This window comes from Pseudophryne corroboree, chromosome 10 (genome assembly GCF_028390025.1).
Source record: "Pseudophryne corroboree isolate aPseCor3 chromosome 10, aPseCor3.hap2, whole genome shotgun sequence".
Taxonomy (NCBI): Eukaryota; Metazoa; Chordata; class Amphibia; order Anura; family Myobatrachidae; genus Pseudophryne; species Pseudophryne corroboree.
The window spans coordinates 8201769-8273857 of record NC_086453.1 but is presented as its reverse complement, the minus strand read 5'-3'; the positions used below and the strand labels follow the sequence as shown (position 1 = coordinate 8273857).

Here is a 72089-nt window from a genome sequence, read left to right as displayed (position 1 = left end):
CTCTGTATCCTGCACAGTGATAGCGGCCTCTTCCTAGCCACCCTCCCATACAGCCAGGTGTATACAGAGCCCCTGATATGGGTGACTGGTGCACCCTCACCCCAGTCTCACCACTGAGCTCTGTATCCTGCACAGTGATAGAGGCCTCTTCCTAGCCACCCTCCCATACAGCCAGGTGTATGCAGAGCCCCTGATATGGTGACTGGTGCACCCTCACCCCAGTCTCACCACTGAGCTCTGTATCCTGCACAGTGATAGCGGCCTCTTCCTAGCCACCCTCCCATACAGCCAGGTGTATACAGAGCCCCTGATATGGTGACTGGTGCACCCTCACCCCAGTCTCAGCCACTGAGCTCTGTATCTCCGTATCTCCTGCACAGTGATAGCGGCCTCTTCCTAGCCACCCTCCCATACAGCCAGGTGTATACAGAGCCCCTGATATGGTGACTGGTGCACCCTCACCCCAGTCTCACCACTGAGCTCTGTATCTCCTGCACAGTGATAGCGGCCTCTTCCTAGCCACCCTCCCATACAGCCAGGTGTATGCAGAGCCCTGATATGGTGACTGGTGCACCCTCACCCCAGTCTCACCCACTGAGCTCTGTATCTCCTGCACAGTGATAGCGGCCTCTTCCTAGCCACCCTCCCATACAGCCAGGTGTATACAGAGCCCTGATATGGTGACTGGTGCACCCTCACCCCAGTCTCACCCACTGAGCTCTGTATCCTGCACAGTGATAGCGGCCTCTTCCTAGCCACCCTCCCATACAGCCAGGTGTATACAGAGCCCCTGATATGGTGACTGGTGCACCCTCACCCCAGTCTCAGCCACTGAGCTCTGTATCCTGCACAGTGATAGCGGCCTCTTCCTAGCCACCCTCCCATACAGCCAGGTGTATACAGAGCCCCTGATATGGTGACTGGTGCACCCTCACCCCAGTCTCAGCCACTGAGCTCTGTATCCTGCACAGTGATAGCGGCCTCTTCCTAGCCACCCTCCCATACAGCCAGGTGTATACAGAGCTCCTGATATGGGTGACTGGTGCACCCTCACCCCAGTCTCAGCCACTGAGCTCTGTATCCTGCACAGTGATAGCGCCCTCTTCCTAGCCACCCTCCCATACAGCCAGGTGTATACAGAGCCCCTGATATGGTGACTGGTGCACCCTCACCCCAGTCTCACCCACTGAGCTCTGTATCTCCTGCACAGTGATAGCGGCCTCTTCCTAGCCACTCTCCCATACAGGCCAGGTGTATACAGAGCTCCTGATATGGGTGACTGGTGCACCCTCACCCCAGTCTCAGCCACTGAGCTCTGTATCTCCTGCACAGTGATAGCGGCCTCTTCCTAGCCACCCTCCCATACAGCCAGGTGTATGCAGAGCACCTGATATGGTGACTGGTGCACCCTCACCCCAGTCTCAGCCACTGAGCTCTGTATCCTGCACAGTGATAGCGGCCTCTTCCTAGCCACCCTCCCATACAGCCAGGTGTATACAGAGCCCCTGATATGGTGACTGGTGCACCCTCACCCCAGTCTCAGCCACTGAGCTCTGTATCTCCTGCACAGTGATAGCGGCCTCTTCCTAGCCACCCCCCCATACAGCCAGGTGTATGCAGAGCCCCTGATATGTGTGACTGGTGCACCCTCACCCCAGTCTCACCCACTGAGCTCTGTATCTCCTGCACAGTGATAGCGGCCTCTTCCTAGACACCCTCCCATACAGCCAGGTGTATGCAGAGCCCCTGATATGGTGACTGGTGCACCCTCACCCCAGTCTCACCCACTGAGCTCTGTATCTCCTGCACAGTGATAGCGGCCTCTTCCTAGCCACCCTCCCATACAGCCAGGTGTATACAGAGCCCCTGATATGGTGACTGGTGCACCCTCACCCCAGTCTCACCCACTGAGCTCTGTATCTCCTGCACAGTGATAGCGGCCTCTTCCTAGCCACCCTCCCATACAGCCAGGTGTATACAGAGCCCCTGATATGGTGACTGGTGCACCCTCACCCCAGTCTCAGCCACTGAGCTCTGTATCCTGCACAGTGATAGCGGCCTCTTCCTAGCCACCCTCCCATACAGCCAGGTGTATACAGAGCCCCTGATATGGTGACTGGTGCACCCTCACCCCAGTCTCAGCCACTGAGCTCTGTATCCTGCACAGTGATAGCGGCCTCTTCCTAGCCACCCTCCCATACAGCCAGGTGTATACAGAGCCCCTGATATGGTGACTGGTGCACCCTCACCCCAGTCTCACCCACTGAGCTCTGTATCTCCTGCACAGTGATAGCGGCCTCTTCCTAGCCACCCTCCCATACAGCCAGGTGTATGCAGAGCCCCTGATATGGTGACTGGTGCACCCTCACCCCAGTCTCACCCACTGAGCTCTGTATCCTGCACAGTGATAGCGGCCTCTTCCTAGCCACCCTCCCATACAGCCAGGTGTATGCAGAGCACCTGATATGGTGACTGGTGCACCCTCACCCCAGTCTCAGCCACTGAGCTCTGTATCCTGCACAGTGATAGCGGCCTCTTCCTAGCCACCCTCCCATACAGCCAGGTGTATACAGAGCCCCTGATATGGTGACTGGTGCACCCTCACCCCAGTCTCAGCCACTGAGCTCTGTATCCTGCACAGTGATAGCGGCCTCTTCCTAGCCACCCTCCCATACAGCCAGGTGTATGCAGAGCCCCTGATATGGTGACTGGTGCACCCTCACCCCAGTCTCACCCACTGAGCTCTGTATCTCCTGCACAGTGATAGCGGCCTCTTCCTAGACACCCTCCCATACAGCCAGGTGTATGCAGAGCCCCTGATATGGTGACTGGTGCATTCTCACCCCAGTCTCACCCACTGAGCTCTGTATCTCCTGCACAGTGATAGCGGCCTCTTCCTAGCCACCCTCCCATACAGCCAGGTGTATACAGAGCCCCTGATATGGTGACTGGTGCACCCTCACCCCAGTCTCACCCACTGAGCTCTGTATCTCCTGCACAGTGATAGCGGCCTCTTCCTAGCCACCCTCCCATACAGCCAGGTGTATACAGAGCCCCTGATATGGTGACTGGTGCACCCTCACCCCAGTCTCAGCCACTGAGCTCTGTATCCTGCACAGTGATAGCGGCCTCTTCCTAGCCACCCTCCCATACAGCCAGGTGTATGCAGAGCCCCTGATATGGTGACTGGTGCACCCTCACCCCAGTCTCACCCACTGAGCTCTGTATCTCCTGCACAGTGATAGCGGCCTCTTCCTAGACACCCTCCCATACAGCCAGGTGTATGCAGAGCCCCTGATATGGTGACTGGTGCATTCTCACCCCAGTCTCACCCACTGAGCTCTGTATCTCCTGCACAGTGATAGCGGCCTCTTCCTAGCCACCCTCCCATACAGCCAGGTGTATACAGAGCCCCTGATATGGTGACTGGTGCACCCTCACCCCAGTCTCACCCACTGAGCTCTGTATCTCCTGCACAGTGATAGCGGCCTCTTCCTAGCCACCCTCCCATACAGCCAGGTGTATACAGAGCCCCTGATATGGTGACTGGTGCACCCTCACCCCAGTCTCAGCCACTGAGCTCTGTATCCTGCACAGTGATAGCGGCCTCTTCCTAGCCACCCTCCCATACAGCCAGGTGTATACAGAGCCCCTGATATGGTGACTGGTGCACCCTCACCCCAGTCTCACCCACTGAGCTCTGTATCTCCTGCACAGTGATAGCGGCCTCTTCCTAGCCACCCTCCCATACAGCCAGGTGTATACAGAGCCCCTGATATGGTGACTGGTGCACCCTCACCCCAGTCTCAGCCACTGAGCTCTGTATCCTGCACAGTGATAGCGGCCTCTTCCTAGCCACCCTCCCATACAGCCAGGTGTATACAGAGCCCCTGATATGGTGACTGGTGCACCCTCACCCCAGTCTCAGCCACTGAGCTCTGTATCCTGCACAGTGATAGCGGCCTCTTCCTAGCCACCCTCCCATACAGCCAGGTGTATACAGAGCCCCTGATATGGTGACTGGTGCACCCTCACCCCAGTCTCACCCACTGAGCTCTGTATCTCCTGCACAGTGATAGCGGCCTCTTCCTAGCCACCCTCCCATACAGCCAGGTGTATGCAGAGCCCCTGATATGGTGACTGGTGCACCCTCACCCCAGTCTCACCCACTGAGCTCTGTATCCTGCACAGTGATAGCGGCCTCTTCCTAGCCACCCTCCCATACAGCCAGGTGTATGCAGAGCACCTGATATGGTGACTGGTGCACCCTCACCCCAGTCTCAGCCACTGAGCTCTGTATCCTGCACAGTGATAGCGGCCTCTTCCTAGCCACCCTCCCATACAGCCAGGTGTATACAGAGCCCCTGATATGGTGACTGGTGCACCCTCACCCCAGTCTCAGCCACTGAGCTCTGTATCCTGCACAGTGATAGCGGCCTCTTCCTAGCCACCCTCCCATACAGCCAGGTGTATGCAGAGCCCCTGATATGGTGACTGGTGCACCCTCACCCCAGTCTCACCCACTGAGCTCTGTATCTCCTGCACAGTGATAGCGGCCTCTTCCTAGCCACCCTCCCATACAGCCAGGTGTATGCAGAGCCCCTGATATGGTGACTGGTGCATTCTCACCCCAGTCTCACCCACTGAGCTCTGTATCTCCTGCACAGTGATAGCGGCCTCTTCCTAGCCACCCTCCCATACAGCCAGGTGTATACAGAGCCCCTGATATGGTGACTGGTGCACCCTCACCCCAGTCTCACCCACTGAGCTCTGTATCTCCTGCACAGTGATAGCGGCCTCTTCCTAGCCACCCTCCCATACAGCCAGGTGTATACAGAGCCCCTGATATGGTGACTGGTGCACCCTCACCCCAGTCTCAGCCACTGAGCTCTGTATCCTGCACAGTGATAGCGGCCTCTTCCTAGCCACCCTCCCATACAGCCAGGTGTATGCAGAGCCCCTGATATGGTGACTGGTGCACCCTCACCCCAGTCTCACCCACTGAGCTCTGTATCTCCTGCACAGTGATAGCGGCCTCTTCCTAGACACCCTCCCATACAGCCAGGTGTATGCAGAGCCCCTGATATGGTGACTGGTGCATTCTCACCCCAGTCTCACCCACTGAGCTCTGTATCTCCTGCACAGTGATAGCGGCCTCTTCCTAGCCACCCTCCCATACAGCCAGGTGTATACAGAGCCCCTGATATGGTGACTGGTGCACCCTCACCCCAGTCTCACCCACTGAGCTCTGTATCTCCTGCACAGTGATAGCGGCCTCTTCCTAGCCACCCTCCCATACAGCCAGGTGTATACAGAGCCCCTGATATGGTGACTGGTGCACCCTCACCCCAGTCTCAGCCACTGAGCTCTGTATCCTGCACAGTGATAGCGGCCTCTTCCTAGCCACCCTCCCATACAGCCAGGTGTATACAGAGCCCCTGATATGGTGACTGGTGCACCCTCACCCCAGTCTCAGCCACTGAGCTCTGTATCCTGCACAGTGATAGCGGCCTCTTCCTACCCACCCTCCCATACAGCCAGGTGTATGCAGAGCACCTGATATGGTGACTGGTGCACCCTCACCCCAGTCTCAGCCACTGAGCTCTGTATCCTGCACAGTGATAGCGGCCTCTTCCTAGCCACCCTCCCATACAGCCAGGTGTATGCAGAGCCCCTGATATGGGTGACTGGTGCACCCTCACCCCAGTCTCAGCCACTGAGCTCTGTATCCTGCACAGTGATAGCGGCCTCTTCCTAGCCACCCTCCCATACAGCCAGGTGTATGCAGAGCTCCTGATATGGTGACTGGTGCTCCCTCACCCCAGTCTCACCCACTGACCTCTGTATCTCCTGCACAGTGATAGCGGCCTCTTCCTAGCCACCCTCCCATACAGACAGGTGTATGCAGAGCTCCTGATATGGTGACTGGTGCTCCCTCACCCCAGTCTCACCCACTGACCTCTGTATCTCCTGCACAGTGATAGCGGCCTCTTCCTAGCCACCCTCCCATACAGCCAGGTGTATGCAGAGCCCCTGATATGGTGACTGGTGCACCCTCACCCCAGTCTCACCACTGAGCTCTGTATCTCCTGCATAGTGATAGCGGCCTCTTCCTAGCCACCCTCCCATACAGCCAGGTGTATACAGAGCCCCTGATATGGTGACTGGTGCACCCTCACCCCAGTCTCACCACTGAGCTCTGTATCCTGCACAGTGATAGCGGCCTCTTCCTAGCCACCCTCCCATACAGCCAGGTGTATACAGAGCCCCTGATATGGTGACTGGTGCACCCTCACCACAGTCTCACCACTGAGCTCTGTATCCTGCACAGTGATAGCGGCCTCTTCCTAGCCACCCTCCCATACAGCCAGGTGTATGCAGAGCCCCTGATATGGTGACTGGTGCACCCTCACCCCAGTCTCAGCCACTGAGCTCTGTATCTCCTGCACAGTGATAGCGGCCTCTTCCTAGCCACCCTCCCATACAGCCAGGTGTATGCAGAGCCCCTGATATGGTGACTGGTGCACCCTCACCCCAGTCTCACCCACTGAGCTCTGTATCTCCTGCACAGTGATAGCGGCCTCTTCCTAGCCACCCTCCCATACAGCCAGGTGTATGCAGAGCCCCTGATATGGTGACTGGTGCACCCTCACCCCAGTCTCAGCCACTGAGCTCTGTATATCCTGCACAGTGATAGCGGCCTCTTCCTAGCCACCCTCCCATACATCCAGGTGTATACAGAGCCCCTGATATGGTGACTGGTGCACCCTCACCCCAGTCTCACCACTGAGCTCTGTATCCTGCACAGTGATAGCGGCCTCTTCCTAGCCACCCTCCCATACAGCCAGGTGTATACAGAGCCCCTGATATGGTGACTGGTGCACCCTCACCCCAGTCTCAGCCACTGAGCTCTGTATATCCTGCACAGTGATAGCAGCCTCTTCCTAGCCACCCTCCCATACATCCAGGTGTATACAGAGCCCCTGATATGGTGACTGGTGCACCCTCACCCCAGTCTCACCACTGAGCTCTGTATCCTGCACAGTGATAGCGGCCTCTTCCTAGCCACCCTCCCATACAGCCAGGTGTATACAGAGCCCTGATATGGTGACTGGTGCATCCTCTCCCCAGTCTCACCACTGAGCTCTGTATCCTGCACAGTGATAGCGGCCTCTTCCTAGCCACCCTCCCATACAGCCAGGTGTATGCAGAGCCCCTGATATGGTGACTGGTGCACCCTCACCCCAGTCTCAGCCACTGAGCTCTGTATCCTGCACAGTGATAGCGCCTCTTCCTAGCCACCCCCCCATACAGCCAGGTGTATACAGAGCTCCTGATATGTGTGACTGGTGCACCCTCACCCCAGTCTCACCCACTGAGCTCTGTCTCCTGCACAGTGATAGCGGCCTCTTCCTAGCCACCCTCCCATACAGCCAGGTGTATGCAGAGCCCTGATATGGTGACTGGTGCTCCCTCACCCCAGTCTCACCCACTGAGCTCTAAATCTCCTGCACAGTGATAGCGGCCTCTTCCTAGCCACCCCCCCATACAGCCAGGTGTATGCAGAGCCCCTGATATGGTGACTGGTGCACCCTAACCCCAGTCTCAGCCACTGAGCTCTGTATCCTGCACAGTGATAGCGCCTCTTCCTAGCCACCCTCCCATACAGCCAGGTGTATACAGAGCCCCTGATATGGTGACTGGTGCACCCTCACCCCAGTCTCACCACTGAGCTCTGTATCCTGCACAGTGATAGCGCCTCTTCCTAGCCACCCTCCCATACAGCCAGGTGTATACAGAGCCCCTGATATGGGTGACTGGTGCACCCTCACCCCAGTCTCAGCCACTGAGCTCTGTATCCTGCACAGTGATAGCGGCCTCTTCCTAGCCACCCTCCCATACAGCCAGGTGTATACAGAGCCCCTGATATGGTGACTGGTGCTCCCTCACCCCAGTCTCACCCACTGAGTTCTGTATCCTGCACAGTGATAGCGGCCTCTTCCTAGCCACCCTCCGATACAGCCAGGTGTATACAGAGCTCCTGATATGGTGACTGGTGCACCCTCACCCCAGTCTCACCCACTGAGCTCTGTATCCTGCACAGTGATAGCAGCCTCTTCCTAGCCACCCCCCCATACAGCCAGGTGTATGCAGAGCCCCTGATATGGTGACTGGTGCACCCTCACCCCAGTCTCACCCACTGAGCTCTGTATTCTGCACAGTGATAGCGGCCTCTTCCTAGCCACCCCCCCATACAGCCAGGTGTATGCAGAGCCCCTGATATGGTGACTGGTGCACCCTCACCCCAGTCTCACCCACTGAGCTCTGTATCTCCTGCACAGTGATAGCGGCCTCTTCCTAGCCACCCTCCCCATACAGCCAGGTGTATGCAGAGCCCCTGATATGGTGACTGGTGCACCCTCACCCCAGTCTCACCCACTGAGCTCTGTATCCTGCACAGTGATAGCGCCTCTTCCTAGCCACCCTCCCATACAGCCAGGTGTATGCAGAGCCCATGATATGGTGACTGGTGCACCCTCACCCCAGTCTCACCCACTGAGCTCTGTATCCTGCACAGTGATAGCGCCTCTTCCTAGCCACCCCCCCATACAGCCAGGTGTATGCAGAGCCCCTGATATGGTGACTGGTGCACCCTCACCCCAGTCTCACCCACTGAGCTCTGTATCCTGCACAGTGATAGCGGCCTCTTCCTAGCCACCCCCCCATACAGCCAGGTGTATGCAGAGCCCCTGATATGGTGACTGGTGCACCCTCACCCCAGTCTCACCCACTGAGCTCTGTATCCTGCACAGTGATAGCGCCTCTTCCTAGCCACCCCCCCATACAGCCAGGTGTATACAGAGCTCCTGATATGTGTGACTGGTGCACCCTCACCCCAGTCTCACCCACTGAGCTCTGTCTCCTGCACAGTGATAGCGGCCTCTTCCTAGCCACCCTCCCATACAGCCAGGTGTATGCAGAGCCCTGATATGGTGACTGGTGCTCCCTCACCCCAGTCTCACCCACTGAGCTCTAAATCTCCTGCACAGTGATAGCGGCCTCTTCCTAGCCACCCCCCCATACAGCCAGGTGTATGCAGAGCCCCTGATATGGTGACTGGTGCACCCTAACCCCAGTCTCAGCCACTGAGCTCTGTATCCTGCACAGTGATAGCGCCTCTTCCTAGCCACCCTCCCATACAGCCAGGTGTATACAGAGCCCCTGATATGGTGACTGGTGCACCCTCACCCCAGTCTCACCCACTGAGTTCTGTATCCTGCACAGTGATAGCGGCCTCTTCCTAGCCACCCTCCGATACAGCCAGGTGTATACAGAGCTCCTGATATGGTGACTGGTGCACCCTCACCCCAGTCTCACCCACTGAGCTCTGTATCCTGCACAGTGATAGCAGCCTCTTCCTAGCCACCCCCCCATACAGCCAGGTGTATGCAGAGCCCCTGATATGGTGACTGGTGCACCCTCACCCCAGTCTCACCCACTGAGCTCTGTATTCTGCACAGTGATAGCGGCCTCTTCCTAGCCACCCCCCCATACAGCCAGGTGTATGCAGAGCCCCTGATATGGTGACTGGTGCACCCTCACCCCAGTCTCACCCACTGAGCTCTGTATCTCCTGCACAGTGATAGCGGCCTCTTCCTAGCCACCCTCCCCATACAGCCAGGTGTATGCAGAGCCCCTGATATGGTGACTGGTGCACCCTCACCCCAGTCTCACCCACTGAGCTCTGTATCCTGCACAGTGATAGCGCCTCTTCCTAGCCACCCTCCCATACAGCCAGGTGTATGCAGAGCCCATGATATGGTGACTGGTGCACCCTCACCCCAGTCTCACCCACTGAGCTCTGTATCCTGCACAGTGATAGCGCCTCTTCCTAGCCACCCCCCCATACAGCCAGGTGTATGCAGAGCCCCTGATATGGTGACTGGTGCACCCTCACCCCAGTCTCACCCACTGAGCTCTGTATCCTGCACAGTGATAGCGGCCTCTTCCTAGCCACCCCCCCATACAGCCAGGTGTATGCAGAGCCCCTGATATGGTGACTGGTGCACCCTCACCCCAGTCTCACCCACTGAGCTCTGTATCCTGCACAGTGATAGCAGCCTCTTCCTAGCCACCCTCCCATACAGCCAGGTGTATGCAGAGCCCCTGATATGGTGACTGGTGCACCCTCACCCCAGTCTCAGCCACTGAGCTCTGTATCCTGCACAGTGATAGCGGCCTCTTCCTAGCCACCCCCCCATACAGCCAGGTGTATGCAGAGCCCCTGATATGGTGACTGGTGCACCCTAACCCCAGTCTCAGCCACTGAGCTCTGTATCCTGCACAGTGATAGCGCCTCTTCCTAGCCACCCTCCCATACAGCCAGGTGTATACAGAGCCCCTGATATGGTGACTGGTGCACCCTCACCCCAGTCTCACCCACTGAGTTCTGTATCCTGCACAGTGATAGCGGCCTCTTCCTAGCCACCCTCCGATACAGCCAGGTGTATACAGAGCTCCTGATATGGTGACTGGTGCACCCTCACCCCAGTCTCACCCACTGAGCTCTGTATCCTGCACAGTGATAGCAGCCTCTTCCTAGCCACCCCCCCATACAGCCAGGTGTATGCAGAGCCCCTGATATGGTGACTGGTGCACCCTCACCCCAGTCTCACCCACTGAGCTCTGTATTCTGCACAGTGATAGCGGCCTCTTCCTAGCCTCCCTCCCATACAGCAAGGTGTATACAGAGCCCCTGATATGGTGACTGGTGCACCCTCACCCCAGTCTCACCCACTGAGCTCTGTATCTCCTGCACAGTGATAGCGCCTCTTCCTAGCCACCCCCCCATACAGCCAGGTGTATGCAGAGCCCCTGATATGGTGACTGGTGCACCCTCACCCCAGTCTCACCACTGAGCTCTGTATCTCCTGCACAGTGATAGCGCCTCTTCCTAGCCACCCCCCCATACAGCCTGGTGTATACAGAGCCCCTGATATGGTGACTGGTGCACCCTCACCCCAGTCTCACCCACTGAGCTCTGTATCTCCTGCACAGTGATAGCGGCCTCTTCCTAGCCACCCTCCCATACAGCCAGGTGTATGCAGAGCCCCTGATATGGTGACTGGTGCACCCTCACCCCAGTCTCACCCACTGAGCTCTGTATCTCCTGCACAGTGATAGCGGCCTCTTCCTAGCCACCCTCCCATACAGCCAGGTGTATGCAGAGCCCATGATATGGTGACTGGTGCACCCTCACCCCAGTCTCACCCACTGAGCTCTGTATCCTGCACAGTGATAGCGCCTCTTCCTAGCCACCCCCCCATACAGCCAGGTGTATGCAGAGCCCCTGATATGGTGACTGGTGCACCCTCACACCAGTCTCACCCACTGAGCTCTGTATCCTGCACAGTGATAGCGGCCTCTTCCTAGCCACCCTCCCATACAGGCCAGGTGTATGCAGAGCCCCTGATATGGTGACTGGTGCACCCTCACCCCAGTCTCACCCACTGAGCTCTGTATCCTGCACAGTGATAGCGGCCTCTTCCTAGCCACCCTCCCATACAGCCAGGTGTATACAGAGCCCCTTATATGGTGACTGGTGCACCCTCACCCCAGTCTCACCCACTGAGCTCTGTATCTCCTGCACAGTGATAGCGGCCTCTTCCTAGCCACCCTCCCATACAGCCAGGTGTATACAGAGCCCCTGATATGGTGACTGGTGCACCCTCACCCCAGTCTCAGCCACTGACCTCTGTATCCTGCACAGTGATAGCGGCCTCTTCCTAGCCACCCTCCCATACAGCCAGGTGTATACAGAGCCCCTGATATGGGTGACTGGTGCACCCTCACCCCAGTCTCAGCCACTGAGCTCTGTATCCTGCACAGTGATAGCGGCCTCTTCCTAGCCACCCTCCCATACAGCCAGGTGTATACAGAGCCCCTGATATGGTGACTGGTGCACCCTCACCCCAGTCTCAGCCACTGAGCTCTGTATCCTGCACAGTGATAGCGCCTCTTCCTAGCCACCCTCCCATACAGCCAGGTGTATGCAGAGCCCTGATATGGGTGACTGGTGCACCCTCACCCCAGTCTCAGCCACTGAGCTCTGTATCTCCTGCACAGTGATAGCGGCCTCTTCCTAGCCACCCTCCCATACAGCCAGGTGTATGCAGAGCCCTGATATGGTGACTGGTGCACCCTCACCCCAGTCTCAGCCACTGAGCTCTGTATCTCCTGCACAGTGATAGCGACCTCTTCCTAGCCACCCTCCCATACAGCCAGGTGTATACAGAGCCCCTGATATGGTGACTGGTGCACCCTCACCCCAGTCTCACCACTGAGCTCTGTATCCTGCACAGTGATAGCGGCCTCTTCCTAGCCACCCTCCCATACAGCCAGGTGTATACAGAGCCCCTGATATGGTGACTGGTGCACCCTCACCCCAGTCTCAGCCACTGAGCTCTGTATCTCCTGCACAGTGATAGCGGCCTCTTCCTAGCCACCCTCCCATACAGCCAGGTGTATGCAGAGCCCCTGATATGGGTGACTGGTGCACCCTCACCCCAGTCTCAGCCACTGAGCTCTGTATCCTGCACAGTGATAGCGGCCTCTTCCTAGCCACCCTCCCATACAGCCAGGTGTATGCAGAGCCCTGATATGGTGACTGGTGCACCCTCACCCCAGTCTCAGCCCCTGAGCTCTGTATCCTGCACAGTGATAGCGGCCTCTTCCTAGCCACCCTCCCATACAGCCAGGTGTATGCAGAGCCCCTGATATGGTGACTGGTGCACCCTCACCCCAGTCTCACCCACTGAGCTCTGTATCCTGCACACTGATAGCGGCCTCTTCCTAGCCACCCTCCCATACAGCCAGGTGTATACAGAGCCCCTGATATGGTGACTGGTGCACCCTCACCCCAGTCTCACCCACTGAGCTCTGTATCCTGCACAGTGATAGCGCCCTCTTCCTAGCCACCCTCCCATACAGCCAGGTGTATACAGAGCCCTGATATGGTGACTGGTGCACCCTCACCCCAGTCTCAGCCACTGAGCTCTGTATCCTGCACAGTGATAGCGGCCTCTTCCTAGCCACCCTCCCATACAGCCAGGTGTATACAGAGCCCCTGATATGGTGACTGGTGCACCCTCACCCCAGTCTCACCCACTGAGCTCTGTATCCTGCATAGTGATAGCGGACTCTTCCTAGCCACCCTCCCATACAGCCAGGTGTATGCAGAGCCCCTGATATGGTGACTGGTGCACCCTCACCCCAGTCTCAGCCACTGAGCTCTGTATCCTGCACAGTGATAGCGGCCTCTTCCTAGCCACCCTCCCATACAGCCAGGTGTATACAGAGCCCCTGATATGGTGACTGGTGCACCCTCACCCCAGTCTCACCCACTGAGCTCTGTATCCTGCATAGTGATAGCGGCCTCTTCCTAGCCACCCTCCCATACAGCCAGGTGTATACAGAGCCCTGATATGGTGACTGGTGCACCCTCACCCCAGTCTCACCCACTGAGCTCTGTATCCTGCACAGTGATAGCGGCCTCTTCCTAGCCACCCCCCCATACAGCCAGGTGTATACAGAGCCCCTGATATGGTGACTGGTGCACCCTCACCCCAGTCTCACCCACTGAGCTCTGTATCTCCTGCACAGTGATAGCGGCCTCTTCCTAGCCACCCTCCCATACAGCCAGGTGTATGCAGAGCCCCTGATATGGTGACTGGTGCACCCTCACCCCAGTCTCACCCACTGAGCTCTGTATCTCCTGCACAGTGATAGCGGCCTCTTCCTAGCCACCCTCCCATACAGCCAGGTGTATGCAGAGCCCCTGATATGGTGACTGGTGCACCCTCACCCCAGTCTCACCACTGACCTCTGTATCCTGCACAGTGATAGCGGCCTCTTCCTAGCCACCCTCACATACAGCCAGGTGTATGCAGAGCCCTGATATGGGTGACTGGTGCACCCTCACCCCAGTCTCACCCACTGAGCTCTGTATCCTGCACAGTGATAGCGGCCTCTTCCTAGCCACCCTCCCATACAGCCAGGTGTATACAGAGCCCCTGATATGGGTGACTGGTGCACCCTCACCCCAGTCTCAGCCCCTGAGCTCTGTATCCTGCACAGTGATAGCGGCCTCTTCCTAGCCACCCTCCCATACAGCCAGGTGTATGCTGAGCCCCTGATATGGTGACTGGTGCACCCTCACCCCAGTCTCAGTCACTGAGCTCTGTATCTCCTGCACAGTGATAGCGTCTCTTCCTAGCCACCCTCCCATACAGCCAGGTGTATGCAGAGCCCCTGATATGGGTGACTGGTGCACCCTCACCCCAGTCTCAGCCACTGAGCTCTGTATCTCCTGCACAGTGATAGCGGCCTCTTCCTAGCCACCCTCCCATACAGCCAGGTGTATACAGAGCCCCTGATATGGTGACTGGTGCACCCTCACCCCAGTCTCACCCACTGAGCTCTGTATCCTGCACAGTGATAGCGGCCTCTTCCTAGCCACCCTCCCATACAGCCAGGTGTATACAGAGCCCCTGATATGGGTGACTGGTGCACCCTTACCCCAGTCTCAGCCACTGAGCTCTGTATCCTGCACAGTGATAGCGGCCTCTTCCTAGCCACCCTCCCATACAGCCAGGTGTATGCAGAGCCCTGATATGGTGACTGGTGCACCCTCACCCCAGTCTCACCCACTGAGCTCTGTATCCTGCACAGTGATAGCAGCCTCTTCCTAGCCACCCTCCCATACAGCCAGGTGTATGCAGAGCCCCTGATATGGGTGACTGGTGCACCCTCACCCCAATCTCAGCCACTGAGCTCTGTATCCTGCACAGTGATAGCGGCCTCTTCCTAGCCACCCTCCCATACAGCCAGGTGTATGCTGAGCCCCTGATATGGGTGACTGGTGCACCCTCACCCCAGTCTCAGCCACTGAGCTCTGTATCCTGCACAGTGATAGCGGCCTCTTCCTAGCCACCCTCCCATACAGCCAGGTGTATACAGAGCCCCTGATATGGTGACTGGTGCACCCTCACCCCTGTCTCACCACTGAGCTCTGTATCCTGCACAGTGATAGCGGCCTCTTCCTAGCCACCCTCCCATACAGCCAGGTGTATGCAGAGCCCCTGATATGGTGACTGGTGCACCCTCACCCCAGTCTCAGCCACTGAGCTCTGTATCTCCTGCACAGTGATAGCGGCCTCTTCCTAGCCTCCCTCCCATACAGCCAGGTGTATGCAGAGCCCCTGATATGGTGACTGGTGCACCCTCACCCCAGTCTCACCCACTGAGCTCTGTATCCTGCACAGTGATAGCGGCCTCTTCCTAGCCACCCTCCCATACAGCCAGGTGTATGCAGAGCCCCTGATATGGTGACTGGTGCACCCTCACCCCAGTCTCACCCACTGAGCTCTGTATCCTGCACAGTGATAGCGGCCTCTTCCTAGCCACCCTCCCATACAGCCAGGTGTATACAGAGCCCCTGATATGGGTGACTGGTGCACCCTCACCCCAGTCTCACCCACTGAGCTCTGTATCTCCTGCACAGTGATAGCGGCCTCTTCCTAGCCACCCTCCCATACAGCCAGGTGTATGCAGAGCCCCTGATATGGTGACTGGTGCACCCTCACCCCAGTCTCACCCACTGAGCTCTGTATCCTGCACAGTGATAGCGGCCTCTTCCTAGCCACCCTCCAATACAGCCAGGTGTATACAGAGCCCCTGATATGGTGACTGGCGCACCCTCACCCCAGTCTCACCCACTGAGCTCTGTATCCTGCACAGTGATAGCGGCCTCTTCCTAGCCACCCTCCCATACAGCCAGGTGTATACAGAGCCCCTGATATGGTGACTGGTGCACCCTCACCCCAGTCTCAGCCACTGAGCTCTGTATCTCCTGCACAGTGATAGCGGCCTCTTCCTAGCCACCCTCCCATACAGCCAGGTGTATGCAGAGCCCCTGATATGGTGACTGGTGCACCCTCACCCCAGTCTCACCCACTGAGCTCTGTATCCTGCACAGTGATAGCGGCCTCTTCCTAGCCACCCTCCCATACAGCCAGGTGTATGCAGAGCCCCTGATATGGTGACTGGTGCACCCTCACCCCAGTCTCACCCACTGAGCTCTGTATCCTGCACAGTGATAGCGGCCTCTTCCTAGCCACCCTCCCATACAGCCAGGTGTATGCAGAGCCCTGATATGGTGACTGGTGCACCCTCACCCCAGTCTCACCCACTGAGCTCTGTATCCTGTACAGTGATAGCGGCCTCTTCCTAGCCACCCTCCCATACAGCCAGGTGTATACAGAGCCCCTGATATGGTGACTGGTGCACCCTCACCCCAGTCTCAGCCACTGAGCTCTGTATCCTGCACAGTGATAGCGGCCTCTTTCTAGCCACCCTCCCATACAGCCAGGTGTATGCAGAGCCCCGGATATGGTGACTGGTGCACCCTCACCCCAGTCTCAGCCACTGAGCTCTGTAGCTTCTGCACAGTGATAGCGGCCTCTGGAGTCTCCTCCTTGCCGTGACGCTCAGTTTGAGAGTCGACCGTGTCTCGGCAGTGCCTGGCAATATGATGCAGCTTCCATTTCCTCAGCCAAGCACTAGCCCATTTTCTTAGAATTCTCCTTGGTCTCATTGTCACAGCTGTCCTCCAGATTCACTGTATGAGCAATGATATTTGTATTAGGGGGGTTTTATCGTAGAAAAAACTTTTTCATGGTTTACAGATGCTAATTGAAAGCCAGTTGTTGGTGAAAGATATTTCATCTGTGAACTTGGAGCTTCCACAGCACATGAATTGAATCCTTATGCAAGAAGCAGTATATATATATATATATATATATATATGAGAGAGCAAAGGGTTACCCTATGGCGCTATGTGGATGAGAACAGAGCTGCACCTCAGAGGAACCTCCTGTTAGATGAGGCTCAAAAGATAACAATATAATGTAAATCTAAGGGCGCTTAAAGATAGTACTATATATCACATCTATATTGTATACATAAAACGCAATATGAGCTCAGTTTTAGTATTTAATACATAAAAAGTATCACAATTATAAAATGACAGTGAAAATTCAACAGGATCTCATTTACATATTTAGTGACTTCAACAATTTTCTGTCGATGACAATCCAGACATGACTTATGGCTCGTGACAATTCTTCCTTAGCAGCATATGGCACAGATGGATAATAGTACTAGAACAAAACCCAACGCGTTTCGTCCCTTTCTGGGACTTCCTCAGGGGTAATCACGGGTGCCAGAAGTTTTAAGATATTCCAAAGAAGTGTGAATCTCACTGTATATATCAATAAAAGCAGGTATAAAACCAAATTAGAATAAATGGTTCAATAATGTAAGACCCATATTTAGATGGGATCCATAAACATAATGTGGTCAAACGAGTGACCAAGCTCAAGGGCATTTAAGGTCTGTCCCTGACTCTATAACAGTCCAACTAGTATAAAGACCATTCAGAAGAAAGTCAACAATGAAGTGTACTGTGGTCTATACCTGAGCTCTGAGTGGACCACAGTCTGTTATAGAGTCAGGGACAGACCTTAAATGCCCTTGAGCTTGGATTTGTATAGAAAGACAGAAGGACAGATTTTCATTTTTATATATTAGATATATATATATAGTTTAGTGTTTTGGGTGGTGTACTGTGTAGATTGCTGGCGGGAGTGTAGCCACGGGGTAAAGGTTGTACAGCAGCTGGTAATGCTCCTCTTTCCTGTCTCAGGTCTGGGCCAAGTCCTGGAGTTCATGTACACCGCGCGGCTGAACCTGAGCCGGGAGAACGTGGAGGATGTACTGGCCGTGGCTGGGTTCCTGCAGATGCAAGAGATTGTCAATGCCTGCACCGCCCTGAAATCGCTCAGTATAACCGCGGTGCAGGCTGCGCATGGCTTGGAGGCGCTCTCTTCCGGACAAGGTACAACCTCATGTGTCTCAGCCCGTGGTCCAGGCAGTTAGGGCTGAGATAAGGTGGATAGTGGAGCTGCAACATGTCTCCTGGTGGGTCCTAGCCCTGTGACCATCAATGGGTGAAACCATCCATGATTCCCTAGCAGATGGTTTCATGCCATTGGTTAGCCATCAATGGTTCCATTGATAGTGACTATTGATGGAGAACCTACCGATGGCCATCCCTAACCTGAGGTGTGTATTCTAAATATCTGAAAAATATAAATAATTAAAGTTAAGTCCATATAAAAGCTCCAGAAATATCTTCAGTCCCCTCTAGGACACTGTGATGAAAGCTGCGGCACGTACGGGTACACGGTATAGGTGTCTCACGCTATCGCTGACCGCATTAACATTGCACTAACAGAATCCTTCCTCCAGCAGACGTCCTACAGGCAGAGTGTGATGCCGCCAGTGACCTGGAGACCAGTGACCGAGAGCCAGCTGTGTACCCGCAGGATGAGACGGGGGGTGGCACCTGTGAGGAGGGTGAGTGATAAACCACGGCATACAGATTTCATTTACCGCCTCTAATGTTTATCTGCAATCCAAGGGTCACTGTTCTATAGCTGAATGGGGGGAGGGTCATTATAAATCGGATCCCAAATGCTGGAATCGTACGTGACCTGATTTGATGTCATGGCAGGTACAGGTCTCGGTGGGGGCATCACTTATAACTGACTTTGGGGAACATTCTTGGTGTTGTAGCTCAAAGCAACCACTCAGACGAAGGTGTCTATTTACTAAGCCTTGGATGGAAATTAAATGGACAGAGTTAAAGAACCAACCAATCAGCTCCTGTCATGTCACAGACTGGGTTTAAATGACAGTTATGAGCTGATTGGCTGATACTTTATCTCCATCCGAGGCTTAGTAAATAGACCCCCAAGTCTTATATAATTACCTCCATGTACGTTGCTCCATTGGGTGGTATTATTAATCTCCTGCTTTCCGTGTAAGGCGGCATTGTTGGAGAGCCAGGGCCCCAAGAGGCGGAAGGAAAGGAGCCTGAGACCAGTCCCCTACAGGAGCCAGTACTATCGGCCTCAGATGGAGGTGAGCCGCAGTCATCCTCAATTCTCATTTGTGGGTCTTGTTGAAGGTCCTATGTATGAAATTGCAGTTATTCATATTGATTTGCACAAATGCACCGAATTGTCCGCCTAGCATATATAGCTACACGCCCCCATAGGAATGTGTGTGGTGGAAGGAGAAGAAATCATTTCAGAGTCCAGCCTTATTACGTATAATTGTGTTTCTCTAACATCCTAGTGGATGCTGGGGACTCCGTAAGGACCATGGGGAATAGATGGGCTCCGCAGGAGACAGGGCACTCTAAGAAAGAATTAGGTCTACTGGTGTGCACTGGCTCCTCCCTCTATGTCCCTCCTCCAGACCTCAGTTTGAATCTGTGCCCGGACAGAGCTGGGTGCACTTTAGTGAGCTCTCCTGAGCTTGCTAATAAGAAAGTATTTTATTAGGATTTTTTATTTTCAGAGAGATCTGCTGGCAACAGACTCTCTGCTACGTGGGACTGAGGGGAGAGAAGCAGACCTACTAACTTCGGATAGGTTGCGCTTCTTAGGCTACTGGACACCATTAGCTCCAGAGGGATCGAACATAGGAACTTAACCTTGGTCGTCCGTTCCCGGAGCCGCGCCACCGTCCCCCTCGCAGAGCCAGAAGACAGAAGCCGGCGAGTGAAGCAAGAAGACCTCAAAATCGGCGGCAGAAGACTCCTGTCTTCATATGAGGTAGCGCACAGCACTGCAGCTGTGCGCCATTGCTCCCACACTAACCCACACATTCCGGTCACTGTAGGGTGCAGGGCGCAGGGGGGGGGGCGCCCTAGGCAGCAATTGAGTACCTCCTGGCAAAATAGAGCATATATACAGCTGGGCACTGTATATATGCATGAGCCCCCGCCATTATTTGACACAAAATCGCGGGACAGAAGCCCGCCGCTGAGGGGGCGGGGCTTCTTCCTCAGCACTCACCAGCGCCATTTTCTCTCCACAGCTCCGCTGAGAGGAAGCTCCCCAGGCTCTCCCCTGCAGAAGCACGATAGAAGAGGGTGAAAAGAGAGGGGGGGCACATAAATTTGGCGTAAAAACAATATATACAGCAGCTACTGGGTTAACACTACGTTACTGTGTGATTCCTGGGTCATATAGCGCTGGGGTGTGTGCTGGCATACTCTCTCTCTGTCTCTCCAAAGGGCCTTGTGGGGGAACTGTCTTCAAATAGAGCATCCCCTGTGTGTGTGGTGTGTCGGTACGTGTGTGTCGACATGTCTGAGGTAAAAGGCTCCCCTAAGGAGGAGATAGAGCAAATATGTGTGTGAGGGTGTCTCCGTCGACAACGCCGACACCTGTTGGATATGTGTAATTAAGTGCGGAGGTGAATTTTTTGCACAAAAGATTAGAGAACAGACAGGAAATCTACCCTTGTCTGTCCCTATGTCACAGAAACCTTCAGAGTCTCTCAATGCTCACTATCCAAAATAATAAACACTGATATCGACACGGAGTTTGACTCCAGTGTCGACTACGATAATGCAAAGTTACAGCCAAAATGGCAGAAAAGTATTCAATATATGATTATTGTAATAAAAGATGGTTTGCATATCACTGATGACTCATCTGTCCCTGACACAAGGGTACACATGTTTAAGGGGAAGAAAGCTGAGGTAAATTTCCCTCCTCTCATGAGGAAAAAGAGCGGGAATCTCCAGACGAGACTGCAGCTTCCCACAAAGAATTCTCAGGCAGTATCCTTTCCCCACTAGGGCCAGGATACGATGGGAATCTTCCCCTAGGGTGTCACATTTGCCCAAAAGGTAGCCCTGTCGTAACAGCTATTCTCAGGGATTCTGCAGATAGCGTGCACATTCTGGTACACTACTCAGACCGGCGATTGTGTCGGCATGGGTTTATAGCGCTGGGGCAGAGTGGACAGGTACCTTATCAGCAGAGATTGAGACCCTAGTATGTAGATATATATAGATATATGTATATATAGAGATATATATATATTAAAGATGCTGTCTTAAGAGAGAGAGAGAGATATATATATATATATATATATATATATATAAAACATGCCCAAAGAGACATGAGTATACTGGGTCCTAGAGACAAAGCTATGTCGATTTCTGCTTGACGTGTCCTGTAGAATATGCAATGGACAGATAATGCCGACTTAAGAGGCATATGGAAGGCTGAGGATTGTGTGGAGAAGGGTTCTCGGACCTGGTCTCCACAGCTATAGCTGGTAATTCTGTTGTTTTGCCTTATATTCCTGCACAGCCTAGGAAAGCGCGACATTATCAAATGCAGCCTTTAGAACAAAGAAACAAGAAAGTCCGAGGTGCGTCCTTTCTTGCCAGAGGTGGGGGCACAGGAAATAAGCTGCACAACACAGCTAGGTCCCAGGAACAGAAGTCCTCCCCGGCCTCTACAAAAATCCACCGCATGTCGCTGGGGCTCCACAGGCGGAGCTAGGCCCGGTGGGGGCACGCCTGCGTAAGTTCAGCCACAAGTGGGTTCACTCCCTGTTAGGTCCCTGGGCAATAGATATTGTGTCTCAGGGATGCAAGCTGGACTTTGAGAAGATGCCCCTCACCGACGGCCCTGCCGGCTTCCCCCCACGAGAGGGAAACAGTGTTAACTGCAATTCACAAATTGTATCTTCAGCAGGTGGTGGTCAAGGTTCCCCTCCTTCAACAGGGAAAGGGTTATTATTCGACCATGTTTGTAGTACCGAAACCGGACGGTTCGGTCAGACCCATATTAAATTTAAAATTCCTGAACATATACCTGAAAAGGTTCAAGTTTAAGATGGAATCGCTCAGAGCGGTCATCGCAAGCCTGGAAGGGGGGGATTATATGGTGTCTCGGGACATAAAGGATGCATACCTTCATGTCCCCATTTATCCACCTCATCAGGCGTACCTCAGATTTGTGGTACAGGATTGTCATTACCCATTCCAGACGTTGCCGTTTGGTCTGTCCATGGCACCGAGAATATTTACCAAGGTAATGGCAGAAAAGCAAGGAGTTACAATTATCCCATACTTGGACGATCTCCTCATAAAGGCGAGGTCCAGAGAGCAGTTGCTGATCAGCGTAGCACACTCTCGGGAAGTGTTACAACAGCACGGCTGGGTTCTGAATATTCCAAAGTCGCAGCTGATTCCTACGACGCGTCTGCCCTTCTTGGGCATGATTCTGGACACAGACCAGAAGAAGGTTTTTCTCCCGGCGGAGAAGGCTCAGGTGCTCGTGACTCTGGTCAGAGGCCTCTTAGAACCAAAACAGGTGTCGGTGCATCAATGCACGCGAGTCCTGGGAAAGATGGTGGCGTCATACGAAGCCATTCCCTTCGGCAGGTTCCATGCGAGGACCTGTCAGTGGGATCTGGTGGTCCGGATCGCATCTTCAGATGCAGCGGCTGATCACTCTATCCCCCAGGGCCAGGGTGTCTCTTCTGTGGTGGCTGCAGAGTGCTCACCTTATCGAGGGTCGCAGGTTCGGCATTCAGGACTGGGCCCTGGTGACCACGGATGCAAGCCTCCGAGGGTGGGGGGGCAGTCACACAGGGAAGAAATTTCCAGGGTCTGTGGTCGTCAGGATGCTTGTCTGCACATCAATATCCTGGAACTAAGGGCCATATACAACGCCCTAAGTCAAGCAGAGCCTCTGCTTCGCTACCAACCGGTGCTCATTCAGGCAGGCAACATCACCGCAGTGGCTCATGTAAACCGCCAAGGCGGCACAAGGAGCAGGGTGGCGATGGCGGAAGCCACCAGAATTCTTCGCGGGGCGGAGAATCACGTAAAAGCACTGTTAGCAGTGTTCATTCCGGGAGTTGACAACTGGGAAGCAGACTTCCTCAGCAGGCACGACCTCCACCCGGGAGAGTGGAGACTTCATCAAGAAGTCTTCACACAGATTACAAGTCGTTGGGAACTGCCACAGGTGGACATGATGGCATCCCGCCTCAACAAAAAGCTACAAATGTATTGCGCCAGGACAAGAGACCCTCAGGCGATAGCTGTGGACGCACTAGTGACACCGTGGGTGTTCCAGTCGGTTTATGTATTTCCTCCTCTTCCTCTCATACCCAAGGTGCTGAGAATCGTAAGAAAAAGAGGAGTGAGAACAATACTCATTGTTCCGGTTTGGCCAAGAAGGACTTGGTATCCGGAATTGCAAGAAATGCTCACAGAGGACCCATGGCCTCTGCCTCTCAGACAGGATCTGTTGCAACAGGGGCCCTGTCTGTTCCAAGACTTACCGCGGCTGCGTTTGACGGCTTGGCGGTTGAACGCCGGATCCTAGCAGAAAAAGGCATTCCGGATGAGGTTATTACTACGCTAATAAAGACTAGGAAGGACGTGACGGCTAAGCATTATCACCGTATATGGCGAAAATATGTTGCTTGGTGTGAGGCCAGGAAGGCCCCTACGGAGGAATTCCAGCTGGGCCGTTTCCTTCACTTCCTACAGTCGGCAGTGACTTTGGGCTTAAAATTGGGCTCCATTGAGGTCCAGATTTCAGCCCTATCCATTTTCTTTCAAAAGGAACTGGCTTCTCTTCCTGAAGTTCAGACGTTTATAAAGGGAGTGCTGCATATTCAGCCCCTTTTGTGCCACCAGTGGCACCTTGGGATCTAACGTGGTGTTGAGTTTCCTGAAATCACACTGGTTTGAGCCACTTAAAACCGTGGAGTTAAAATATCTCACGTGGAAGGTGGTCATGCTGTTGGCCTTAGCTTTGGCTAGGCGTGTGTAAGAATTGACGGCTTTGTCACATAAAAGCCCCTATCTGGTTTTCCATATGGACAGGGCAGAATTACGGACAAAAGTGGTGTCATCTTTTCATTTGAACCAACCTATTGTGGTGCCTGCGGCTACTCGTGACTTGGAGGATGCCAAGTTACTAGAGGTAGTCAGGGCTTTGAAGGTTTATGTAGCCAGAACGGCTGGAGTCAGGAAAACTGAGTCGTCGTTTATCCTGTATGCATCCAACAAGCTGGGTGCTCCTGCTTCAAAGCAAACTATTGCTCGCTGGATCTGTAACACGATTCAGCAGGCTCATTTTGAGGCTGGATTGCCGCCTCCAAAATCAGTAAAAGCCCATTCCACAAGGAAGGTGGGCTCTTCTTGGGCGGCTGCCCGAGGGGTCTCGGCATTACAGCTTTGCCGAGCAGCTACTTGGTCGGGTTCAAACACTTTTGCAAAATTCTACAAGTTTGATACCCTGGCTGAGGAGGACCTTGTATTTGCTCATTCGCTGCTGCAGAGTCATCCGCACTCTCCCGCCCGTTTGGGAGCTTTGGTATAATCCCCATGGTCCTTACGGAGTCCCCAGCATCCACTAGGACGTTAGAAAAAATAGGATTTTACTTACCGGTAAATCTATTTCTCGTAGTCCGTAGTGGATGCTGGGCACCCGTCCCTAGTGCGGACTTCTTCTGCAATGCTTGTATATAGTTATTGCTTACATAAGGGTTATGTTATAGTTGCATCAGGTTGGTCTGATGCTCTGTCGTTGTTCATACTGTTAACTGGGTAAGTTTATCACGAGCTATACGGTGTGATTGGTGTGGCTGGTATGAGTCTTACCCTGGATTCCAAAATCCTTTCCTTGTACTGTCAGCTCTTCCGGGCACAGTTTCCTTAACTGAGGTCTGGAGGAGGGACATAGAGGGAGGAGCCAGTGCACACCAGTAGTCCTAATTCTTTCTTAGAGTGCCCTGTCTCCTGCAGAGCCCGTCTATTCCCCATGGTCCTTACGGAGTCCCCAGCATCCACTACGGACTACGAGAAATAGATTTACCGGTAAGTAAAATCCTATTTTTATTTATATGGCCACATATGGGTTCCTTTGCACCGCACATAGGGGTGAGTATAGACATCGCATTACAATATACAGAAAGGTTCCAAACTGACATTGTGAAGTGGAGATGGTCCTGCTTGTGAGAGCTTACATTCTAAAGGGCATATGGGTGGACACAAAGAGGGAGTGGGGGCAGAGGCTGGAGAGGTAGGAGGGTGGGAGGTAGCCTACAAAAAAAAGTTGGGTTTTAAGGTCACAGTAAAAAGCTGGGGAGCAGGATGACTGAGCGTTTACGGGCATGCCAGAGGTTGGGTGCAGTGCAGGAGAGATCTGGGAGGTGGCAGTGGGGAGAGGTTATGAGGGAGGCGCCAGTTACTGGCAGGAGGGAGTGAGAGGGATGGTGTAGGGTAGTGGGGCCCAATGACAGAACCTTCAGGGACAGTAAAGGGCAGGGGGAGGAGAGGCTGGTGTGGAGGCAGAGGCAGTTAGAAGGTAACTCATGACAATGCTGTGTCTCTAAGGCCTAAAGAGTGGAGGATATGTAGGAGGAGGGGTGGCCCATGCTGTCAAATGTCACCCTGAGGGCGAGTAGGATGAGGATTGGTGGCCATACAGAGGTCATCTGTAGCCTTGGTAAGGGCACTTTCAGTTGAATGGAGAGATCGAAAGTGGCGGATTGGAACAAGTTGCGGAAAAGGGAGGAGGCAAGGCAGCTTTAGACAGACTGCTAAAATGTCTCAGTTGCGCAGGGCTTGAGAGAAATGGGGTAATAATTAGAAAGTAGGAGGGGTCTGAAGTGTGGGGGAAAACAGGGTCTATTTTCTGAAGAGTGAGGGAGACCAGGCCTATTTTCTGAAGAGTGAGGGAGACCAGGGCCTATTTTCTGAAGAGTGAGGGAGACCAGGTCCTACTTTCTGAAGAGTGGAAGAGACCAGGGTTTATTTCTGAAGAGTGAGGGAGACCAGGGCCTATTTTGTGAAGAGTGAGGGAGACCAGGGCCTATTTTCTGGAGAGCGGAAGAGACCAGGGACCCTTTTTTTTTTTTTTTTTTTGAAGAGTGAGGGAGACCAGGGCCTATTTTGTGAAGAGTGGAAGAGACCAGGATCTATTTTCTGAAGAGTGAGGGACACCAGGACATATTTACTAAAGAGTGAGTAAGACCAGGACCTATTTTCTGAAGAGTGAAGGAGACCAGGCCTATTTGCTAAAGAGTGAAGGAACCAGGGCCTATTATTTGAAGAGGAAGACCAGGGTCTTCATTCTGAAGAGTGAGGGACACAATACCTTATTTACTAAAGAGTGAGGGAGACCAGGGCCTATTTCCGGAAGAGTGAGGGAGACCAGGGCCTATTTACAGAAGAGTGAGGGAGACCAGGCCTATTGCCTGAAGAGTGAGGGAGACCAGGCCTATTGCCTGAAGAGTGAGGGAGACCAGGCCTATTGCCTGAAGAGTGAGGGAGACCAGGCCTATTGCCTGAAGAGTGAGGGAGACCAGGCCTATTGCCTGAAGAGTGAGGGAGACCAGGGCCTATTTACAGAAGAGTGAGGGAGACCAGGTCTATTTACGGAAGAGTGAGGGAGACCAGGGCCTATTTACAGAAGAGTGAGGGAGACCAGGCCTATTGCCTGAAGAGTGGAAGAGACCAGGATCTATTTTCTGAAGAGTGAGGGACACCAGGACATATTTACTAAAGAGTGAGTAAGACCAGGACCTGGCGTGAAGGAGACCAGGCCTATTTGCTAAAGAGTGAAGGAACCAGGGCCTATTATTTGAAGAGGGAGACCAGGGTCTTCATTCTGAAGAGTGAGGGACACAATGCCTTATTTACTAAAAAGTGAGGGAGACCAGGGCCTATTTCCGGAAGAGTGAGGGAGACCAGGGCCTATTTACAGAAGAGTGAGGGAGACCAGGCCTATTGCCTGAAGAGTGAGGGAGACCAGGGCCTATTTACAGAAGAGTGAGGGAGACCAGGTCTATTTACGGAAGAGTGAGGGAGACCAGGGCCTATTTACGGAAGAGTGAGGGAGACCAGGTCTATTTACGGAAGAGTGGGGGAGACCAGGTCTATTTACGGAAGAGTGAGGGAGACCAGGTCTATTTACGGAAGAGTGAGGGAGACCATGTCTATTTATGGAAGACTGAGGGAGACCAGGTCTATTTACGGAAGAGTGAGGGAGACCAGGTCTATTTACGGAAGAGTGAGGGAGACCAGGCCTATTGCCTGAAGAGTGAGGGAGACCAGGCCTATTGCCTGAAGAGTGAGGGAGACCAGGCCTATTGCCTGAAGAGTGAGGGAGACCAGGCCTATTGCCTGAAGAGTGAGGGAGACCAGGCCTATTGCCTGAAGAGTGGGGGAGACCAGGCCTATTGCCTGAAGAGTGAGGGAGACCAGGCCTATTGCCTGAAGAGTGAGGGAGACCAGGCCTATTGCCTGAAGAGTGAGGGAGACCAGGCCTATTGCCTGAAGAGTGAGGAAGACCAGGCCTATTGCCTGAAGAGTGAGGGAGACCAGGGCCTATTGCCCGAAGAGTGAGAGAGACCAAGGCCTATTTACTGAAGAGTGAGGGAGACCAGGCCTATTTCCTGAAGAGTGAGGGAGACCAGGGCCTACTTATATTTTAGCACCACCCCTTGAATAGTTGCAACATTTCTGTTTTTCTCCTTGGAGTGAAATCTGCCTGGAGACTGATTTCCCCATAACATTGCACCTGGAAGGTGGGGAAAGCGTCCCAATGAGACTATACGGCACAATCTGATTTATGGGCCCTCTGGAGTGGAGAGAAGCTCTCTGCAGACCCCACGAAGCAGGGGACTCCCTCTTAAATCCACCTTCCCAACAGCTGATAATCTTGTCCCTCAGAATGTTTTGTATATGGGTGTATGTTAGAGATATTTGTGTGTGAGGAAATATATCCATTATGTGAGGAAGCTTAAGGCATGATCCTGTTACACCTCACCAAGATAAGTCTTTTTTCTACCAATCACAGATGCTGATAATAGACAGGCGAAACTGGGCGATTTGTTGAGTTCGGCAGCCTGGTCACCAACTTCTCAAGAGAAGAATGAGGACCAACAAGTGACGGAACCACAGGCTAAAGAGCAAGAGATGTCCAGTGAGCCGCCGCAGGAGGCAGTCAGAGAGAACCCTACGGAGAGGATCTCAGAAAACGTAACAGACCAGGACGATGAGGGTTTGTGTGCGCCAGAGCATGAGAACAACCAGGAGAACGATGAGACCATGGATGATGCCAGAATGGAGAATGAAGACTCTGTGGATGAAAATGTGTCCTCTACGGAAAACACTGCCCAGGACACCTCAGGGGCTCTGCGTCAGCTGCGCTCCTCAACCATGAATTATGCTGATCGCACAGAATCCCGTCAGTACAGCGCCACTACCCATGTGTGTGAGGTGAGCTCCTGGCGGAACATTGTCTGCCTTTCCTTCTGTCCAGGTGTAATGTAGTAGGCGCTTGGAGGTCCAAAATCTATCCAGAACATGTTGTTCCATAGTATAATCCCATGGACATGATCTAATTCAGCAGAAGATTTAATCTGGGAATCTGTAATCAGAAATCCTTTAATTCTGACAAAAGGTTGTGATAGAGCATTACCAGAGTAGGCATAAAAATATCTGTATCTGGGGGTCGGTGTGGGCTGTTATACAGGACTGTCCTTGGGATCGGTGTGGTGTGTTATACAGGACTGTCCTTGGGATCTGTCCTTGGGATCTGTGTGGGGTGTTATACAGGACTGTCCTTGGAACCGGTGTGGGGTGTTATACAGGACTGTCCTTGGGATTGGTGTGGGGTTTTGTACAGGACTTTCCTTGGGTTTGGTGTAGGGTGTTATACAGGACTGTCCTTGGGTTTGGTGTAGGGTGTTATACAGGACTGTCCTTGGGTTCAGTGTTGGGTGTTATAAAGGACTGTCCTTGGGATCGGTGTGGGGTGTTATACAGGACTGTCCTTGGGATCGGTGTGGGGTGTTATACAGGACTGTCCTTGGGATCGGTGTGAGGTATTATACAGGACTGTCCTTGTGGTTCGTTGTAGGGTGTTGTACAGGACTGTCCTTGGGATCGGTGTGGGGTGTTATACAGGACTGTCCTTGGGTTCAGTGTTGGGTGTTATACAGGACTGTCCTTGGGATCGGTGTGGGGTGTTATACAGGACTGTCCTTGGGATCGGTGTGGGGTGTTATACAGGACTGTCCTTGGGATCGGTGTGGGGTGTTATACAGGACTGTCCTTGGGATCGGTGTGAGGTATTATACAGGACTGTCCTTGTGGTTCGTTGTAGGGTGTTATACAGAACTGTACTTGGGATCGGTGTGGGGTGTTATACAGGACTGTCCTTGGGATCGTTGTAGGGTGTTGTACAGGACTGTCCTTGGGATCGGTGTGGGGTGTTATACAGGACTGTCCTTGGGGATCGGTGTGGGGTGTTATACAGGACTGTCCTTGGGATCGGTGTGGGATGTTATACAGGACTGTCCTTGGGATCGGTGTGGGGTGTTATACAGGACTGTCCTTGGGATCGGTGTGGGGTGTTATACAGGACTGTCCTTGGGATCGGTGTGGGGTGTTTTACAGGACTGTCCTTGGGATCGGTGTGGGGTATTATACAGGACTGTCCTTGGGATCTGTCCTTGGGATCGGTGTGGGGTGTTATACAGTACTGTCCTTAGGATCGGTGTGGGGTGTTATACAGGACTGTCCTTGGGATCGGTGTGTGGTGTTATACAGAACTGAACTTGGGATCGGTGTGGGGTGTTACTCAGGACTGTCCTTGGGGATCGTTGTAGGGTGTTGTACAGGACTGTCCTTAGGATCGGTGTGGGGTGTTATACAGGACTGTACTTGGGGATCAGTGTGGGGTGTTATACAGGACTGTCCTTGGGATCGTTGTAGGGTGTTGTACAGGACTGTCCTTGAGATCGGTGTGGGGTGTTATACAGGACTGTCCTTGGGATCGGTGTGGGGTGTTATACAAGACTGTATTTGGGGGTCAGTGTGGTGTGTTATACAGGACTGTCCTTGGGATCTGTCCTTGGGATCTGTGTGGGGTGTTATACAGGACTGTCCTTGGAACCGGTGTGGGGTGTTATACAGGACTGTCCTTGGGATTGGTGTGGGGTTTTGTACAGGACTTTCCTTGGGTTTGGTGTAGGGTGTTATACAGGACTGTCCTTGGGTTCAGTGTTGGGTGTTATACAGGACTGTCCTTGGGATCGGTGTGGGGTGTTATACAGGACTGTCCTTGGGATCGGTGTGGGGTGTTATACAGGACTGTCCTTGGGATCGGTGTGAGGTATTATACAGAACTGTCCTTGTGGTTCGTTGTAGGGTGTTGTACAGGACTGTCCTTGGGATCGGTGTGGGGTGTTATACAGGACTGTCCTTGGGTTCAGTGTTGGGTGTTATACAGGAGTGTCCTTGGGATCGGTGTGGGGTGTTATACAGGACTGTCCTTGGGATCGGTGTGGGGTGTTATACAGGACTGTCCTTGGGATCGGTGTGAGGTATTATACAGGACTGTCCTTGTGGTTCGTTGTAGGGTGTTATACAGAACTGTCCTTGGGATCGGTGTGGGGTGTTATACAGGACTGTCCTTGGGATTGGTGTGGGTGTTATACAGGACTGTCCTTGGGATCGGTGTGGGGTGTTATACAGGACTGTCCTTGGGATCGGTGTGGGGTGTTATACAGGACTGTCCTTGGGATCGGTGTGGGGTGTTATACAGGACTGTCCTTGGGATTGGTGTGGGGTGTTATACAGGACTGTCCTTGGGATCGGTGTGGGGTGTTATACAGGACTGTCCTTGGGATCGGTGTGGGGTGTTATACAGGACTGTCCTTGGGATCGGTGTGGGTGTTATACAGGACTCTCCTTGGGATCGGTGTGGGGTGTTGTACAGGACTGTCCTTGGGATCGGTGTGGGGTGTTATACAGGACTGTCCTTGGGATTGGTGTGGGGTGTTATACAGGACTGTCCTTGGGATTGGTGTGGGGTGTTATAAAGGACTGTCCTTGGGATCGGTGTGGGGTGTTATACAGGACTGTCCTTGGGATTGATGTGGGGTGTTATACAGGACTGTCCTTGAGATTGGTGTGGGGTGTTGTACAGGACTGTCCTTGGGGGTCGGTGTGGGGTGTTATACAGGACTGTCCTTGGGATCAGTGTGGGGAGTTATACAGGACTATCCTTGGGATCGGTGTGGGGTGTTACACAGAACTGTCCTTGGGGATCGTTGTAGGGTGTTGTACAGGACTGTCCTTGAGATCGGTGTGGGGTGTTGTACAGGATTGTCCTTGGGATCGGTGTGGGGTGTTATACAGGACTGTCCTTGGGATCTGTCCTTGGGATTGGTGTGGGGTGTTATACAGAACTGAACTTGGGATCGGTGTGGGGTGTTACACAGGACTGTCCTTGGGGATCGTTGTAGGGTGTTGTACAGGACTATCCTTGGGATCGGTGTGGGGTGTTATACAGGACTGTCCTTGGGATCGGTGTGGGGTGTTATACAGGACTGTCCTTGGGATCTGTCCTTGGGATCGGTGTGGGGTGTTATACAGAACTGAACTTGGGATCGGTGTGGGGTGTTACACAGGACTGTACTTGGGATCGGTGTAGGGTGTTATACAGGACTGTCCTTGGGATCGGTGTGGGGTGTTGTACAGGACTGTACTTCGGATCGGGGTGGGATGTTATACAGGACTGTCCTTGGGATCAGTGTGGGGTGTTATACAGGACTGTCCTTGGGATCGTTGTAGGGTGTTATACAGGACTGTCCTTGGGATTGGTGTGGGGTGTTATACAGGACTGTCCTTGGGATCGTTGTAGGGTGTTATACAGGACTGTCCTTGGGATTGGTGTGGGGTGTTATACAGGACTGTCCTTGGGATTGGTGTGGGGTGTTATACAGGACTGTCCTTGGGATCGGTGTGGGGTGTTATACAGGACTGTCCTTGGGATCGGTGTGGGGTGTTATACAGGACTGTCCTTGGGATTGGTGTGGGTGTTATACAGCACTGTCCTTGGGATCGGTGTGGGGTGTTATACAGGACTATCCTTGGAATCGGTGTGAGGTATTATACAGGACTGTCCTTGTGGTTCGTTGTAGGGTGTTGTACAGGACTGTCCTTGGGATCGGTGTGGGGTGTTATACAGGACTGTTCTTGGGATCGGTGTGGGGTGTTATACAGGACTGTCCTTGGGATCGGTGTGGGTTGTTATACAGGACTGTCCTTGGGATCGGTGTGAGGTATTATACAGGACTGTCCTTGTGGTTCGTTGTAGGGTGTTATACAGGACTGTCCTTGGGATCGGTGTGGGGTATTATACAGGACTGTCCTTGGGATCGGTATGGGGTGTTATACAGGACTGTCCTTGGGTTCAGTGTTGGGTGTTATACAGGACTGTCCTTGGGATCGTTGTAGGGTGTTGTACAGGACTGTCCTTGGGATCGGTGTGGGGTGTTATACAGGACTGTCCTTGGGGATCGGTGTGGGGTGTTATACAGGACTGTCGTTGGGGATCAGTGTGGGGTGTTATACAGGACTGTCCTTGGGGATCAGTGTGGGGTGTTCTACAGGACTGTCCTTGGGATCGGTGTGGGGTGTTATACAGGACTGTCCTTGGGATCGATGTGGGGTGTTATACAGGACTGTCCTTGGGATCGGTGTGGGGTGTAATACAGGACTGTCCTTGGGATCGGTGTGGGGTGTTATACAGGACTATCCTTGGGATCGATGTGGGGTGTTATACAGGACTGTCCTTGGGATGGGTGTGGGGTGTTATACAGGACTGTCCTTGGGATGGGTGTGGGGTGTTATACAGGACTGTCCTTGGGATCGGTGTCGGGTGTTATACAGGACTGTCCTTGGGATCAGTGTGGGGTGTTATACAGAACTGTCCTTGGGGATCAGTGTGGGGTGTTATACAGGACTGTACTTGGGATTGGTATGGGGTGTTATACAGGACTGTGCTTGGGATCGGTGTGGGGTGTTATACAGGACTTTCCTTGGGATCGATGTGGGGTGTTATACAGGACTGTCCTTGGGATTGGTGTGGGGTGTTATACAGGACTGTCCTTGGGATCGGTGTGGGGTGTTATACAGGACTGTCCTTGGGATCGGTGTGGGGTGTTATACAGGACTGTCCTTGTGATCGGTGTGGGGTGTTATACAGGACTGTCCTTGGGATCAGTGTGGGGTGTTATACAGGACTGTCCTTGGGGATCAGTGTGGGGTGTTATACAGGACTGTACTTGGGATCGGTGTGGGGTGCTATACAGGACTGTCCTTGGGATCGGTGTGGGGTGTTATACAGGACTGTCCTTGGGATCGGTGTGGGGTGTTCTGCAGGACTGTCCTTGGGATCGGTGTGGAGTGTTATACAGGACTGTCGTTGGGATCGGTGTGGGGTGTTATACAGGACTGTACTTGGGATCGGTGTGGGGTGTTATACAGGACTGTCTTTGGGATCGGTGTGGGGTGTTATACAGGGCTGTCCTTGGGATCGGTGTGGAGTGTTATACAGGACTGTCCTTGGGATCGGTGTGGGGTGTTATACAGGACTGTCTTTGGGATCGGTGTGGGGTGTTATACATGACTGTCCTTGGGATCGGTGTGAGGTATTATACAGGACTGTCCTTGTGGTTCGTTGTAGGGTGTTATACAGAACTGTACTTGGGATCGGTGTGGGGTGTTATACAGGACTGTCCTTGGGATCGTTGTAGGGTGTTGTACAGGACTGTCCTTGGGATCGGTGTGGGGTGTTATACAGGACTGTCCTTGGGGATCGGTGTGGGGTGTTATACAGGACTGTCCTTGGGATCGGTGTGGGATGTTATACAGGACTGTCCTTGGGATCGGTGTGGGGTGTTATACAGGACTGTCCTTGGGATCGGTGTGGGGTGTTATACAGGACTGTCCTTGGGATCGGTGTGGGGTGTTTTACAGGACTGTCCTTGGGATCGGTGTGGGGTATTATACAGGACTGTCCTTGGGATCTGTCCTTGGGATCGGTGTGGGGTGTTATACAGTACTGTCCTTAGGATCGGTGTGGGGTGTTATACAGGACTGTCCTTGGGATCGGTGTGTGGTGTTATACAGAACTGAACTTGGGATCGGTGTGGGGTGTTACTCAGGACTGTCCTTGGGGATCGTTGTAGGGTGTTGTACAGGACTGTCCTTAGGATCGGTGTGGGGTGTTATACAGGACTGTACTTGGGGATCAGTGTGGGGTGTTATACAGGACTGTCCTTGGGATCGTTGTAGGGTGTTGTACAGGACTGTCCTTGAGATCGGTGTGGGGTGTTATACAGGACTGTCCTTGGGATCGGTGTGGGGTGTTATACAAGACTGTATTTGGGGGTCAGTGTGGTGTGTTATACAGGACTGTCCTTGGGATCTGTCCTTGGGATCTGTGTGGGGTGTTATACAGGACTGTCCTTGGAACCGGTGTGGGGTGTTATACAGGACTGTCCTTGGGATTGGTGTGGGGTTTTGTACAGGACTTTCCTTGGGTTTGGTGTAGGGTGTTATACAGGACTGTCCTTGGGTTCAGTGTTGGGTGTTATACAGGACTGTCCTTGGGATCGGTGTGGGGTGTTATACAGGACTGTCCTTGGGATCGGTGTGGGGTGTTATACAGGACTGTCCTTGGGATCGGTGTGAGGTATTATACAGAACTGTCCTTGTGGTTCGTTGTAGGGTGTTGTACAGGACTGTCCTTGGGATCGGTGTGGGGTGTTATACAGGACTGTCCTTGGGTTCAGTGTTGGGTGTTATACAGGAGTGTCCTTGGGATCGGTGTGGGGTGTTATACAGGACTGTCCTTGGGATCGGTGTGGGGTGTTATACAGGACTGTCCTTGGGATCGGTGTGAGGTATTATACAGGACTGTCCTTGTGGTTCGTTGTAGGGTGTTATACAGAACTGTCCTTGGGATCGGTGTGGGGTGTTATACAGGACTGTCCTTGGGATTGGTGTGGGTGTTATACAGGACTGTCCTTGGGATCGGTGTGGGGTGTTATACAGGACTGTCCTTGGGATCGGTGTGGGGTGTTATACAGGACTGTCCTTGGGATCGGTGTGGGGTGTTATACTGGACTGTCCTTGGGATTGGTGTGGGGTGTTATACAGGACTGTCCTTGGGATCGGTGTGGGGTGTTATACAGGACTGTCCTTGGGATCGGTGTGGGGTGTTATACAGGACTGTCCTTGGGATCGGTGTGGGTGTTATACAGGACTCTCCTTGGGATCGGTGTGGGGTGTTGTACAGGACTGTCCTTGGGATCGGTGTGGGGTGTTATACAGGACTGTCCTTGGGATTGGTGTGGGGTGTTATACAGGACTGTCCTTGGGATTGGTGTGGGGTGTTATAAAGGACTGTCCTTGGGATCGGTGTGGGGTGTTATACAGGACTGTCCTTGGGATTGATGTGGGGTGTTATACAGGACTGTCCTTGAGATTGGTGTGGGGTGTTGTACAGGACTGTCCTTGGGGGTCGGTGTGGGGTGTTATACAGGACTGTCCTTGGGATCAGTGTGGGGAGTTATACAGGACTATCCTTGGGATCGGTGTGGGGTGTTACACAGAACTGTCCTTGGGGATCGTTGTAGGGTGTTGTACAGGACTGTCCTTGAGATCGGTGTGGGGTGTTGTACAGGATTGTCCTTGGGATCGGTGTGGGGTGTTATACAGGACTGTCCTTGGGATCTGTCCTTGGGATTGGTGTGGGGTGTTATACAGAACTGAACTTGGGATCGGTGTGGGGTGTTACACAGGACTGTCCTTGGGGATCGTTGTAGGGTGTTGTACAGGACTATCCTTGGGATCGGTGTGGGGTGTTATACAGGACTGTCCTTGGGATCGGTGTGGGGTGTTATACAGGACTGTCCTTGGGATCTGTCCTTGGGATCGGTGTGGGGTGTTATACAGAACTGAACTTGGGATCGGTGTGGGGTGTTACACAGGACTGTACTTGGGATCGGTGTAGGGTGTTATACAGGACTGTCCTTGGGATCGGTGTGGGGTGTTGTACAGGACTGTACTTCGGATCGGGGTGGGATGTTATACAGGACTGTCCTTGGGATCAGTGTGGGGTGTTATACAGGACTGTCCTTGGGATCGTTGTAGGGTGTTATACAGGACTGTCCTTGGGATTGGTGTGGGGTGTTATACAGGACTGTCCTTGGGATTGGTGTGGGGTGTTATACAGGACTGTCCTTGGGATCGGTGTGGGGTGTTATACAGGACTGTCCTTGGGATCGGTGTGGGGTGTTATACAGGACTGTCCTTGGGATTGGTGTGGGTGTTATACAGCACTGTCCTTGGGATCGGTGTGGGGTGTTATACAGGACTATCCTTGGAATCGGTGTGAGGTATTATACAGGACTGTCCTTGTGGTTCGTTGTAGGGTGTTGTACAGGACTGTCCTTGGGATCGGTGTGGGGTGTTATACAGGACTGTTCTTGGGATCGGTGTGGGGTGTTATACAGGACTGTCCTTGGGATCGGTGTGGGTTGTTATACAGGACTGTCCTTGGGATCGGTGTGAGGTATTATACAGGACTGTCCTTGTGGTTCGTTGTAGGGTGTTATACAGGACTGTCCTTGGGATCGGTGTGGGGTATTATACAGGACTGTCCTTGGGATCGGTATGGGGTGTTATACAGGACTGTCCTTGGGTTCAGTGTTGGGTGTTATACAGGACTGTCCTTGGGATCGTTGTAGGGTGTTGTACAGGACTGTCCTTGGGATCGGTGTGGGGTGTTATACAGGACTGTCCTTGGGGATCGGTGTGGGGTGTTATACAGGACTGTCGTTGGGGATCAGTGTGGGGTGTTATACAGGACTGTCCTTGGGGATCAGTGTGGGGTGTTCTACAGGACTGTCCTTGGGATCGGTGTGGGGTGTTATACAGGACTGTCCTTGGGATCGATGTGGGGTGTTATACAGGACTGTCCTTGGGATCGGTGTGGGGTGTAATACAGGACTGTCCTTGGGATCGGTGTGGGGTGTTATACAGGACTATCCTTGGGATCGATGTGGGGTGTTATACAGGACTGTCCTTGGGATGGGTGTGGGGTGTTATACAGGACTGTCCTTGGGATGGGTGTGGGGTGTTATACAGGACTGTCCTTGGGATCGGTGTCGGGTGTTATACAGGACTGTCCTTGGGATCAGTGTGGGGTGTTATACAGAACTGTCCTTGGGGATCAGTGTGGGGTGTTATACAGGACTGTACTTGGGATTGGTATGGGGTGTTATACAGGACTGTGCTTGGGATCGGTGTGGGGTGTTATACAGGACTTTCCTTGGGATCGATGTGGGGTGTTATACAGGACTGTCCTTGGGATTGGTGTGGGGTGTTATACAGGACTGTCCTTGGGATCGGTGTGGGGTGTTATACAGGACTGTCCTTGGGATCGGTGTGGGGTGTTATACAGGACTGTCCTTGTGATCGGTGTGGGGTGTTATACAGGACTGTCCTTGGGATCAGTGTGGGGTGTTATACAGGACTGTCCTTGGGGATCAGTGTGGGGTGTTATACAGGACTGTACTTGGGATCGGTGTGGGGTGCTATACAGGACTGTCCTTGGGATCGGTGTGGGGTGTTATACAGGACTGTCCTTGGGATCGGTGTGGGGTGTTCTGCAGGACTGTCCTTGGGATCGGTGTGGAGTGTTATACAGGACTGTCGTTGGGATCGGTGTGGGGTGTTATACAGGACTGTACTTGGGATCGGTGTGGGGTGTTATACAGGACTGTCTTTGGGATCGGTGTGGGGTGTTATACAGGGCTGTCCTTGGGATCGGTGTGGAGTGTTATACAGGACTGTCCTTGGGATCGGTGTGGGGTGTTATACAGGACTGTCTTTGGGATCGGTGTGGGGTGTTATACAGGACTGTCCTTGGGATCGGTGTGGGGTGTTATACAGGACTGTCCTTGGGATCGGTGTGGGGTGTTATACAGGACTGTCCTTGGGATCGGTGTGGGTGTTATACAGGACTCTCCTTGGGATCGGTGTGGGGTGTTGTACAGGACTGTCCTTGGGATCGGTGTGGGGTGTTATACAGGACTGTCCTTGGGATTGGTGTGGGGTGTTATACAGGACTGTCCTTGGGATTGGTGTGGGGTGTTATAAAGGACTGTCCTTGGGATCGGTGTGGGGTGTTATACAGGACTGTCCTTGGGATTGATGTGGGGTGTTATACAGGACTGTCCTTGAGATTGGTGTGGGGTGTTGTACAGGACTGTCCTTGGGGGTCGGTGTGGGGTGTTATACAGGACTGTCCTTGGGATCAGTGTGGGGAGTTATACAGGACTATCCTTGGGATCGGTGTGGGGTGTTACACAGAACTGTCCTTGGGGATCGTTGTAGGGTGTTGTACAGGACTGTCCTTGAGATCGGTGTGGGGTGTTGTACAGGATTGTCCTTGGGATCGGTGTGGGGTGTTATACAGGACTGTCCTTGGGATCTGTCCTTGGGATTGGTGTGGGGTGTTATACAGAACTGAACTTGGGATCGGTGTGGGGTGTTACACAGGACTGTCCTTGGGGATCGTTGTAGGGTGTTGTACAGGACTATCCTTGGGATCGGTGTGGGGTGTTATACAGGACTGTCCTTGGGATCGGTGTGGGGTGTTATACAGGACTGTCCTTGGGATCTGTCCTTGGGATCGGTGTGGGGTGTTATACAGAACTGAACTTGGGATCGGTGTGGGGTGTTACACAGGACTGTACTTGGGATCGGTGTAGGGTGTTATACAGGACTGTCCTTGGGATCGGTGTGGGGTGTTGTACAGGACTGTACTTCGGATCGGGGTGGGATGTTATACAGGACTGTCCTTGGGATCAGTGTGGGGTGTTATACAGGACTGTCCTTGGGATCGTTGTAGGGTGTTATACAGGACTGTCCTTGGGATTGGTGTGGGGTGTTATACAGGACTGTCCTTGGGATCGTTGTAGGGTGTTATACAGGACTGTCCTTGGGATTGGTGTGGGGTGTTATACAGGACTGTCCTTGGGATTGGTGTGGGGTGTTATACAGGACTGTCCTTGGGATCGGTGTGGGGTGTTATACAGGACTGTCCTTGGGATCGGTGTGGGGTGTTATACAGGACTGTCCTTGGGATTGGTGTGGGTGTTATACAGCACTGTCCTTGGGATCGGTGTGGGGTGTTATACAGGACTATCCTTGGAATCGGTGTGAGGTATTATACAGGACTGTCCTTGTGGTTCGTTGTAGGGTGTTGTACAGGACTGTCCTTGGGATCGGTGTGGGGTGTTATACAGGACTGTTCTTGGGATCGGTGTGGGGTGTTATACAGGACTGTCCTTGGGATCGGTGTGGGTTGTTATACAGGACTGTCCTTGGGATCGGTGTGAGGTATTATACAGGACTGTCCTTGTGGTTCGTTGTAGGGTGTTATACAGGACTGTCCTTGGGATCGGTGTGGGGTATTATACAGGACTGTCCTTGGGATCGGTATGGGGTGTTATACAGGACTGTCCTTGGGTTCAGTGTTGGGTGTTATACAGGACTGTCCTTGGGATCGTTGTAGGGTGTTGTACAGGACTGTCCTTGGGATCGGTGTGGGGTGTTATACAGGACTGTCCTTGGGGATCGGTGTGGGGTGTTATACAGGACTGTCGTTGGGGATCAGTGTGGGGTGTTATACAGGACTGTCCTTGGGGATCAGTGTGGGGTGTTATACAGGACTGTACTTGGGATTGGTATGGGGTGTTCTACAGGACTGTCCTTGGGATCGGTGTGGGGTGTTATACAGGACTGTCCTTGGGATCGATGTGGGGTGTTATACAGGACTGTCCTTGGGATCGGTGTGGGGTGTAATACAGGACTGTCCTTGGGATCGGTGTGGGGTGTTATACAGGACTATCCTTGGGATCGATGTGGGGTGTTATACAGGACTGTCCTTGGGATGGGTGTGGGGTGTTATACAGGACTGTCCTTGGGATGGGTGTGGGGTGTTATACAGGACTGTCCTTGGGATCGGTGTCGGGTGTTATACAGGACTGTCCTTGTGATCGGTGTGGGGTGTTATACAGGACTGTCCTTGGGATCAGTGTGGGGTGTTATACAGGACTGTCCTTGGGGATCAGTGTGGGGTGTTATACAGGACTGTACTTGGGATCGGTGTGGGGTGCTATACAGGACTGTCCTTGGGATCGGTGTGGGGTGTTATACAGGACTGTCCTTGGGATCGGTATGGGGTGTTATACAGGACTGTCCTTGGGTTCAGTGTTGGGTGTTATACAGGACTGTCCTTGGGATCGTTGTAGGGTGTTGTACAGGACTGTCCTTGGGATCGGTGTGGGGTGTTATACAGGACTGTCCTTGGGGATCGGTGTGGGGTGTTATACAGGACTGTCGTTGGGGATCAGTGTGGGGTGTTATACAGGACTGTCCTTGGGGATCAGTGTGGGGTGTTATACAGGACTGTACTTGGGATTGGTATGGGGTGTTCTACAGGACTGTCCTTGGGATCGGTGTGGGGTGTTATACAGGACTGTCCTTGGGATCGATGTGGGGTGTTATACAGGACTGTCCTTGGGATCGGTGTGGGGTGTAATACAGGACTGTCCTTGGGATCGGTGTGGGGTGTTATACAGGACTATCCTTGGGATCGATGTGGGGTGTTATACAGGACTGTCCTTGGGATGGGTGTGGGGTGTTATACAGGACTGTCCTTGGGATGGGTGTGGGGTGTTATACAGGACTGTCCTTGGGATCGGTGTGGGGTGTTATACAGGACTGTCCTTGTGATCGGTGTGGGGTGTTATACAGGACTGTCCTTGGGATCAGTGTGGGGTGTTATACAGGACTGTCCTTGGGGATCAGTGTGGGGTGTTATACAGGACTGTACTTGGGATCGGTGTGGGGTGCTATACAGGACTGTCCTTGGGATCGGTGTGGGGTGTTATACAGGACTGTCCTTGGGATCGGTGTGGGGTGTTCTGCAGGACTGTCCTTGGGATCGGTGTGGAGTGTTATACAGGACTGTCGTTGGGATCGGTGTGGGGTGTTATACAGGACTGTACTTGGGATCGGTGTGGGGTGTTATACAGGACTGTCTTTGGGATCGGTGTGGGGTGTTATACAGGGCTGTCCTTGGGATCGGTGTGGAGTGTTATACAGGACTGTCCTTGGGATCGGTGTGGGGTGTTATACAGGACTGTCTTTGGGATCGGTGTGGGGTGTTATACAGGACTGTCTTTGGGATCGGTGTGGGGTGTTATACAGGACTGTCCTTGGGATCGGTGTGGGGTGTTATACAGGACTGTCCTTGGGATCGGTGTATAGTGTTATACAGGACTGTCGTTGGGATCAGTGTGGGGTGTTATACAGGACTGTCCTTGGGATCGGTGTGGGGTGTTATACAGGACTGTCCTTGGGATGGGTGTGGGGTGTTATACAGGACTGTCCTTTGGATCGGTGTGGGGTATTATACAGGACTGTCCTTGGGATCGGTGTGAGGTATTATACAGGACTGTCCTTGTGGTTCGTTGTAGGGTGTTATACAGGACTGTCCTTGGGATCGGTGTGGGGTGTTATACAGGACTGTCCTTGGGATCGGTGTGGGGTGTTATACAGGACTGTCCTTGGGATCAGTGTGGGGTGTTATACAGGACTGTCCTTGTGATCGGTGTGGGGTGTTATACAGGACTGTCCTTGGGATCGTGTGGGGTGTTATACAGGACTGTCCTTGTGATCGGTGTGGGGTGTTATACAGGACTGTCCTTGGGATCAGTGTGGGGTTTTATACAGGACTGTCCTTGGGGATCAGTGTGGGGTGTTATACAGGACAATCCTTGGGATCGATGTGGGGTGTTATACAGGACTGTCCTTGGGATGGGTGTGGGGTGTTATACAGGACTGTCCTTGGGATGGGTGTGGGGTGTTATACAGGACTGTCCTTGGGATCGGTGTGGGGTGTTATACAGGACTGTCCTTGGGATCGGTGTGGGGTGTTATACAGGACTGTCCTTGGGATCAGTGTGGGGTGTTATACAGGACTGTCCTTGTGATCAGTGTGGGGTGTTATACAGGACTGTCCTTGGGATCGGTGTGGGGTGTTATACAGGACTGTCCTTGGGATCGGTGTGGGGTGTTATACAGGACTGTCCTTGTGATCGGTGTGGGGTGTTATACAGGACTGTCCTTGTGATCGGTGTGGGGTGTTATACAGGACTGTCCTTGGGGATCAGTGTGGGGTGTTATACAGGACTGTACTTGGGATGGGTGTGGGGTGTTATACAGGACTGTCCTTGGGATGGGTGTGGGGTGTTATACAGGACTGTACTTGGGATCAGTGTGGGGTGTTATACAGGACTGTCTTTGGGATCGGTGTGGGGTGTTATACAGGACTGTCCTTGGGATCGGTGTAGAGTGTTATACAGGACTGTCCTTGTGATCGGTGTGGGGTGTTATACAGGACTGTCTTTGGGATCGGTGTGGGGTGTTATACAGGACTGTCCTTGGGGATCAGTGTGGGGTGTTATACAGGACTGTACTTGGGATCGGTGTGGGGTGCTATACAGGACTGTCCTTGGGATCGGTGTGGGTGTTATACAGGACTGTCCTTGGGATCGGTGTAAGGTGTTCTACAGGACTGTCCTTGGGATCGGTGTGGAGTGTTATACAGGACTGTCGTTGGGATCGGTGTGGGGTGTTATACAGGACTGTACTTGGGATCGGTTTGGGGTGTTATACAGGACTGTCTTTGGGATCGGTGTGGGGTGTTATACAGGACTGTCCTTGGGATCGGTGTGGAGTGTTATACAGGACTGTCCTTGGGATCGGTGTGGGGTGTTATACAGGACTGTCTTTGGGATCGGTGTGGGGTGTTATACAGGACTGTCTTTGGGATCGGTGTGGGGTGTTATACAGGACTGTCTTTGGGATCGGTGTGGGGTGTTATACAGGACTGTCTTTGGGATCGGTGTGGGGTGTTATACAGGACTGTCCTTGGGATCGGTGTGGGGTGTTATACAGGACTGTCCTTGGGATCGGTGTATAGTGTTATACAGGACTGTCGTTGGGATCAGTGTGGGGTGTTATACAGGACTGTCCTTGGGATCGGTGTGGGGTGTTATACAGGACTGTCCTTGGGATCGGTGTGGGGTGTTATACAGGACTGTCCTTGGGGATCAGTGTGGGGTGTTATACAGGACTGTCCTTGGGATCAGTGTGGGGTGTTATATAGGACTGTACTTGGGGATCAGTGTGGGGTGTTATACAGGACTGTACTTGGGATCGGTGTGGGGTGTTATACAGGACTGTCCTTGGGATCGGTGTGGGGTGTTATACAGGACTGTCCTTGGGATGGGTGTGGGGTGTTATACAGGACTGTCCTTGGGATCGGTGTGGGGTGTTATACAGGACTGTCCTAGGGATCGGTGTGGGGTGTTATACAGGACTGTCCTTGGGATCAGTGTGGGGTGTTATACAGGACTGTCCTTGGGATCAGTGTGGGGTGTTATATAGGACTGTACTTGGGGATCAGTGTGGGGTGTTATACAGGACTGTACTTGGGATCGGTGTGGGGTGTTATACAGGACTGTCCTTGGGATGGGTGTGGGGTGTTATACAGGACTGTCCTTGGGATCGGTGTGGGGTGTTATACAGGACTGTCCTTGGGATGGGTGTGGGGTGTTATACAGGACTGTCCTTGGGATCGGTGTGGGGTGTTATACAGGACTGTCCTTGGGATCGGTTTGGGGTGTTATACAGGACTGTCCTTGGGATCAGTGTGCGGTGTTATACAGGACTGTCCTTGGGATCAGTGTGGGGTGTTATATAGGACTGTCCTTGGGGATCAGTGTGGGGTGTTATACAGGACTGTCCTTGGGATCGATGTGGGGTGTTATACAGGACTGTCCTTGGGATCGGTGTGGGGTGTTATACAGGACTGTCCTTGGGATGGGTGTGGGGAGTTATACAGGACTGTCCTTGGGATCGGTGTGGGGTGTTATACAGGACTGTCCTTAGGATCGGTGTGGGGTGTTATACAGGACTGTTCTTGGGATCGGTGTGGGGTGTTATACAGGACTGTACTTGGGATTGGTGTGGGGTGTTATACAGGACTGTACTTGGGATTGGTGTGGGGTGTTATACAGGACTATCCTTGGGATCGGTGTGGGGTGTTATACAGGACTGTCCTTGGGATCGGTGTGGGGTGTTATACAGGACTGTCCTTGGGATTGGTGTGGGGTGTTATACAGGACTGTACTTGGGATTGGTGTGGGGTGTTATACAGGACTATTCTTGGGATCGGTGTGGGGTGTTATACAGGACTGTCCTTGGGATCGGTGTGGGGTGTTATACAGGACTGTTCTAGGGATCGGTGTGGGGTGTTATACAGGACTGCACTTGGGACTGGTGTGGGGTGTTATACCGGACTGTACTTGGGATTGGTGTGGGGTGTTATACAGGACTATCCTTGGGATCGGTGTAGGGTGTTATACAGGACTGTCCTTGGGATCGGTGTGGGGTGTTATACAGGACTATCCTTGGGATCGGTGTGGGGTGTTATACAGGACTGTCCTTGGGATTGGTGTGGGGTGTTATACAGGACTGTCCTTGGGATCGGTGTGGGGTGTTATACAGGACTGTCCTTGGGATCGGTGTGGGGTGTTATACAGGACTGTACTTGGGATTGGTGTGGGGTGTTATACAGGACTATCCTTGGGATCGGTGTGGGGTGTTATACAGGACTGTCCTTGGGATTGGTGTGGGGTGTTATACAGGACTGTACTTGGGATTGGTGTGGGGTGTTATACAGGACTGTACTTGGGATCGGTGTGGGGTGTTATACAGGACTGTACTTGGGATCAGTGTGGGGTGTTATACAGGACTGTCCTTGGGATCGGTGTGGGGTGTTATACAGGGCTGTCCTTGGGATCAGTGTGGGGAGTTATACAGGACTGTCCTTAGGATCGGTGTGGGGTGTTATACAGGACTGTCCTTGGGATCGGTGTGGGGTGTTATACAGGACTGTCCTTGGGATTAGTGTGGGGTGTTGTACAGGACTGTCCTTAGGATCGGTGTGGGGTGTTATACAGGACTGTCCTTGGGATCAGTGTGGGGTGTTATACAGGACTGTCCTTGGGATCAGTGTGGGGTGTTATACAGGACTGTCCTTGGGATCGGTCTGGGGTGTTATACAGGACTGTCCTTGGGATCGGTGTGGGGTCCTCTGTCCATGTAGCGACGCCCCCTTTATCCGTGTAGCGACGCCCCCTCTGTCCGTGTAGCAACGCCCCCTCTGTCCGTGTAGCGACGCCCCCTCTGTCCGTGTAGCGACGCCCCCTCTGTCCGTGTAGCGACGCCCCCCATCAATGTAGCGACGCCCCTCTGTCCGTGTAGCGACGCCCCCTCTGTCCGTGTAGTGACGCCCATCTTTCCTTTGCAGTTCTGTAATAAGGAATTCACCCACACCGGTAACTACACCCGTCACATCCGTATACACACCGGGGAGAAGCCGTACCACTGCCAGGAGTGTGACAAGGCTTTCTCCGACCCCGCGGCCTGTAAAGCCCATGAGAAGACGCACAGGTGAGTGTACTGGGAGTATGTGGGGTAACTGGAACGCCCTGTATTGGAGGTCACCCGTCGTTCTCCTGTCCCCAGCCCATTGAAGCCTCACGGCTGTGACGACTGTGGTAAGAGCTATCGGCTGGTCAGTCTGCTGAACCTGCACAAGAAGCGGCACATCGGGGAACCCAATTACTACTGCAAGGTCTGTTGCAAACACTTCACCACATCGGGTAACCTCAAGAGGCACCAGCTGGTCCACAGCGGAGAGAAGCCGTACCAGTGCGAGTACTGCAACCGCCCCTTCTCTGACCCCACCTCCAAGATGCGGCATCTAGAGACGCACGACACCAACAAGGAGCACAAGTGCCCCCACTGCGACAAGAAGTTCAACCAGGTGAGTGTGGGCGCTGCTACATTATTACGTTATCGCTGCGGGGGTGACGTTATGCTGCGGGGTGACGTATTGCTGCGCGGGGTGACGTATTGCTGCGGGGTAATATATTGCTGCGGGGTGACGTATTGCTGCGGGGTAATGTATTGCTGCAGGGTGACGTATTGCTGCGGGGTAACGTATTGCTGCGGGTGACGTATTGCTGTCACGGGGTGACGTATTGCTGCGGGGTGACGTATTGCTGCAGGGTAATGTATTGCTGTGGGGTGACGTATTGCTGCGGGGTGACGTATTGCTGCAGGGTAATGTATTGCTGCAGGGTAATGTATTGCTGCGGGGTGACGTATTGCTGCGGGGTGACGTATTGCTGCGGGGTAATGTATTGCTGCAGGGTGACGTATTGCTGCGGGGTAATGTATTGCTGCCGGGGTGACGTATTGCTGCAGGGTAACGTATTTCTGCGGAGTGACGTATTGCTGCGTGGGGGGGGCGTATTGCAGCGGGGGTGACGTATTGCTGCTGGGTAACGTATTGCTGCGGGGTGACGTATTGCCGCTGTGGGGTGACGTATTGCCGCTGCGGGGTGACGTATTGCCGCTGCGGGGTGACGTATTGCCGCTGCGGGGTGAAGTATTGCCGCTGCGGGATGACGTATTGCCGCTGCGGGATGACGTATTGCCGCTGCGGGATGACGTACTGCCGCTGCGGGGCGACGTATTGCTGCGGGGCGACGTATTGCTGCGGGGTGACATTGCTACATTATTACGTTATTGCTGCGGGGTGACGTATTGCTGCGGGGGTGACATTCCTGCGGGGTGACGTATTGCTGCGGGGTGATGTATTGCTGCAGGGTGACGTATTGCTGCGGGGTGACGTATTGCTGCCGGGTAACGTATTGCTGCGGGGTGACGTATTGCTGCGGGGTGACATTGCTGTGGGGTGACATTGCTGCCGGGGTGACATTGCTGGGGGGGTGACATATTGCTGCGGGGTAACGTATTGCTGCGGAGTGATATATTGCTGCGGGGTAATATATTGCTGCGGGGTGACGTATTGCTGCGGGGTAATGTATTGCTGCAGGGTGACGTATTGCTGGGGGGTAATGTATTGCTGCGGGGGTGACGTATTGCTGCGGGGTAACGTATTTCTGCGGGGGTGACGTATTGCTGTGTGGGGGGGCGTATTGCTGCGGGGTGACGTATTGCTGCGGGGTGACGTATTGCCGCTGCGGGGTGACGTATTGCCGCTGCGGGGTAACGTATTGCCGTTGCGGGATGACGTATTGCCGCTGCGGGATGACGTACTGCCGCTGCGGGGCGACGTATTGCTGCGGGGCGACGTATTGCTGCGGGGTGACATTGCTACATTATTACGTTATTGCTGCGGGGTGACGTATTGCTGCGGGGTGACGTATTGCTGCCGGGTAACGTATTGCTGCGGGGTGGTGACATTGCTGTGGGGTGACATTGCTGCGGGGGTGACATTGCTGCGGGGGTGACATTGCTGCGGGGGTGACATATTGCTGCGGGGTAACGTATTGCTGCGGGGTGACGTATTGCTGCGGGGTGACGTATTGCTGCGGGGGTGACGTATTGCTGCGGGGGTGGCGTATTGCTGCGGGGGTGACATTGCTGCGGGGTGACGTATTGCTGCGGGGTGACATATTGCTGCGGGGGTGACGTATTGCTGCGGGGTGACGTATTGCTGCGGGGTGACGTATTGCTGCGGGGTGACGTATTGCTGCGGGGGTGACGTATTGCTGCGGGGTGACGTATTGCTGCGGGGGTGACGTATTGCTGCTGGTGTGACGTATTGCTGCGGGGGTGACGTATTGCTGCGGGGTGACATTGCTGCGGGGGTGACATTGCTGCGGGGGTGACATTTCTGCGGAATGACGTATTGCCGCAGGGGTGACGTATTGCTGTGGGGTGACGTATTGCTGCGGGGTGACGTATTGCTGCGGGGTGACGTATTGCTGCGGGGTGACGTATTGCTGCCGGGTAACCTATTGCTGCGGGGTGACATATTGCTGCGGGGTGACATTGCTGTGGGGTGACATTGCTGCGGGGGTGACATTGCTGCGGGGGTGACATTTCTGCGGAATGACGTATTGCCGCAGGGGTGACGTATTGCTGTGGGGTGACGTATTGCTGCGGGGTGACGCATTGCTGCGGGGTGACGCATTGCTGCGGGGTGACGCATTGTTGCGGGGTGACATTTCTGCGGGGTAATGTATTGCCGCAGGGGTGACGTATTGCTGAGGGGTGACATTGCTGCGGGGTGACATTGCTGCGGGGGTGACATTGCTGTGGGGTGACATTGCTGCGGGGGTGACATTGCTGCGGGGGTGACATTGCTGCGGGAGTGACATTGCTGCGGGGGTGACATATTGCTGCGGGGTGACGTATTGCTGCGGGGTGATGTATTGCTGCGGGGTGATGTATTGCTGCGGGGTGACGTATTGCTGTGGGGTAATGTATTGCTGCAGGGTGACGTATTGCTGCGGGGTAATGTATTGCTGCGGGGGTGACGTATTGCTGCAGGGTAACGTATTTCTGCGGGGTGACGTATTGCTGCGTGGGGGGGCGTATTGCAGCGGGGGTGACGTATTGCTGCGGGTGACGTATTGCTGCGGGGTGACGTATTGCCGCTGCGGGGTGACGTATTGCCGCTGCGGGGTGACGTATTGCCGCTGCGGGGTGACGTATTGCCGTTGCGGGATGATGTATTGCCGTTGCGGGATGACGTACTGCCGCTGCGGAGCGACGTATTGCTGCGGGGCGACGTATTGCTGCGGGGTGACATTTCTACATTATTACGTTATTGCTGCGGGGTGACGTATTGCTGCGGGGTGACGTATTGCTGCGGGGGTGACGTATTGCTGCGGGGTGACGTATTGCTGCGGGGGTGACGTATTGCTGCGGGGGTGACGTATTGCTGCTGGTGTGACGTATTGCTGCGGGGGTGACGTATTGCTGCGGGGTGACGTATTGCTGCGGGGTGACGTATTGCTGCCGGGTGACGTATTGCTGCCGGGTAACCTATTGCTGCGGGGTGACGTATTGCTGCGGGGTGACATTGCTGTGGGGTGACATTGCTGCGGGGGTGACATTGCTGCGGGGGTGACATTTCTGCGGAATGACGTATTGCCGCAGGGGTGACGTATTGCTGTGGGGTGACGTATTGCTGTGGGGTGACGCATTGCTGCGGGGTGACGCATTGCTGCGGGGTGACGCATTGCTGCGGGGTGACTTTGTTGCGGAGTGACATTTCTGCGGGGTAATGTATTGCCGCAGGGGTGACGTATTGCTGAGGGGTGACATTGCTGCGGGGTGACATTGCTGCGGGGGTGACATTGCTGTGGGGTGACATTGCTGCGGGGGTGACATTGCTGCGGGGGTGACATATTGCTGCGGGGTAACGTATTGCTGCGGGGTGATGTATTGCTGCGTGGTGATGTATTGCTGCGGGGTGACGTATTGCTGCGGGGTAACGTATTTCTGCGGGGTGACGTATTGCTGCGTGGGGGGGCGTATTGCAGCGGGGGTGACGTATTGCTGCGGGTGACGTATTGCTGCGGGGTGACGTATTGCCGCTGCGGGGTGACGTATTGCCGCTGCGGGGTGACGTATTGCCGCTGCGGGATGACGTATTGCCGTTGCGGGATGACGTATTGCCGCTGCGGGATGACGTATTGCCGCTGCGGGATGACGTACTGCCGCTGCGGGGCGACGTATTGCTGCGGGGCGACGTATTGCTGCGGGGTGACATAGCTACATTATTACGTTATTGCTGCGGGGTGACGTATTGCTGCGGGGTGACGTATTGCTGCGGGGTGACGTATTGCTGCGGGGTGACGTATTGCTGCCGGGTAACGTATTGCTGCGGGGTGACGTATTGCTGCGGGGGTGACGTATTGCTGCGGGGGTGACGTATTGCTGCGGGGTGACGTATTGCTGCGGGGGTGACGTACTGCTGCGGGGGTGACGTATTGCTGCTGGTGTGACGTATTGCTGCGGGGGTGACATATTGCTGCGGGGTGACGTATTGCTGCGGGGTGACGTATTGCTGCCGGGTAACCTATTGCTGCGGGGTGACGTATTGCTGCGGGGTGACATTGCTGCGGGGTGACATTGCTGCGGGGGTGACATTGCTGCGGGGGTGACATTGCTGCGGGGGTGACATTGCTGCGGGGGTGACATTGCTGCGGGGGTGACATTTCTGCGGAATGACGTATTGCCGCAGGGGTGACGTATTGCTGTGGGGTGACGTATTGCTGCGGGGTGACGCATTGCTGCGGGGTGACGCATTGCTGCGGGGTGACGCATTGCTGCGGGGTGACTTTGTTGCGGGGTGATATTTCTGCGGGGTAATGTATTGCCGCAGGGGTGACGTATTGCTGAGGGGTGACATTGCTGCGGGGTGACATTGCTGCGGGGGTGACATTGCTGTGGGGTGACATTGCTGCGGGGGTGACATTGCTGCGGGAGTGACATTGCTGCGGGGGTGACATATTGCTGCGGGGTGATGTATTGCTGCGGGGTGATGTATTGCTGCGGGGTGACGTATTGCTGCGGGGTAATGTATTGCTGCAGGGTGACGTATTGCTGCGGGGTAATGTATTGCTGCGGGGGGTGACGTATTGCTGCAGGGTAACGTATTTCTGCGGGGTGACGTATTGCTGCGTGGGGGGGCGTATTGCAGCGGGGGTGACGTATTGCTGCGGGGTGACGTATTGCCGCTGCGGGGTGACGTATTGCCGCTGCGGGGTGACGTATTGCCGCTGCGGGGTGACGTATTGCCGCTGCGGGGTGACGTATTGCCGTTGCGGGATGACGTATTGTCGCTGCGGGATGACGTATTGCCGCTGCGGGATGACGTACTGCTGCTGCGGAGCGACGTATTGCTGCGGGGCGACGTATTGCTGCGGGGTGACATTGCTACATTATTACGTTATTGCTGCGGGGTGACGTATTGCTGCGGGGTGACGTATTGCTGCGGGGTGACGTATTGCTGCGGGGGTGACGTATTGCTGCGGGGTGACGTATTGCTGCGGGGGTGACGTATTGCTGCGGGGGTGACGTATTGCTGCGGGGGTGACGTATTGCTGCGGGGTGACGTATTGCTGCGGGGTGACGTATTGCTGCCGGGTGACGTATTGCTGCCGGGTAACCTATTGCTGCGGGGTGACGTATTGCTGCGGGGTGACATTGCTGTGGGGTGACATTGCTGCGGGGGTGACATTGCTGCGGGGGTGACATTTCTGCGGAATGACGTATTGCCGCAGGGGTGACGTATTGCTGTGGGGTGACGTATTGCTGCGGGGTGACGCATTGCTGCGGGGTGACGCATTGCTGCGGGGTGACTTTGTTGCGGGGTGACATTTCTGCGGGGTAATGTATTGCCGCAGGGGTGACGTATTGCTGAGGGGTGACATTGCTGCGGGGTGACATTGCTGCGGGGGTGACATTGCTGTGGGGTGACATTGCTGCGGGGGTGACATTGCTGCGGGAGTGACATTGCTGCGGGGGTGACATATTGCTGCGGGGTGATGTATTGCTGCGTGGTGATGTATTGCTGTGGGGTAATGTATTGCTGCAGGGTGACGTATTGCTGCGGGGTAATGTATTGCTGCGGGGGTGACGTATTGCTGCAGGGTAACGTATTTCTGCGGGGTGACGTATTGCTGCGTGGGGGGGCGTATTGCAGCGGGGGTGACGTATTGCTGCGGGTGACGTATTGCTGCGGGGTGACGTATTGCCGCTGCGGGGTGACGTATTGCCGCTGCGGGGTGACGTATTGCCGTTGCGGGATGACGTATTGCCGCTGCGGGATGACATATTGCCGCTGCGGGATGACGTACTGCCGCTGCGGGGCGACGTATTGCTGCGGGGCGACGTATTGCTGCGGGGTGACATTGCTACATTATTACGTTATTGCTGCGGGGTGACGTATTGCTGCGGGGTGACGTATTGCTGCGGGGTGACGTATTGCTGCCGGGTAACGTATTGCTGCGGGGTGACGTATTGCTGCGGGGTGACGTATTGCTGCGGGGTGACGTATTGCTGCGGGGGTGACATTGCTGCGGGGGTGACGTATTGCTGCGGGGTAACGTATTGCTGCGGGGTGACGTATTGCTGCGGGGTGACGTATTGCTGCGGGGTGACGTATTGCTGCGGGGTGACGTATTGCTGCGGGGGTGACGTATTGCTGCGGGGGTGGCGTATTGCTGCGGGGGTGACATTGCTGTGGGGTGACGTATTGCTGCGGGGTGACGTATTGCTGCGGGGGTGACGTATTGCTGCGGGGTGACGTATTGCTGCGGGGGTGATGTATTGCTGCGGGGTGACGTGTTGCTGCGGGGTGACGTGTTGCTGCGGGGTGACGTATTGCTGCGGGGGTGACGTATTGCTGCTGGTGTGACGTATTGCTGCGGGGGTGACGTATTGCTGCGGGGTGACGTATTGCTGCGGGGTGACGTATTGCTGCCGGGTGACGTATTGCTGCGGGGTGACGTATTGCTGCCGGGTAACCTATTGCTGCGGGGTGACATTGCTGCGGGGTGACATTGCTGCGGGGGTGACATTGCTGCGGGGGTGACATTTCTGCGGAATGACGTATTGCCGCAGGGGTGACGTATTGCTGCGGGGTGACGTATTGCTGCGGGGTGACGTATTGCTGCGGGGTGACGCATTGCTGCGGGGTGACGCATTGCTGCGGGGTGACTTTGTTGCGGGGTGACATTTCTGCGGGGTAATGTATTGCCGCAGGGGTGACGTATTGCTGAGGGGTGACATTGCTGCGGGGTGACGTATTGCTGCGGGATGACGTATTGCTGCGGGGTGACGTATTGCTGCGGGGTGACGTATTGCTGCGGGGTGACGTATTGCCTCAGGGGTGACGTATTGCCTCAGGGGTGACGTATTGCTGCGGGGTGACATTGCTGCGGGGGTGACAGTGCTGCGGGGTGACGTATTGCTGCGGGGTGACGTAATGCTGCGGGGGTGACGTATTGCTGCGGGGTGACGTATTGCGATGTATTGCTGCGGGGTGACGTATTGCTGCGGGGTGACGTATTGCTGCGGGGTGACGTATTGCTGCGGGGTGAGGTATTGCTGCGGGGGTGACGTATGGCTGCGGGGTGACGTATTGCTGCGGCGTGACGTATTGCTGCGGGGTGACGTATTGCTGCGGGGTGACGTATTGCTGCGGGGTGACGTAATGCTGCGGGGTGATGTATTGCTGCAGGGTGATGTAATGCTGCGGGGTGATGTATTGCTGCAGGGTGACGTATTGCGATGTATTGCTGCGGGGGTGACGTATTGCTGCGGAGTGACGTATGGCTGCGGGGTGACGTATGGCTGCGGGGTGACGTATTGCTGCGGGGTGACGTATTGCTGCAGGGTGATGTATTGTTGCGGGTTGACATTGCTGCGGGGGTGACATTGCTGCGGGGGTGACATTTCTGCGGGATGACGTATTGCCGCAGGGGTGACGTATTGCTGTGGGGTGACGTATTGCTATGGGGTGACGCATTGCTGCGGGGTGACTTTGTTGCGGGGTGACATTTCTGCGGGGTGACGTATTGCCGCAGGGGTGACGTATTGCTGCGGGGTGACGTATTGCTGCGGGGTGACGTATTGCTGCAGGGTGATGTATTGCTGCGGGGTGACGTATTGCCTCAGGGGTGACATATTGCCTCAGGGGTGACGTATTGCTGTGGGGTGACATTGCTACGGGGGTGACAGTGCTGCGGGGTGACGTATTGCTGCGGGGTGACGTATTGCTGCGGGTGATGTATTGCTGCTGGGTGACGTATTGCTGCGGGGTGACGTATTGCAATGTATTGCTGCGGGGTGACGTATGGCTGCGGGGTGACGTATGGCTGCGGGGTGACGTATGGCTGCGGGGTGACGTATGGCTGCGGGGTGACATTGCTGCTGAGTGACTGTCCGTATCATTGCAGCTGGGGAACCTGAAAGCTCATATGAAGATCCACATTGCGGACGGGCCGCTGAAGTGCAGAGAGTGCGGGAAACAGTTTACCACCTCAGGTGAGGCGATCGCCCTGAGATTACTACTTCTCCCTCCCACGGAACGTGTGACCCTGACCCCACTCCTGTGCTTTTCCTGCAGGGAATCTGAAGAGACATCTGCGGATCCACAGTGGAGAGAAGCCGTATGTGTGTGTCCACTGCAAGAGGAAATTTGCTGACCCGGGGGCCTTACAGCGGCATGTGCGGACCCACACGGGTAACGTCACTGGCCGTATACACTGCATCACACTCCCTGCTATCCCCCGGGCACCAGTAGGGGGAGCCCTGGAGAATAACAGCCTGCTCCTCCCTGTAACCCTCTTACCTGCTCACCTGGGGGTGCCAGTAGCTAGTGGTCACTCTAGGGGCAGGAGCTCATCAGTGAGGGGGGCAGATTTAAAGTTTTGGAGGACAGAATTTTAGACGCACACACACACACACACACACACACACACACACACACACACACACTCACAGACACACACACACTTGTACAGACTCACAGACACACACACACACACACACACACACACTTGTACACACACACACACACACACTTGTACACACTCACAGACACACACATGTACACACTCACAGACACACTCACACACACACACACTCACAGACACACACACACTCACAGACACAGACACACAGACACACACTTGTACACACTCACAGACACACACACACACTTGTACACACTCACAGACACACACATGTACACACTCACAGACACACTCACACACACACACACTCACAGATACACACACACTCACAGACACACACACACACACAGACACACACTTGTACACACTCACAGACACACACACACACACACACTTGTACACACTCACAGACACACACTTGTACACACTCACAGACACACACACACTTGTACACACTCACAGACACACACAAACACGTACACTCACACTTACACTCACCGCTGCTGCAGGGAACCCAGCGCCCCACGGGTCAGCAGTTTTAGGATAAGTCAGGCTTGCTCTGGAGGCGCGTGAATAAAGATGCGATGGAAATCACCGCGCCCCACTTTCAGTCCATCAGTTAAATACAAAAACCCTGCGCCGTGTGGTTTTTTATTTTTTATTTCCTGCCCACAATTGGATCCCCCCCCTAAGGTTTACTAGACCCACAGGAAGAGATGTGGTTCCTACTCCCACTCGCTGTCTCGAGGCTTTGAGCATGGCTTCCCGGCAATGCCTGCACAGCTTTTCCAAATTGCCACCTTGCCTGCTTACTCCGAGGCATTCCTGCCTTCCCATTGGACCATTTGTGTACTGTGCTGGGAGGAGGGGCTATAGGTAGAAGGAGGTGGTACTTCCTTGTGCAGGGAGGGGCTATAGGGAGGAGGAGGAGGTGGTACTTCCCTATGCAGTAGGGGCTATAGGGAGGAGGAGGTGGTACTTCCCTGTGCAGGGAGGCGGGGCTATAGGGTGGAGGAGTGGTACTTCCTTGTGCAGGGGGGGCTAGTGGAGGAGGAGTTGGTTCATCCCTGTGCAGGGAGGCGGGGCTATAGGGAGGAGGAGGTACTTCCTTGTGCAGGGAGGCGTTATAGGGAGGAGGAGGTGGTTCATCCCTGTGCAGGGAGGAGGGTCTATAGGGAGGAGGAGGTGGTTCATCCCTGTGCAGGGAGGGGCTATAGGGAGGAGGAGGTGGTTCATCCCTATGCAGGGAGGCAGGGCTATAGGGAGGAGGAGGTATTTCCTTGTGCAGGGAGGCGCTATAGGGAGGAGGAGGTGGTTCATCCCTGTGCAGGGAGGAGGGTCTATAGGGTGGAGGAGGTGGTTCATCCCTGTGCAGGGAGGAGGGGCTATAGGGAGGAGGAGGTGGTTCATCCCTGTGCAGGGAGGGGCTATAGGGAGGAGGAGGTGGTTCATCCCTGTGCAGGGAGGCGCTATAGGGAGGAGGAGGTACTTCCCTGTGCAGGGAGGCACTATAGGGAGGAGGAGGTACTTCCCTGTGCAGGGAGGTGCTATAGGGAGGAGGAGGTGGTTCATCCTTGTGCAGGGAGGAGGAGGTGGTTCATCCCTGTGCAGGGAGGGGCTATAGGGAGGAGGAGGTATTTCCCTGTGCAGGGAGGAGCTATAGGGAGGAGGTGGTACTTCCCTGTGCAGGGAGGGGCTATAGGGAGGAGGTGGTACTCCCCTGTGCAGGGAGGGGCTCTAGAGAGGAGGTGGTACTTCCCTGTGCAGGGAGGAGGGGCTATAGGGAGAAGGAGGTGGTACTTCTCTGTGCAGGGAGGAGGGGCTATAGGGAGAAAGAGGTGGTACTTCCCTGTGCCGGGAGGAGGGGCTATAGATAGAAGGAGGTGGTACTTCCCTGTGCAGGGAGGGGCTACAGGTAGGAGGAGGTGGTACTTCCCTGTGCAGGGAGGGGCTATAGGGAGGAGGAGGTGGTACTTCCATGTGCAGGGAGCAGAGGCTATAGGGAGGAGGAGGTGGTTCATCCCTGTGCAGGGAGGCGCTATAGGGAGGAGGACGTGGTACTTCCCTGTGTAGGGAGGAGGGGTTATAGGGAGGAGGAGGTGGTATTTCTTGTGCAGGGAGGAGGAGGTGGTTCATCCCTGTGCAGGGAGGCGCTATAGGGAGGAGGAGGTGGTACTTCCTTGTGCAGGGAGGAGGGGCAATAGGGAGGAGGAGGAGGTGGTACTTCCTTGTGCAGGGAGGAGGGGCTATAGGGAGGAGGAGGTGGTACTTCCTTGTGCAGGGAGGAGGGACTATAGGGAGGAGGAGGTGGTACTTCCCTGTGCAGGGAGGGGCTATAGGGAGGAGGAGTGGTACTTCCCTATGCAGGGGGGCTATAGGGAGGAGGAGGTGGTACTTCCTTGTGCAGGGAGGAGGGGCTATAGGCAGGAGGAGGTGGTACATACCTATGCAGGGGGTGCTATAGGGAGGAGGAGGTGGTACTTCCCTGTGCAGGGAGGGGCTATAGGGAGGAGGAGGTGGTACTTCCCTGTGCAGGGAGGCGGTATAGGGAGGAGGACGTGGTACTTCCCTGTGCAGGGAGGAGGGGCTATAGGGAGGAGGAGGTGGTACTTCCTTGTGAAGGGAGGAGGGGCTATAGGGAGGAGGGGGTGGTTCATCCCTGTGCAGGGAGGCGCTATAGGGAGGAGGAGGTGGTACTTCCTTGTGCAGGGAGGAGGGGCTATAGGGAGGAGGAGGAGGTGGTACTTCCTTGTGCAGGGAGGAGGGTCTATAGGGAGGAGGAGGTGGTACTTCCTTGTGCAGGGAGGAGGGACTATAGGGAGGAGGAGGTGGTACTTCCCTGTGCAGGGAGGGGCTATAGGGAGGAGGAGTGGTACTTCCCTATGCAGGGGGGGCTATAGGGAGGAGGAGGTGGTACTTCCTTGTGCAGGGAGGAGGGGCTATAGGCAGGAGGAGGTGGTACATCCCTATGCAGGGGGTGCTATAGGGAGGAGGAGGTGGTACTTCCCTGTGCAGGGAGGGGCTATAGGGAGGAGGAGGTGGTACTTCCCTGTGCAGGGAGGGGCTATAGGGAGGAGGAGTGGTACTTCCCTATGCAGGGGGGGCTATAGGGAGGAGGAGGTGGTACTTCCTTGTGCAGGGAGGAGGCGCTATAGGGAGGAGGAGGTGGTACTTCCTTGTGCAGGGAGGAGGGGCTATAGGCAGGAGGAGGTGGTACATCCCTATGCAGGGGGTGCTATAGGGAGGAGGAGGTGGTACTTCCCTGTGCAGGGAGGGGCTATAGGGAGGAGGAGGTGGTACTTCCCTGTGCAGGGAGGGGCTATAGGGAGGAGGAGTGGTACTTCCCTATGCAGGGGGGGCTATAGGGAGGAGGAGGTGGTACTTCCCTGTGCAGGGAGGAGGGGCTATAGGCAGGAGGAGGTGGTACTTCCCTATGCAGGGGGGGCTATAGGTAGGAGGAGGTGGTACTTCCCTATGCAGGGGGGCTATAGGGAGGAGGAGGAGGAGGTACTTTATTGTGCAGGGAGGAGGGGCTATAGGCAGGAGGAGGTGGTACTTCCCTGTGCAGGGAGGGGCTATAGGGAGGAGGAGGTGGTACTTCCTTGTGCAGGGAGGAGGGGCTATAGGCAGGAGGAGGTGGTACTTCCCTATGCAGGGGGGGCTATAGGTAGGAGGAGGTGGTACTTCCTTGTGCAGGGAGGAGGGGCTATAGGCAGGAGGAGGTGGTACTTCCCTGTGCAGGGAGGGGCTATAGGGAGGAGGAGGTGGTACTTCCTTGTGCAGGGAGGAGGGGCTATAGGCAGGAGGAGGTGGTACTTCCCTGTGCAGGGAGGGGCTATAGGGCAGCCTCGGCGAGTAAGTACACGTGTCATTCTGCAGCACGCCCCTAACGCTTCTCTTACGTGTCCTTCATCGCTTCCAGGGGAGAAGCCGTGTGTGTGCATGATCTGTGGGAAAGCGTTTACTCAGGCAAGCTCGCTGATCGCCCATGTCCGCCAGCACACGGGGGAGAAGCCATATGTATGTGAGCGCTGTGGAAAGAGGTGAGGTGCACTCCTCCGTCTCCCGTGTGGTTGTCATGTGCTCTGTGGCTCTCTCCTAATCCCATGTTTATTGGCTCAGGTTTGTTCAGTCCAGTCAACTCGCCAATCACATCCGACACCACGACAACATCCGCCCTCACAAGTGCAAAATATGCAGCAAGGCTTTCGTCAACGTGGGCGACCTGACCAAGCACATCATCATTCACACCGGTGAGCGCCGGCCGCCATGTCTGCGCGGGGGGAGGGGGGATTAACCATGTGCTCGCTAACACTGTAACGTCTGATCCAACAGGGGAAAAGCCGTACCTGTGCGACAAGTGCGGCCGAGGCTTCAACCGAGTGGACAATCTGCGTTCTCACGTAAAGACGGTACACAAGGGCAAGGCAGGCATGAAGATGGTGGACAGGGAGGAGGGCGAGGTGGACGAGGAGGAGGTGAATATTGTGACGGTGGCCTCTGATGAGATGGTGACGCTGGCAACAGAGGATATCGCCGACGCGGGTGTTACAGAGCTGACCGGTAAGAGGCACAACCGTGTGTGTGTGTATGTATATATAGGATGTGTGTGTGTATATACAGTATGTGTGCGTATATAGGATGTGTGTGTATATACAGTATGTGTGCGTATATAGGATGTGTGTGTATATACAGTATGTGTGCGTATATAGGATGTGTGTGTATATACAGTATGTGTGCGTATATAGGATGTGTGTGTATATACAGTATGTGTGCGTATATAGGATGTGTGTGTATATACAGTATGTGTGCGTATATAGGATGTGTGCGTATATACAGTATGTGTGCGTATATAGGATGTGTGTGTGTATATACATTATGTGTGCGTATATAGGATGTGTGTGTATATACAGTATGTGTGCGTATATAGGATGTGTGTGCGTATATAGGATGTGTGTGTGTATATACAGTATGTGTGCGTATATACAGTATGTGTGCGTATATAGGATGTGTGTGTATATACAGTATGTGTGTGTGTATATACAGTATGTGTGCGTATATGGGATGTGTGTGTGTATATGCAGTATGTGTGCGTATATAGGATGTGTGTGTGTATATACAGTATGTGTGCGTATATAGGATGTGTGTGTATATACAGTATGTGTGCGTATATAGGATGTGTGTGTATATACAGTATGTGTGCGTATATAGGATGTGTGTGTGTATATACAGTATGTGTGCGTATATACAGTATGTGTGCGTATATAGGATGTGTGTGTGTATATACAGTATGTGTGCGTATATAGGATGTGTGTGTATATACAGTATGTGTGCGTATATAGGATGTGTGTGTATATACAGTATGTGTGCGTATATAGGATGTGTGTGTATATACAGTATGTGTGCGTATATAGGATGTGTGTATATACAGTATGTGTGTGTATATACAGTATGTGTGCGTATATAGGATGTGTGTGTGTATATACAGTATGTGTGCGTATATACAGTATGTGCGTATATAGGATGTGTGTATATATACAGTATGTGTGCGTATATAGGATGTGTGTGTGTGTGTATATACAGTATGTGTGCGTATATAGGATGTGTGTGTATATACAGTATGTGTGCGTATATAGGATGTGTGTGTATATACAGTATGTGTGCGTATATAGGATGCGTGTGTGTATATACAGTATGAGTGCGTATATACAGTATGTGTGCGTATATAGGATGTGTGTGTGTATACAGTATGTGTGCATATATTGGATGTGTGTGTGTATATGCAGTATGTGTGCGTATATAGGATGTGTGTGTGTATATACAGTATGAGTGCGTATATAGGATGTGTGTGTATATACAGTATGTGCGTGTATATACAGTATGTGTGCGTATATACAGTATGTGTGTGTATATACAGTATGTGTGCGTATATAGGATGTGTGTGTGTATATACAGTATGTGTGCGTAAATAGGATGTGTGTGTATATACAGTATGTGTGCGTATATATGTGTGTATATACAGTATGTGTGCGTATATAGGATATGTGTGTGTGTATATATACAGTATGTGTGCGTATATAGGATGTGTGCGTATATACGGTATGAGTGCGTATATAGGATGTGTGTGTATATACAGTATGTGTGCGTATATAGGATGTGTGTATATACAGTATGTGTGCGTATATAGGATGTGTGTGTATATACAGTATGTGTGCGTATATAGGATGTGTGTATATACAGTATGTGTGTGTATATACAGTGTGTGTGTGTATATACAGTATGTGTGCGTATATACAGTATGTGTGCGTATATAGGATGTGTGTATATATACAGTATGTGTGCGTATATAGGATGTGTGTGTGTATATACAGTATGTGTGCGTATATAGGATGTGTGTGTATATACAGTATGTGTGCGTATATAGGATGTGTGTGTGTATATACAGTATGTGTGCGTATATAGGATGTGTGTGTGTATATACAGTATGTGTGCGTATATAGGATGTGTGTGTATATACAGTATGTGTGCGTATATAGGATGTGTGTGTGTATATACAGTATGTGTGCGTATATAGGATGTGTGTGTATATACAGTATGTGTGCGTATATAGGATGTGTGTGTATATACAGTATGTGTGCGTATATAGGATGCATGTGTGTATATACAGTATGAGTGCGTATATACAGTATGTGTGCGTATATAGGATGTGTGTGTATATGCAGTATGTGTGCGTATATAGGATGCGTGTGTGTATATACAGTATGAGTGCGTATATAGGATGCGTGTGTGTATACAGTATGTGTGCATATATTGGATGTGTATGCGTATATAGGATGCGTGTGTGTATATACAGTATGAGTGTGTATATAGGATGTGTGTGTATACAGTATGAGTGCGTATATAGGATGTGTGTGTATATACAGTATGTGTGCGTATATAGGATGCGTGTGTATATACAGTATGTGTGCGTATATAGGATGTGTGTGTATATACAGTATGTGTGTGTATATACAGTATGTGTGCGTATATAGGATGTGTGTGTGTATATACAGTATGTGTGCGTATATAGGATGCGTGTGTATATATACAGTATGTGTGCGTATATAGGATGTGTGTGTATATACAGTATGTGTGTGTATATACAGTATGTGTGCGTATATAGGATGTGTGTGTGTATATACAGTATGTGTGCGTATATAGGATGTGTGTGTATATACAGTATGTGTGCGTATATATGATGTGTGTATATACAGTATGTGTGCGTATATAGGATGCGTGTATATATACAGTATGTGTGCGTATATAGGATGCGTGTATATATACAGTATGTGTGCGTATATAGGATGTGTGTGTATATACAGTATGTGTGTGTATATACAGTATATGTGCGTATATAGGATGTGTGTGTGTATATACAGTATGTGTGCGTAAATAGGATGTGTGTGTATATACAGTATGTGTGCGTATATAGGATGTGTGTGTATATACAGTATGTGTGCGTATATATGATGTGTGTGTATATACAGTATGTGTGCGTATATAGGATGTGTGTGTGTGTGTGTGTATATATACAGTATGTGTGCGTATATAGAATGTGTGTGTATATACAGTATGTGTGCGTATATACGGTATGAGTGCGTATATAGGATGTGTGCGTATATACAGTATGTGTGCGTATATAGGATGTGTGTGTGTATATACAGTATGTGTGCGTATATAGGATGCGTGTGTGTATATACAGTATGAGTGCGTATATAGGATGTGTGTATATACAGTATGTGTGCGTATATAGGATGTGTGCGTGTGTGTATATACAGTATGTGTGCGTATATAGGATGCGTGTGTGTATATACAGTATGAGTGCGTATATAGGATGTGTGTGTGTATATACAGTATGAGTGCGTATATAGGATGTGTGTGTATATACAGTATGTGTGCATATATAGGATGCGTGTGTGTATATACAGTATGTGTGCGTATATAGGATATGTGTGTATACAGTATGTGTGCATATATTGGATGTGTGTGTGTATATACAGTATGTGTGCGTATATAGGATGTGTGTGTATATACAGTATGTGTGCGTATATAGGATGTGTGTGTATATACAGTATGTGTGCGTATATAGGATGTGTGTGTGTATATACAGTATGTGTGCGTATATAGGGTGTGTGTGTATATACAGTATGTGTGTGTATATGCAGTATGTGTGCGTATATAGGATGTGTGTGTATATACAGTATGTGTGCGTATATAGGATGTGTGTGTATATACAGTATGTGTGCGTATATAGGATGCGTGTGTGTATATACAGTATCTGTGCGTATATAGGATGTGTGTGTGTATATACAGTATGTGTGCGTATATAGGATGCGTGTGTGTATATACAGTATGTGTGCGTATATAGGATGTGTGTGTATATACAGTATGTGTGCGTATATAGGCTGCGTGTGTGTATATACAGTATGTGTGCGTATATAGGATGCGTGTGTGTATATACAGTATGTGTGCGTATATAGGATGCGTGTGTGTATATACAGTATCTGTGCGTATATAGGATGTGTGTGTGTATATACAGTATGTGTGCGTATATAGGATGCGTGTGTGTATATACAGTATGTGTGCGTATATAGGATGCGTGTGTGTATATACAGTATGTGTGCGTATATAGGATGTGTGTGTGTGTGTGTGTATATATACAGTATGTGTGCATATATAGGATGTGTGTTTATAGGATGCGTGTGTGTATATACAGTATGTATGTGTGTGTATATACAGTATGTGTGTGTATATAGGATACGTGTGTGTGTGTGTGTGTGTGTGTGTGTGTGTGTATATGTATATATATATGTATATATATATATATATACAGGTTGAGTATCCCTTATCCAAAATGCTTGGGACCAGAGGTATTTTGGATATGGGATTTTTCCGTAGTTTGGAATAATTGCATACCATAATGAGATATCATGGTGATGGGACCTAAATCTAAGCACAGAATGCATTTATGTTTCATATACACCTTATACACACAGCCTGAAGGTCATTTTAGACAATATTTTTTATAACTTTGTGCATTAAACAAAGTGTGTCTACATTCACACAATTCATTTATGTTTCATATACACCTTATACACACAGCCTGCAGGTCATTTAATACAATATTTTTAATAACTTTGTGTATTAAACAAAGTTTGTGTACATTGAGCCATCAAAAAACAAAAGTTTCACTATCTCACTCTCACTCAAAAAAGTCCGTATTTCGGAATATTCCGTATTTCGGAATATTTGGATATGGGATACTCAACCTGTATGTATATATATATATATATATATATATATATATATATGCGCAGCGGAACACTTGCGGTATTATATCACTAACGTTGCAGGAATCTTTAGCAGTAATTCCAGTATACTGTATGAGAATAAGCCTCACCGCGCTCCTCGTCTTCCTTTGTGCAGGCACTGAACGAGCAGTTAGACACATTAGATATACACTTTTGTAAATCTGGAGGAATCTGAAGAGGATTTGACACCATAGTCTAATAAAGTAATGTGTAGTGGGAAACACAGGAATGGTGGCACCCTGGTGGATGGACAGCCCCTCCCGCAGGCCGTAACACAAGTGGCACATGGTGGCACCCTGGTGGATGGACAGCCCCTCCCGCAGGCCGTAACACAAGTGTCACATGGTGGCACCCTGGTGGATGGACAGCCCTTTCCGCAGGCCGTAACACAAGTGGCACATGGTGGCACCCTGGTGGATGGACAGCCCCTCCCGCAGGCCGTAACACAAGTGGCACATGGTGGCACCCTGGTGGATGGACAGCCCCTCCCGCAGGCCGTAACACAAGTGGCACATGGTGGCACCCTGGTGGATGGACAGCCCCTCCCGCAGGCCGTAACACAAGTGGCACACGGTGGCACCCTGGTGGATGGACAGCCCCTCCCGCAGGCCGTAACACAAGTGGCACACGGTGGCACCCTGGTGGATGGACAGCCCCTCCCGCAGGCCGTAACACAAGTGGCACACGGTGGCACCCTGGTGGATGGACAGCCCCTCCCGCAGGGCCTTACACAAGTGGCACACGGTGGCACCCTGGTGGATGGACAGCCCCTCCCGCAGGCCGTAACACAAGTGGCACATGGTGGCTCCCTGGTGGATGGACAGCCCCTCCCGCAGGCCGAAACACAAGTGGCACACGGTGGCACCCTGGTGGATGGACAGCCCCTCCCGCAGGCCGTAACACAAGTGGCACACGGTGGCTCCCTGGTGGATGGACAGCGCCTCCCGCAGGCCGTAACACAAGTGGCACACGGTGGCACACTGGTGGATGGACAGCGCCTCCCGCAGGCCGTAATATAAGTGGCACACGACGGCACCCTGGTGGATGGACAGCGCCTCCCGCAGGCCGTAATATAAGTGGCACACGACGGCACCCTGGTGGATGGACAGCGCCTCCCGCAGGCCGTAACACAAGCTACATTTACTGGCCCCTAATTGTGTAACAGGGACAGATGAGGTCATAGTCACAGAGGTGCCAGTATGTCCTGGTCCTCCTCCAGTCAGGCTACAGCTGTGTGAGGCAGCCGCTTGGTCCTCCACCCACACCGTCACCAATCTTTCCGAAGTCCAAGCTAAAGACTGCGTTTCGGCATAAGGTGTTGTGGGCTGCAGTGTCTTAGAGGATCTGAGCGTCGTCTCTCTTCTTCCTACCCCGTCGGTTATGTGGGCCTCTTGGAACATTGCTTGGTGTGCTGAACCTGAGAAGCTGTGATTGTTGTACCCGTTACAAGTAACAGGCATAGTGGGAATGGACAGATCATGTAGACACCAGGTCGGGCTTCCACACCTCACTGAGAATAACACTGCTGGAGGTCCCCGTCTTCTGTCCTGCTGCCATTACAGCGATGACCTTAATGGGGTTCACTGCAGAGACACCGGCCCAGTGTGGTCAGTCCCTCACATGGTCCTGGATAAGCGTTTCTGGGTCCTAGCAGACTGCCAGTCCCTATAGCCGCTCGCCAGCTCCTCTCCCGGGTCCAGTGTGGTACCAGGATAAGTGTATTCTGCCCTGTGCCGCACAATGTGTTCTAGATGGAGTTTGTACAGTGCATATTATTAGTGACCTCCGTGTCCCCCGATCCCTCTGCTCTGCTCTCTCCTGTGCTGCTCCTGATAGCCTGTGCCGCATACACAGTGGGGGAACTCCGCACCTCGTTACCCTGATGCTTTCTATTTAGTCTTAGCGCAGCCGGTACAGAAGCCGCCCTTAGCGGAAGGAAGAAAGGCGTAGACGAGGGAGTGGCCTGATTAATGAGTGTGGCGTATGCCGTTGTATTCGTAGACCGGAAACGTGTGGCCGTTGTAATATGTCGCCCTTCTTTTCTAGTGGTTCCGATCTCGGCCTCGGTCACAGCAGATGAGACAGAAGCACTTAAAGCCGAGATCACCAAGGCGGTGAAACAGGTGCAAGAAGCGGGTAATTATCAGCTGCCGCGTGCAGGTCATATGAGGCCACGGAGCGCTGGCGTTATACCACAACCGGCCGGAGTAACTCCAGTGCAATGCACACACTGCGATAATGCGACGTCTCCGCACATTGCAGACCGCGTGGAAAGCGCATTGGTTATTACATGCATGCTGAGTGCTGTTCCGTCTCTCCTTCTCTTACAGACCCAAACACGCAGATTCTGTACGCCTGCGACTCCTGCGGAGACAAGTTCCTGGACGCCAGCAGCCTTGCGGAGCACGTCCGGATGCACACAGCCCAGGCACTGGTCATGTTCCAGTCGGACACTGACATTTATCAGCAGTACAATGCCCAGACCACGTGGCACACGGAGCAGGTGATTCAGTCCGGCGAGCTCCTCTTCCGGCACCGGGAAGGGACAGACGTTCAGCCGCAGCCGATGGAATGCCAGAATCCTGCCGAGTGACCGTTCCTCGGTGCAGGATGCTGGGAGGACCGTGCGGACGCGGGATGGGGGAATGTTCTCCAACGCTCCAGCTAATTCCGCAGAGATGTAAACTTGTATTTGTGATAAGTTATGGCCTGTACCAGCGCCCTTATGTGTTAAATAAATATTATTTTTTAACATTTGTGTTAGGAGGAAGCGAAACTCACCCCAGCGGGAACATGTGCAAAGTCCAGCTTTCCTTTTCAGCTTCATGGCAGCTGTCTACTACTGTGCTAACACTAGTCCGCTGAGTAGATGTGGGACACGGGAACACGTCCAGGAGATAGTGTGACTGCTCCTTCCCCCTCAGCTGAGTGAGACGAGTATATGTGAGCGTTGCGTTTGTTACCCTAATGTTCTGCTCGCCTGGTCCCGGGGTAGCTCCTCCAGGAGTGCAAGCAGTGATAAGTGGGTTGACTTCCCGGTATCTACTTTGTATACAGAAAGCGTGGCTCCTCCTTTTGTGACCTGGTATGTGTGTGGTAATGTCATTCGGACAGCTGAGTGCATGCTGAACTTATACTGGGCAGGATGGGTTTTACAGTCATGGATCCCTCTCCTAAGAGCTGAAGAGCCTTGGGCCTAGGCAAGCCCCTTCTTAGCACTGCATTAGAGATGTCACTCCAAATTGACTTGTGCCCAGTTTGCTCACCTGTGAGGACCCATTCGAAGGCTCCAAGCAGGAACACTCCCTTTTCAGCCACTCCTGACTTTCACTCTGTCTAAGAAGAAGACATAGAATCAGTGTGAATGTTTGGTCTCATTAGGCCCAGGACTCCAGCCTCAGGAATGTCTACCCTCCGGGGGGTACAGACGCAAGGGTTATGATCCTTTATCTGGTAACGTGAACAGTAAGACCTCTAGAAGACAGTTCTCCCTCTCCTCCTTGTTGCGGTCAGAGGAAATCAGGATTACTATCCCATTTCCCGGGCCTTCTGCCAAGCAGTGTCTTCCATGGTGGATACCCATTGGCTTCATTTCCTGGAGCAGTGGGTTTGATGACACCTTGGTGAGAGGAAACATCGCACCTAGATGATTGATCACTAATGGTCTTCCTGGGGACCAAAGAAAAAGTTTTACCCTAATAGAAGCCATTCAGGTCCGCAGTTTCCTCAGCAGAACTAATTCCAGTAGAAGACCGCACACAGGAATGGTTCATGTTTTTTTCTGGTCATGAAACCAGGTGGTTCCTTTCCTTGTATTACGCACCTGAAATCCCTGAATGTCCATATTCCGGTGGATGGGTTCTAGACGGCTTCCTTGAGGTCTATCATAAACCTCTTGGTAGGCCTCCAAGGCTAGACTGGGCACCTTTCATCCTCAGAGTTTCCCATGGCTGGCTGTTATAGCATAGCTGCTGAAGTTATGCTTCTTACAAGTAGGTTTTTTTTATTTACTGCGTGGTTCATGCCATGGTCAGGGCTGGGAAGCCTGTTTCAGACAAGAATTATCATAGAGTTTGGAAGACAAACACCACCTGGTGCGAACTATTAGGCTTTCTCTAACGTCCTAGTGGATACTGGGAAATGTAGTTACCATGGGGTATAGATCGGGTCCATTGGAGCCTGGCACTTTAAGAAATCATTAGTGTGTGCTGGCTCCTCCCCTCTATGCCCCTCCTACCAGATTCAGTTTAGAAAAATGTGCCCAAGGAGCCCGGGTGCATTTCTCTGGCGCTCCAGAGACTTTTCTTCAGAAATTTATTTTAATTTGTTATTTTCAGTCACACTGGTTGGCAACCAGTCCGACTGCGTCAAAACACTTAGTGGGGGGACTGAACCAACCTCCTGAGGGTTAATGATTTGTATCCCCGCTCACAGGACACTGAGCTCCTGAGGCGCTGTTTCTCATGCCCCCAGGGTGTGAGCCCACGCCGGCAGCATGCCGCCACCCCTAACAGATGCCGAAGATGTGGTGCAGTGAGTACAGACACTGGAGTCCCAGTTAGCGGGTCCCCGGTGGACATGGCAGCATGAAGGGACAGCGATCACCCGGCTACGGGCTGCAGTGCCCGCTGTGTACCCACACTGGCGTTATTAACAAAAAAGGGTTGCCCCCTATTTTTCTACTCAAATGGAGTATAGCCAGTATAAAAAAATTAGAGGGACCGCGCGCCATTAAGGGGGCGGGGATACCCGGAGAGCGGGACCAGAAGCTAAATGCCGCCATTTCCTGCTGCTGCTCCTCCACCGGACCCACTGAATCACCAATTGTACTGGTACCAGGGGGTTATAGAGAGGGGGGAGCATATAGTCAGTGGTTATACCGCTGTGAGGTAAATTACACATATAAGATATACCCAGCGCGGCGCTGCTCTGATCTGAGGTATTGTGTGCTGATCCCAATCCTCTCTGTGTCACTCCATTCAGGGTTGTCTGGGATAAGCGTGCTGTCTCACTAACACTGCACTGTGTTTCCTCATTAACGGCGGAATGTACTAAAGGGAAAATGTGATAAAACACCCGACTGCTGTGTTTTCGCCGCACAGGGTATCGCCATCTTTGGATGGCGATACCCTAGAGAAGCCTATGGGATTCTTATAGCTGTCCGCTTCAACCCGTCTCCCCCATCCCCGCCGCAGACGCCTCCCCCTGGCACACCTTCCTCCAGGAAGCCTGGACCCGGAAGGTAATCTCCTCCCTCTAGCAACGCAGCCAGAGGTCCTTCTGGCTGCCGGGGGTAGGAGGAGGCGCCGGGGACAGCCTGATGCCTGCTTCCCGGCAGGGGAGCAGGTGAAGAGCCCAGGGAGGCGCATTGCGATATTGATCGCATATATTCGTACATATACGATCAACATCGATGCGATGGGTGGCGATGTATGTTAATACACCCCGCCCTAACTCATTGATTTCTGCTACAGCATGTCTGAAAATAAGTCTTTGTGTACTTCATGTAAGGCTAAGGTTACACCTTCCTTACAGGGGTCTCTAATGTGTACCCAATGCTCTATACCCTCACAGGGTAGTAATTTGCAGGAACCTGAGTGGATGGAATCATTCAAGTCAATTATTACTAACATCAATTCTGAGTTAGCTACTGCTAAGCAGGAAAGGCAATCCCTGAAATAGTCTATGAACTCTTTCATGATAACTGCTGCCGACCACAGGCTAGCTCCTCAGCCCCCTTCTGGTGGTCTCTCATAAACGCACTCTCCCACAAATAATACAGTCTGACTGATACTGAATTACCAGAGATGGAGGAGGGAGATGTAGAGGTGAATGAGGATAATTCCCTGTCTCCGGGCGTTGAGGCCCTGATTTATGCTATTAGAAAGATCCTCAACATTCCAGATAAGGAAGCAGAGCCAGCAGAAGAATTGTTTTTTAATGTGGAACCAAAGTCCTCTGCAACCTTCCCTGTTTCTAAGGAATTTAATTCCCTTTCTAATGAAGCATGGAAAATCCTGACAAGAAATGTATTATTCCTAACCGGGTACTAAATTCTTTTCCCTTCCCAGCCGAGGATAGGAAAGTCTGGGAAAACCCACCAACAGTGGATACGTCTGTGTCCAGGCTGTCACGTAAAATTGTACTACCTGTACCTGGGGCTGTTTCCCTCAAAGACCCAGCTGATCACAAAATTGAGACCACCCTCAAGTCAATTTATACTGTAGCGGGCGTAGCCCTAAGCCCTACCATAGTTTGTGGCTGGATTTCTAGAGCCATGGTAAAATGGTCTGATAATATTATTAAAGGGTTTTATACACTTACCTCAGGATGAAATTATTACACTGTTACAGCATATCCAAGATGCTGCAAATTTCATGAGTGAGGCTGTTAAGGAACTGAGTCTCATTAACGGCCGTACTACTGCTATGGCAGTGTCGGCTCGCAGAGCCCTGTGGTTGCGGCAATGGTCAGCAGATGCTGATTCCAAAAAAGGTGTGGAGAACCTTCCTTTTACAGGTGATGCCTTGTTCGGGGAAGAACTGAACAAGTGGATTTCTCAAGCGACAGAAGGAAAATCTACATATCTGCCATCTGCTGCGCCTCCCGCTAGACGGCCCTCTCTGCAGTCCTTTCGTGTGGCCAGATTCAGAGGCAGAGACAGAGGTGCCTCGAGTGCTGCTAGAGGAACTTGCTGTAAATCCCGTAAACCAGCGGCTGCTGCACCTTCGGACCAGGCCACCGGATCCTCTTCCACTAAGCCCTCCGCGTGATGGTTGGCTCCAGCAGCAAGGTGACTTTCAGGTAGGTGCTCGCCTTAAGCACTTCGCCCACATATGGGCAGAGTCCTGCCGGGATCCTTGGGTGAGGGATCTCTCATATCCTAAGGATACCAGCTGGAATTTCAGGAATTACCTCCTCTCAGATTCTTCAAGTCAGGCTTACCAGGTATACCTGTAGCAAGAGTTACCTTGCAAGAAGCCATTTAAAGACTGCTTTCAACAGGAGTTATTGTCCCAGTACCTCCTTCGTTACACACAAAGGGATTTTACTCAAGTCTCTTTGTAGTCCCGAAGCTGGACGGCTCTGTCCGGCCGATCTTGAACCTCAAATTCCTGAACCCTTATCTTCCGAGTGTTCAAATTCAAGATGGAATCACTAAGTGCAGTAATATCAGGTCTGGAGGAGTGTTAGTTCCTAGTATCCCTGGATATCAAGGATGCATACCTGCATATCCCAATATGGGCCCCTCATCAAGTGTTCCTCCGGTCCGCTGTACTGGATCAACATTTCCAGTTTCAGGCCTTACCCTTTGGTCTCTCCACAGCTCCAAGGGTATTCACGAAAGTCATGGCAGAGATGATGCTGCAATTACGCAGGATGGGAGTCAACGTAATCTAGTACCTGGACGATCTCCTGATAAAGGCAGTGTCCAGGGAACAGCTGCTGCACAGCATTGACTGGACTACTCGTCTGCTTACGGATTACGGATGGAACCTACATTTCCAGAAATCGCACCTGGAACCGTCTCAGAGAATTCAGTTCCTGGGGATGATCCTGGAATACAGTGTCTCAGAAGGTATTCCTTCCAATGGACAAGGCCTTGACTATTCAGTCTATGATCCGCTCTGTGCTGAAACCATGCAAGATCTCAATTCATCGTTGCATTCGCTTGCTGGGCAAGATGGTAGCCTCCTACGAGGCAATTCACTACGGCAGGTTCCATGCACGGCTGTTCCAGCTGGATCTGTTGGACAAGTGGTCTGGATCTCACCTGCACATGCACCAGAGTATAACTCTGTCGCCGAAATGCAAGGATCTCCCTGTTGTGGTGGCTACAAGTCTCCCATCTAGTGGAGGGTCGGAGTTTCAATACCCACTCTTGGACTCTGCTAACAACGGATGCCAGCCTCCGGGGTTGGGGTGCTGTGATCCAAGGGACCCAGTTCCAGGGAAAATGGTCGAGTCAAGAATCTGCACTTCCAATCAACATCCTGGAACTCAGGGCAAGTTACAATGCTCTCCTGCAGGCCTCATACCTCCTTCGGAATCAGGCCATCCAGGTGCAATCTGACAATGCCATGGCAGTGGTGTACACTAACCGACAAGGAGGAACAAGAAGCGGGGCCGCAATGCGAGAGGTGTCAAGGATACTCCTCTGGGCAGAAGCCAACGCAAGTGCCATCTAAGCCATATTCATTCCAGGAGAGGACAACTGGGAATCGGACTTCCTAAGCAGGCACGACCTCCATCCGGGGGAATGGGGTCTTCACCCTTGGGTATTTCAACAACTGATTCACCGGTGGGGTTGTCCACAAATAGACCTGATGGCTTCTTGTCTCAACAAGAAGCTGAGTCGTTACTGTTCCAGAATGAGGGACCTGCAGGCGATCGCGGTGGACGCTCTGCCGACACAGTGGACTTACCAGTTCGTGTATCTGTTTCCTCCAATTCCAAGAGTTC

General features: G+C 53.0%; 1 protein-coding gene across 2 annotated transcripts; it reads left to right on the top strand.

The window, feature by feature from the left end:
* The first annotated feature begins 17766 nt into the window (after nucleotides 1–17766).
* Nucleotides 17767–66378, top strand: ZBTB17 (zinc finger and BTB domain containing 17). Of its 2 annotated transcripts, none has more exons than XM_063942082.1 (13): nucleotides 17767–17956; nucleotides 18373–18477; nucleotides 18949–19044; nucleotides 27819–28240; nucleotides 45276–45418; nucleotides 45494–45794; nucleotides 53758–53845; nucleotides 53928–54044; nucleotides 58199–58319; nucleotides 58399–58529; nucleotides 58612–58839; nucleotides 65673–65762; nucleotides 65957–66378. In XM_063942082.1, exons 1-13 carry the CDS (start codon nucleotides 17788–17790, stop codon nucleotides 66217–66219), a joined length of 2274 nt encoding a protein of 757 aa, XP_063798152.1. In that variant the 5' UTR covers nucleotides 17767–17787; the 3' UTR covers nucleotides 66220–66378. The 2 variants fall into 2 exon arrangements, with proteins under 2 accessions (XP_063798152.1, XP_063798151.1); XM_063942081.1 differs by having other exon boundaries at nucleotides 18370–18477.
* The last annotated feature ends 5711 nt before the right edge of the window (nucleotides 66379–72089 follow it).

Excerpts from the sequence above, each read along its gene's own strand:
- ZBTB17 (XM_063942081.1), top strand. The coding sequence starts at position 17,788 with ATGTACACCGCGCGGCTGAACCTGAGCCGGGAGAACGTGGAGGATGTA. Across the intron at positions 53,846-53,927 it reads GAAACAGTTTACCACCTCAG|GGAATCTGAAGAGACATCTG; the intron begins GTGAGGCGATCG and ends CTTTTCCTGCAG. Across the intron at positions 58,840-65,672 it reads GGGTGTTACAGAGCTGACCG|TGGTTCCGATCTCGGCCTCG; the intron begins GTAAGAGGCACA and ends CTTCTTTTCTAG.